Here is a 72,089-nt window from a genome sequence, read left to right as displayed (position 1 = left end):
AGTGCTGATTGGGGTTCCACCTGGATGCACCTCATGGTCATCCTTCCTTAAGAAAGCCTTTTCCAGAGGAAGCCAAATGCAGAATCGTTTCCCAAGACAGAGCGAGATTGCCAGAGAGGGATTTTGAAAGTAGGGACGAGAGTGGGAGCAAAGCTTATTTTGAAGTACCTGTCATGGGTCCTAAAAAGACAAACCAAAAGTGAATAAAATAACCCTGGTGCATTTAGATATATGTACCAAGAACTAGTTAGACTCCTGATAGCAAGGAACCCTTACAAGTTATGCCAGTAAATGGGGACTTTGAGAGATTGTATTGAAAAAAGAATGCCCTGAAAGTATGATTGTGCAGGGCATAATATTATCTGGCAGTATCCAAATATTAATGAATCCCCATATTTTCATAGGGAAGGTTTTATCTGGATTGTGACATGGTGTAGAACGTGAACAGATCTGCAGGAATTTATAGAAGTTTTGACCTGAGAAAAACAGTTTATATAAAATGAAATCTAGAATAGAGCAATATACCCCTTAATGTAGAATACAAAGGAGGTCATTTCTCCACTTCATTACCAAGAAAATAATGTCAATTTAAATAACCAATAACATTTTTCATAATAACATTGCACAGAAAAGAAAGGGATCTGCCGTAAGCAAAGCCCTAATGCCAATTAAAATGAGGCGTTAGTTACACAAGCAGGAACGCACAACTTTGAAATATAAAAAGTAATTGTTTAAATGAATATAAATATTGTGCTTTCCCAAATAAAGCATCTATCCTAAGCCCAAGCTGGATGACAAAGTAACCAAACATACCCTATGGGCTATTCTTGTATCTTTATCCAAACTGGAAACAGACAATGCCAACATTCAGAGTAGAATCAGCCCTACAATAAGAAAGTTAGATGTGAATCCAATGTTTTTGTCCGATGCCAACACGTGTTGATGGTGACAGATAAAATTAAGTGCATTATATATTGAAAATGTAATTTGTTCTAGCTTTGAAATTTGATGCTCACAACCAGTGATAGTTTGAATGTTCATATTGCAGTAGATTTTATATTTGTGTCTAAAATAATTATTGTTATAGGGTCTGGGGCTGGACACTGTGGGGCAAAAGTCAGGGCCAGCCCTGTCTTGGAGATGGGAAGTGGGGGTTTGGGGGCCGGGGGTGTCCCTGTTGCCCCCTCACATGCCCTGGTTGGTAAAGTGGGTACTACCCACGGTCAGACATTGCCTCCCAGGACTTGTTCTAGCCACATTTTTTTTGGTCTTATTTAGGAGAACTCCCAGAAAGATCCTGGGCAAAATCAAGAAAACATGGACTGGACTCCGGGGAATTCAATCGAGAGACAGAAATTGAATGGCTTGTGGTTTTTCTTGCCAAACAGAAAATAGACACCCAACAATTGGCCTACCAAACACAGACATATCCCAGGTGAATAGTGGGGCAACAGAAAAACCGATGGTGAGAAGAAACTGCAGCGGAGAAGGGAAGACACAGAAATCCTCCCCAAACAGAATTGGAAGGAAGACTTAGCAGCACATTAAAAAAGCCACAAGGAAAATGAGCAGCCAGGGCACGTGGCTGCTACCATGCAAATGAAGACAGAACAGGGGTGGGCTAAGGGGTTTTCTTTAAAGCTTTGCACCTGTGTAACCCAACCACTGAGAAAGGAATAGCCACAGGGTGTCCCACAGAGCCAAATGAGAGCTGCACCAATGGAAGGGGGAAGAACCAGAAATAGAACAGTAAAAGACAGTGTGGGTTGTAGGGGTGAGGTCAGGATGCGTGTAGGTGGACGGAGAGACTAGGCAGTGAACAGGTGGTGGGGAGTAGAGAACAGTTGGTGGCAAAGTTGTTGTATTGGTTGTGAGGCAGTGTGGTACCACTTGTGTAGTGTGGTGAGAGGTGTGTAAACAGTGAGTGTGAAGGAGAGAAAAAAGTAGGGAGAGGTCGAAAAGGTGTAGGGGGAATTAGGGAGAGAGGGAGCGACAGTGTATGGTAAGAGGGTGTGAAGGAAGTGCAAAGGGGTAGTGGTGAGGGCAGAGGGAAGCTGGAGGAGGGCTTAGTTGGAAGCAATAGGTGAAGAGACTGGTAAGATTAGGGGACAGAGGTGTAGATTGGGGATTGTGGGTAGGAGAGAGGTGAGAAGGATGCAGGGAGATGTGATGAGAGGGTTGTGTGTAGAGGTGAGAAGAGGGTGGTGCAGAGAGATCAGGAGAGGGGTGTGAGGATAAGTGGAGAGAGCGTGGATGACAAGGATAGAGCGAGATCGGTGGAAGAATGCTGGATGGTGTCAGCGAAGGCAGAGAAGGGAGAGGGCGAGTGAGTAGAATAGAGAGTGAGGCAGAAGGAGAAGTGAGTTCAGGGGAAAGAGAGGGAGTGCATGCTTGAGAGAATGATCCAGTGTGTCTGTTACCAGCACAACCAAATAGTTATTCCTATTGTGAAAACCTGAGAAGTGTAGGGTTGGGGACCCCTTAGAAGAACACCAGAGGGAGTCAGAGACATTGGCTTTTTGCCTTTAGGCACTCGCCGGTGGCTAGCTTTAAGAAAGTAGCGGTTTACTTATCACTACTGGCCAAACCTTGGGGTCGGGGACTCCTGTGTTAGGGTTGAGGGAGCCCACTAGTGGTTGAGAGGGGGGGAAGGCCTTTAGAGTACCCTGCCCACACCATGACAAGCAAAAAAACAATGACTTAACATTTTGAAACTGGAAAGACTTGAACCATCCTTCAGACTCTGAGTTATTGAAGCCATATATTCTTCAGACTTGATTTTGTACTAATGAATGTTTGCATGCATTGTAAATGTAAAAAGCACTTGTGAGATAACAGCATGCAGGTTGCGTTTCTTTTATGTTGACAAGCCGTTTGCATTTTTGTGGAATATTGTGGGTGACTTCCCCAGCATTTAAGGTTAGGGTAACACCTATTATTTTGCATAAAGCAGAATGTTCAGATGAAAAACAGCCTGTTCTTGTTCCAAAATTTAGAAGGTTCGATTGCCGTGAGGCAGTGTTCGATCAGGGGACGTTTCTCCGTAAAACACAGCTTCAAAACTGAGATGTATTCCACAGATGAAAATCATTACGGTGTGCATCATCATCGACTTCCTTCTCTGCTTGCTGAGCCACAATCAGTGGCTTGAGTATATGATGTGGTTGTGCTGCTGTTGTTCCAGGGTGAAGGAGCAAATCTGTGCATCAACAGCCTTGCACTCAGAGGATCTTGATTGGCCGGGCTCAGGGACTGTGATTGCTGGCTGGTTTGGTGTCTCTCCTCGAGAGGGGGACAGCACTATGGTGTTCAGTGAATTGCGTAGTGTGTGTGGCACTATAAATCCCGGGATGCACTAAACATGCTCAACAGATAATACCAGCCAGAAAAGATGAAGGTCTGGTTGCTTATATTCTACACAAAGCGTTCCATCCATGGTGTTGGCCCTTCTCCCTTCGATTCTCTATTGCTTGAAACAGACATCGGCCTGTTCGCGAATTGCTCTTCAAATTTCCACTTGCTCCGGAACAACTCTTCAGGCATACCAGATATCCATACCAGATATCCAGCATTTTTTTGTACAACGATTCTGGTTTTTCCTATAAACTTAATTAAAGTTGCTGGCAAGACATGGAATTTGTACTTGACCTTCCTCTGGATCTCCCTCGTCTGTATGCTGATGGTATGTTGTGGCTTCAGCTGTAGACTGACATTTTCATCTCAATGTTGAGTGTTCTCCTGTTGCCGGGACTGTAAATCTTACTGGCTCTGTATTTACTGTCTCTGTCATCAGGGGTCATTTTATAGATAATTTCTGCCATAGGTCTCTGGGAATATCCTGCCCTCTAAGCCGAACTACCATCATACCTCCTCTCTTCCTTTATCATTAGTTCTTTGCCACTGAAGCAGGGCGGAGGTCTGAAATGCGACCTCAGTGGACTACATTAGTGATCTGTCAACTTCCTGACAATGGGTCTTTCAGGGTCAAACTAACAAACTAAAAAAATATAACCCAGATCACCTTCACACTTAAGAAGCACTGTATTTTAGCAGTGTTTTGAAGGGGCACCTAGCTTCCGGGTAATATTTTCGCTCTATTGAATTGTGCCATACAGATCATAAGAAAAACACAGTAACATATTATAACAAAGGAACCTATTTAAAATTAGATAACCACTTATGAGAATAAGTTTACAACAGGTGAGTAGATGAAGAGGCAGTAACAAACGTTAGGAGGATGGATCCATTATAATCTGACAAATCATGAGTCAGCAGCAATTCAATGACTACTGGAGGTCAAGGAATTGAATGAAACAGTTCCTTCTTTGGTCCCAAAAAGAAGAATACTACAATGCCGGAGGATGGTACTGGATTCATTGTAGTGAAGTAGGAGCTTGCATCCAGACACCATAAATGAACCCATTAACAAAAAGAAAACTAAGATACATTTAAAAGCTAGCCTTTTTGATTCCTTTTAAGGAGTAAATTGATGACTTGACAGATTTTGTTACAAGTACAGCAATTTGAAGATCGGCCTGTATTGGAGAAGAAACCATGTACCACCTCTATATTTCTACACTTTTTCTAACCGAGAAGCTACTCATGCAGACCTAGACGGAGTCCTTTAGCTCAAGCGGGATTCCTTACATTAACAGTTTTTGGCAGGAAGTTAAGAGAGCAACTCTAATGTTGGCATTGCTAGCTTGTGCTCACCTAAATTTGTTATTTGGCAAAGGAGATCAAAGTCTACTGCCTTTTTTAAACCAGGACCTACTTGCACACAAATTCCTATCAGTTTTATGAGTGTACACTCAAGCCATCTGGGTCAGCTTGGGGCTGTCATACACTTCCAGTGGAGCCAAGCATGATGTTCGACCCTGCTTCAAGAAAAAGTGGCACAAGCCACAGCTCCTTGTGGGACGGCGGGCATCGCAATGGCATTGTTAAAGGTGTTGGGCACCCCTGCATTGGACTCTTTTCTACCTGCCGCCATCCACCTACGTGCTCCTGGGAAGCATCGTAGCTCCTCCGAGATCCTCCAGCTTGTCGCACTGGCTCACCATATGAGCAGTCTAGAAGGAGGCGTCTGGGAGGGAAACTGACAAGGGTGGATTTACCTAAGCAGGAGAACAGTAAGGTAAGGGAAGTTGTCAGTTTGTTACAATCCGTGCGGGTGCAGTTTCCAATGGAGCCACTCTGGGTACAGTAAAACATTACATTGAGTGCCGGGCCTGTGGCTCTGATTGAAGCTCCTGTATTCTGGTCTAACAACATTCAAATACATCAGACTGGGACAGGACCATCGGATTCAGAAGAATGAAGGGGTGGAGCCCCCCCCACTCTGCTGGTGGGGGCCGCCCCTACTTTATTCGACACATTTCTTACCATTCTGGGTTAACCATGAGCACAAGGCGTAATCCTGCGCACTGAATGGTTGTGCATATCATGAGTTGTGTGCAGTGACTGTTAGTGATCAGAGTTTAATAATACTTTGACGAAGGTTTCCCAAATGAATTCGTGTTGCACATGTCCCCTGGCTGACATTACTCTGCACTGCCCAGCCTTGTGCGGACTTTCAAGCAACACCAGCACAGGCAGGGCAAAAAGATAGTTCTGAGAAGGATTGCCTCGCAGAACCATGTGAGGATCCGCAACAGCTCACAGAGGACCCGCTCTGGAGTCTGAACTCCCCCACAACAAATACTTCAGTGAGAACAAAAACATTCTCTGTTCAAGTTTAAAGTAAGTCTACCCTTTTTTCCAATCCTCTCTGGACATGGAACCCTTTGGCGACTGCGCAAGAATAGTGTAGTGGACATATGATATGGAGAAAGGAGTTGCAATTGTGCATGCCGGAAGTAAGCCCAAGTGCCTTTTACAATCTTGTAACACTGGCCCATTGGCCAGTTCGAACATTCCTAACAGGTAGGGAAAGAAATCTATGCATACCCGTAAGGTTAGTCGGCTCCATAAGTAAAGCGTTTCCAACTCAGGTATTTGTTCAACTTACAGCACACAGGTTCGAATGCCAACAGGGCTGGTTCAGCCTTTCAGCCATAAACTGGGTTCCAATAAATGTGCATTTAAACAGCAATACAAACTGTCAACACTGGTAAGTAAGCGCTATACAAAAAATAAGTTATTACATGCACAACTGGTGTTACACTAAATCGTACCTACTTTGTTATCATATACATAAACGTGTGGAAGAAGAGACTCAAATTTGCGGCTATACGTTGTCAATTCGCTCTGACGCATTCTTCACAAATGCAATGGAGGAACAGTCCCCAAACAAGGGAAACAACATCGACACCTATTTCATCTGTGAGGTCTGCGCTTGAATACAGTTTTCTTAAAACAAATTCACATAATGTGCCTCTGAAATTCAGGAATACGTGCAATTAAGTCAGGGCACTATATTAGTACTGGACCTTCTCAGGGTCAGAAAGAATATTGCCGAATTCAAGCAGGCATCATAGTTGATTTCGAGTGTTTGATGGGCGATTAGCAAGCTTAATATATAAGAGCTTTTCTAGATAAGGAAATGTACGAATTTCTCGAACTTAATTAAGTTAGTTGCAACTGCTCTCCCCTGCCTGCATTCTAACAAAGGCCCAACCGGTGAACAATTGAAGCCAGCGCTGCCTTATCAGGAAATCCTCCCCGACAGATACTGCAGCCAGCTCACAGCCGAGAACGCACAAAGGCTCAGCGAGTTATCAAACATCCCGCAGACAAGATACACTACATGAAGTCTATAGGGAGGCCGCTAGCAAACACTTCAAGGAGGAAGGGGTCCAGTGTCTGACGCAGCCCACAGCAGTTAGGAATTGCAGTAAAGGGGAGATGGTGGACGGTCCACCGCACCACAGAAACAACTGTGATCATTGTAATTCACAGGGGCTTCTTCCTTATGCGCCTGCCACACCCTTGTGTTCATAGATCGAGGAACGGACATTTTAAGCAGACTTTGCATGTCCCCGCGAAAAGCAGAGCACAGAGGGGACAGTGCTCCCTATCACACAGCGCATACATGAGCTCCTGAGGGCCAGCCCCAGAATATGGAGGGGGCGGGATGACGGACAGTCTTGAAAGCGGATTGCGAGTGGCCCTTAACCAATGGGGCTGGAATCCCCCGCCATCTTTTTCTGAGCCCAGGAGGCTAAAGAGCAGCCATGCCTTCCTTTGATACACTGGATTCCTCTCATATCCCAATTCAGATGATATGTAGTTTCCCAAATTGATGCTAATCGTTGGACACGTGGGATGTCTAAAAGCTGAGATACGCACTAAAGCTTCATCATAGGGGCCATATTGTGATCAGCTGGTGCGGCACACCCTGGGCCGCGCGTCACGGCAGCGGGCTGCCCTCTGCCTGCAACCCCGGCAGTGTGGGAGGGCCTAAGCCTTTCAAAGAGAGGGGTTGACGCTGCCCCTGTGTATTAGAAAAGCACAGAGGTACTGGTTGAGGATGGAAGAGTAAAATATCTAAAGAAAAAAAATGAAGTGCAGTTTCTACACCAGAGAGTAAGAATATGCGCCAATAGCCAACATACCGCATGCAGTTTTTGCAGGAACAGACGGCGAGGCTCAACATGCACACTCCCTCCCAAAAGCAAACACCAAAACGGGATCAGAAGGGTCATTGCACAGACGGCACCACATCCAGCTCGGTCTCTGCTGTGCACCCTCGACACCAGACACAGGAATTGAAGCACCGTCTTCTACTGCAACTTAAGCTTAACACGCCTTGTGACAGAAGGGTGCAGAAGCCTTCACTTTTTTTGATTTTTAGCCCTAAAATGATGCATGGAATTAGGTTTCTGAAAGCGAGCTCTGCCAATCAGAATTGTTTTCATAAATGCTCCATTCCAAAAAGCATAATGCAACCATTTGCCTTGCAGTTACAATCTACTGACATCTGAGCAACTGCGCTGCAGTTACAGCAGGATATGGTGCTGAACAACTGCTGGAACACACATTTTCAACTGACAGATGGCTTTTGAATCATCTGCACCTCTGGTTCAAAAAATAATTGTGTGTTCATAGACAATATGGTGGAACATTAATATCTGAAAATAAACCATGTCTGATTAAGATATGGTGGCTACAAGGACCACACAAGTATAAAAGAAAAAGCATTTGAATGTGATATTGTTGCCTTTATGACCATCAATCTGGATTCTGGGCATCCAGAGGCATGCATGGAAACTGCTCTCCAGAACACCTGTGAAACTAAGCTCGGAAATCTCGACTCCAACTCTCCAGCTGTTCTTATTCTCCTCAATCTCTCCTCTGCCTTTAACACCGTCAACCATTCCAGCCCCATAAAACAACTCTTTGACACCCTCTGCATCACTGACTGGGCACTGGATTGGCTGACCTCTCTTTCCTCGCTAACTGCCCTTCCCAGCTGCAACTGGGCCCGTTCTCCAAAACCACCACCCTCTCTACCTGTGGAGTTCCCCAGGATTCTATCCTATCGCCATGGTTATTCAATATCTATCTTGCTCCTCTAGCTCACCTGATCTCCTCCTTGTCTCCTCATTTCCAGCGTTATGCCGATGACACAGCTTTCCTTCAAACTTGCCCCTCTTCCTCCTCTCTCATCCCTGACTGTCCGCCATTCAGGCATGGTGTGCAGTGAATGATCTGTGTCCCAATGCCAGTAAGATGGAGATCCTCCTCATCTGGACGCCTGTGCCCTTTTTTCCTCATACCCTCTGGCCACCCTCTTGGGGCCCTCTACCCCCACCATCTTGTGAGGCCACAAACCCTGGGGCCATCTTTGACTCCGCCCTCTCCTTCACCCCTCACATCATGGATCATGGACTTTACCAAGCAGTCCCACTTCCAGCTCCACCTCCTCAGAGGCATTCTTCCTTTTCTCACCTTCCCCAGAGGATCAATGTCGCCAGAGCTCTGGTCCTCTCCAGGCTGGACTACTGCAACAGCCTCTTTCCTCCCTTCGCCCCCTACAGCTAATCCAGAATAGGACTGCAGTACTTATCCTTGGCCTCAAGCCCAGGCACTGTATCTCTCCAGCTCTAAAATCTCTCCACGGGCCCCTGGTGGCCACAAGGATCAAATTCAAGACCCTCTGCATCATCCACAGGGCCTTCTGTGGCCTGGGACCACACTATCTCCACCTTTCCCTACCTAAATAGTCCCCCGCCAGAGCCATGCACTCCTCTAATTTCAACTCCCCAACTGTCAAACGCTTCTTCAAGCAGAGAGTGGGGGGCATGTCTCTGCTTGGCTGATGCCTCCCTTTGAAACAGCATCCCTGCCCCTCTCAGACTTCAGCCAGTCCTCCTTAACTTCCAGAAACTGCCCAAAACTCTGCTCTTCTCTACCTCTTTCCCTTCCCTGCTAATCACCCCACTGCTGCTGTGACCCGTGGCCTGATCCTCATGAATATCACAGGATCCCAGGCCCTTTCCCCAGTCAATGCAAGCAAACAACTACCCTGTGGGCCCCTGTTTGGCAGCTGAATATCCCACCCTTGAGTCTCGCCGATACGAGCATTTAGCCCGAGTGTCTCCTCCTTGGCTCCCTTAGCAGTTCCCTCCTGGGCCCTCCTCCAGCACTTTTCCACTCCTCTGCTCCTCCTTCCATTCCCATCCCCTGCACTTCCCCTCAATGCACTTGCACGGCTGAATGCCAGAAGGCCTTGTAGGATCAGAACTGTATGTTACTGTTTTTTGCCATTGCTATTATTTCCCCTGTTCCCTTCCCATTTAGCATTGTGATGCTTTGAAACACAATTCTGTTGTATAGAGTGCCTTACAAATGTCCAATAAATAAATATTAGTGTCAGCTTGTTGAGGTGACTGAATCATGACAAGAGTGAAGTGTATTAGCTGTCTGGCCTGTCTGTACTCACAACCACCAAGTCGGCCTTGCATAGGTAGATTTTCTATTGATTCCCCTGAGCAAGGTTCCCACCTTCCTCCAGGGAACAGGAAGCCTTTCACAGGAAGTTCTGTGGAACCTGACTGACTGACAAAGGCCCTCTCACACCAGGGTGCAGATTACTAGAGTCCTTTTCAAGTAGGCAGACAGAGGAAGGGGGTAGAGTTAATTAAGCACAAAGGTGAGGTTTAGTCCAGAGAGGGTTCCACCATCTTGGACTTCGCTTGGGTTACTCAAACTTCCTGTTCTCTCCCCACTTCCTGAAGACAAGGTAATCTGGGAAAGCCATTAGATGGCAAAGGACACTTGTCGCCTGCATTGGACCTCTGACAACAGGCTTGCTTTTGAACAATCTACGGTAGGATTTTTTTGCCAGAGGGAAGGGGCGGGGGAACCATGCTGTTAGTTGATTAATCGCTGGACTCAGACAGAAATGATTCACACTATGTTGTATTGACATCTGGCAAGGCTGTAAAAGTCCAAGCTTTTAGAAAATGTATTAATAAGATGGTCCAGGTTATTCCATCTCAGAAAGGGTGGTCTCCTAACCAGACCTCCCATTTATAAAGCGCCATGTCAAAAGCATAGTGTACACCTGTGTCCTGTTGCATCAATATCCTGATCTGCAGTGCCTGCTTTTTGGTGGCACATAGCAAGTTCAGAGGTCACAGCCGCCCTACCTGGCAGCTGGGGTGATGGCAAAGTCCCTTCAGCACAGAGGCAGCACTTAAAATGTGCACCTCTGTTCCAAATCAGCATAATTATCTCCAATTATCATCTAGGTGGCAGTTTAATCTTTAAACATAAGCCTTACCTGAGTTGCAGTATGGTAGCTGGTAATTCACATAATTATTAAAGCCAAATCCGATATAAATCATACATATATTGGCACAGTGAGCGTAGGCCAGCCATGGACAGGCTGTGTGTGAAGCACAGTCCCTCAGCAGGAGCTGTCCTGGGAAACAGAAATCAAAGGACACACCATGGAGAAAACATTGTGAGGGGTCGGAAATGTGAGGGGGACCACTCTGTGAAGTTTTTTCAAACGCCATTTTATTTTATTTAAAGGTTGAATGAATGCCTCACCATCCCTAAATTCCATTTCTGAAAGGAAAATCTGCTGATCAGATTCCTCTTTAATAAGCTCCATGCTGAAAGCATAGTGTGTACCTGTGGCCTGCTGCATCAGCACCCTGATTGCAGCGCCTGCACTACCAGTGGCACAGAGCAGGTTCAGCGGTCCTAGGTGCCCATTTAACAGCTGCAGTGACAGCCAAGTCCCTGCAGCATAGGAACTGGATTTACAATATGCGCCTCTGTTCCAAAACCATATAATTATGGGTTTACCTCCTGGTGGCAGAATAATCTTTAAATATAAGCCATACTCTATTTAGGGTATGGTGGATGGTATTCTCATAATTATTACAGCCATATCCATTTTGAAATCACAAATGTGTCAGCTCCTGTGAGCCAAGCTCAGCTGTGGAAGGTGCTGTGCATTCGGGCCAGATGGGTTCCACCATTTTGTTCCTCTCTGCCTCTTTTTCTCTTTCCTCTCTCCTCTCTCCTCCACTACCTCTAGAGCAAAGCAATTTGGGGTATTACATCATAAGGGCAAAGTCCACTAATTTCAAGAGCAGGGATTGGACCACTAAAGCAGGCTCGCTTTGGTTCAATCACCTGGGGACTTTTGCCTATAAAAGCGGTCTCCCACCACTTCTTTTAATCATATGGAATCACCGTGAACCATCCTGATGATTTCGTTGGACCCTGCTGAGAGAGCAGTCCTCCTTAAAGTCCAGTTGAGAGCTGGAGGTAGGTGTTCCAAGGCAGAGACCAGATATGCCTCCTTCCCATCCCCAATCACCACTGAGGGTGATCTGCTACTGGAACAGGGTCAACCTCTCTGCCAGCGACAGCGGAACCCACAACCTCACAGTGTTGGAAGACCCCTGCAGTTGTGTGCCAGCATCCCCTGTTTTTGGGAGCCCGAGAACAAGGACCCATTTTGTCTTGTGAGTCCCACTCCAGGGTTCAAACAACCTTAGAAGTGACCTGCTGCTGGACAAAGACCTCTTCTGACGGAGCAAACTGTGACCAGATCAGCTTTTTGCCCACTAAATGCATGCCCGCCTTACCCCTGCTATCCAGCTGTACTTTTGCCATCCACTGACCCGACTGGCCCAGCGGTTTGCTTTAAGGGGCGCATGCCGTGCAGTGACCAGAACCCGTTAGACTGTCCCAACATCCTCAAGTGTGGACTGTATTTGCCCATCCCATAGCAACATATAGCCTACCCCATCTTGACCCTTTGTCTTTGTTCTACTCTCCAAGTAATCCTAGCCATACTGGGTAACTTGTCCAAAACAGTTAGAATTTTCTGTGCACCCCGTCCTTGATTCTTACGGTTAGCGCCATTCTTTCATTCACCCCATCTTGTAACTCCTCAGTAATATTTGGAATGATTTAAGTAATTTCCACATAAAGAGAAACGCGGCGTGGAGTGGGTTAATCCGGCTGCTTAACCTGTTTCATGGGCAGCGCTATCTTCTTGATAATCCAGTATAAGTAAACTTTGTCTTTCTTTCCAAACCAATTTTCTCTCTTTAACGGCTTTCTTTTTCCAAAACCGAACCTCCTTTTACCTTGCCAATCTCATCCAATTCTTCAGCTATAGCCATCCTTTCACTTCTATATTGTCCCTGTGATGTGCATCTATTCCCCAGCCAAAAAAACACATTCCCATTCAGAGTATTTCACCCATTTTTCTTAAAAAACGTTTTTGACATTTAAAACTGCAATTGAGAAACATGCAACTTTCCAGCATGTTATTCGGCTGCATTTTGTTCTTACTTTCAAGCTTTCTTTTGATCTGTATGCCTTTTGTTGATACCTTGCCTTGTGGTTGCTAGTGTTTATACATTCCTGCTATTGTGAGAAATCATATTTGCCTCCGCACATTAATGATCAAATTTCAAGTGTCATTTGATGCAATTGCAAAGGGTTTTAAAAAGGGTTTAGCCTCCTATTTTGTGAGGGAAGGTCGGATTTTGATTCTGTTTGCTATCTCATATCCGTGACTCCCTGCTGCTTCTTTCTATCCAATTCAAATTGGATTCATTGGGGTTTGGGAGAGCATTGCAGTGGGAAATCTTAACTCAGGTGCTATCTACCCGTATTTCAAACCTGCTCCTATTCATTTGTGCTTTGGATATGTTCTTGTAGAGGGTTAACCAAGTGTATTTCAATGGTTTTCGTTGTAATTATCACCCCATTGGTGATTGCTGCCCAATATTAAAATGTGTGTGATTTCTTTGAATTTTATAATAAATAAACATTGCATTCCCACCAACCGGCCTGGTTCATGGTCCATTGTGAGCTAGGGTATTTGTAAAAGGGGGTGTGAGACGGGTTGTGTGCCATCCCAAATTGAATTTGCAGAAAATAAAGAGAAAGCATACCAATTGTGCGCTACATCCAAGGCTAAGGGCAAAGGTCCTTGTCCGGTGTGTGTCGCCCCATTTGAAATCCTTAACAGCTGAGATGTGGTTTGGTGATGTAGGGGAGTCTTGCTGGGTGGATAAATGTACCCCACAGCATTCATTACAATGCAGCGATGACCTACGACAAAATAATGTGGTCTAGCTGGACACATAATGACACCTCCATACACCAGACTAAAACACAAAGCACAACACCTCTGCCATCAGAATGCAGCGACCAGCTATGACAGAAATTCAGTCTAGCGGGAAATATAATGAGTCTTTTGAACTTGCGCACTCTCCTGACCACCTCAGCACCCATCCACATGCCTGAACATTATGGATAGCTTACTGGAGCACGGCCATCCTACCTATTTTGGCCAAATTCACACATGCATTCGAATCCTTGTGACAATTTTACCTTGGACTTTAGTCTGCCAAAGACATTCCCACCACATGCGCATTGAGGCCATACTAATGGCATAAAGGCGCTATAAAAATGATACACTACTACCCAGACTGCAACATCTATGCCATCTGTGCATATTCTGTCTTTCTTCAAAAACGGTGGGTTTTTACAGTGTTTTCTAGTTAGTATTGTACATGGTGTGTCTAAATAAAGTACATATTTGTACAGAACCTTGGTTGGACATTCCTTTATTTGGGACTTTTATACTTTGCTGTTTAGGTTGCTACTGAAGCACATCCACAAACCTCTTAAGCGTATAGCCTTCCCTCTGCCCACGTTACCAGAAAAGACGAAGGAGGTATAGCTCTTGACTGTGCCGTTTTACCTTTATGATTGTGTTGGCGCTTTGTAGATGTGTGAGGGCTGAGTGGGCATTTTAGACTACTCATCCTTTTACTCCTGCAGGGCAGAAGTCAATTTGTCACACTCGGAACCTGGTGCGACTGTCGAAAGACTTAACTTGGATTCGGGCATTTTGAAATTACGCTATGCTCCAGTCCTCCTTTTGGTGTAAAGAGAATGGTTAAGTCCCCTTTGCACCTTTTTCGTACAAGACATATCCTCTTTGAACTCCTTGTTGCATTTCTTGCCTGTTCTTCCTCCCTGCTAAGTATACTGAGTGCTTGCATCATGACCTGTTGCAGTTATTGGCCTCCTTTGCAGGGCAGAGGTTTTATGGTGTTTTTCTAGTTAAGTGCACATTTGATTTGTGTAATTAAAGTAAATATTTTTATAGAATCTTGATTGGACATTATTTCATTTGGAAACTGTGTACTATTGCTGTTTGGGTTTCTATGGACTCACATTCACACCTCTTCTGAGAGCATTGCCTTCCCCTAGTCCCACATTACTAAAAACTAGTGAAAGAATTAGATCTCTTAGCTGTGCCCGTTTTACCTTTATGATTGGGATCACTGTTCATTTGTATAAGTGTGGGGGCTGAGTAGGCGGTTTAGCTGCTACTCATCCATGTACTCCTGCTGAGCAGAAATCAATTCGTCACACAAGTCGAACTCTTTTGGGGATACAGTCTATTCCAAAAACTTCTGCTATAGAGATGAAGAAAGAAGGGGCCAATGAACTGGAAAGCTCCTTTCACTACCCATCTGTAAGGCACATTAGGGGTAAAACTGGTGTGGACCAAACCGCCTCTGCTGCCTGCGCAGTGAAACCAGGATCCTGCTGCCCGGACGTGAAGGGTCTCCTGTAAGTGTCAGACAAACGTCCTGGAGTGGAAGAGCAGAACAAACGACTGGCCTTGCCCCTGGAAACGCCTGGCCTCGGCCTCTAAGCAGTTAAAAAACCAGTCAAAGCCATGTTTAGCACTAGGAGACCCTTTCGAGTCAGCACGCGTGACTACCACAAACACAACTGCAGCAGTCAATCCTGAAGTTGGCGATTGCAGGGGTTGTCCACAGATATAAAGAAGACAAAATGCAATATCTATTCATTCTTTTAAAATCAAGGGGCATTTGACAGGGATCAATAAGACAGAAGAGCTCTTCAATGAGGAGAGAGCACAAAAGTTGCGGCAATACCTAAACGTGTAGAGTGAATGCCCACAGCAAAGATGGCTGCTTGTGCCAAAAGCCAAAATGACACCAGAAAAGACTGCATTAAATGAAATGGAAAGGAGACACCCTGTTGTGGCCTGGCAATGAAAGACCTCACAAAGTAGCATAGTATGAAGCTTTTCATTTGCAGATGAAATTATGTGCCACCAAGGTAGTTGCAGTGCCTTAAGTAGCACTGCTAAATGAGCCAGTGCTCATCAAGGGGGCGTGGCCTAACAGCAGGGAAGGGATTGCATGCTAGCTCATTAGGCTACGCCCCCTTAACGAGCCCCGGCTCAATGGGCTACTGGTCAGGCAGCTTTTTGTAGAGATCAGCACCCTCTCCCCACCTCTGCAATCATTTTCTATAGGCTTGTCTGGCAGGGGACAGCGCCTCGTCTAGTCAGCCCAAATGGTGGCGCTGCCCCTCACCAGTTGGGGAGGGGCAGCGTCACCATTAAGGCTAAAAGGGTGAGGCCGCTGGAAGCTGCGCTCTTTTTCCTAAAGACTGAAACTCCAGCAAATGCGCAGGAGCTTCAGGATTTACAAAACAAGGCCTCTGCTTCCAGCAGCCTCACATTTCTCTCCACGATGGTGGCACCTGGCCCACGGGCATCTCTTGCTTGAAGGGATACCTCGCAGGAGCAGTGCCACCATTATGGATGAAAGGCATTTTTTCTGAAGCCTGAAGCTCTTGCACACAAAAAAATTGTCGTCATGTAGTGACCGGGGCTGCAGAGGAGACTAGTGAGCCCCGGCATGAGCCCGCCTCAAAATGAGATTTCGGAGCCTGCAGGGGCTCGGCCACGCCTGGCCCCAGCCCACATAAAGCACTGGGTAGTTGTATTCACTGTCTTGTATATTAAAGCCCCTTGTATTAAGCTTGAAATTCTGCAAGTCCATATAATTATCCACCGGTGCAGGAGGAGCGCGGTGCAGGCGACCGCTCACTTCCCAGGACTCTGCCTCTCTTCCTTCTGCCTTCAGCGGCCCCTGCTACTCTCGCGCATGAAGGGCCTCATTACGAATGTGGCGGTAACGCAACAACGGCGCCGGTAGTGCTACCGGTGCCGTAGTTACCGTACCGCCACATTACGAGTTCTGCTCACGGGTGCTGCTCTGCACGCCTGGTCAGACCAGGCATGCAGAGCAGCACCTGCGAGCAGAACTCGTGATTGCACCAGCACCATTATAAACTGTGCCAGTGCAAACATGCTCCCCACCCCCATTCGGCGCTATGGGGCAGAATGGGGATCGGGAGCTTGCCCACACCGCCACACCGGCACCAGCGAATGGGCAATTACCAGCCCATTCATCTCGTAGTCTCCTGACAGGACGGACGGAATAACTCTCGCAAGACCAATACTCCACTCCCTCCCCCACACGACCCCGCCATCAAAAAATAGAAAACAGCACACACAAGCGTGCACGATGCGTATCGACACTGATGTTCTCAGAGTGAAGGTTGTATCTCAGAGAAAACGCTGCTACAGACACTGATGGCAAAAACGAACAAGCATCGGCAGTGACATATTGGTTGACATCGTTTGGAAGGGATACTTCAAAAGGCACAAGCCCGTCGAATCCGCCATCAGACTAGAGGAGCTGCCTTTGTCCCCCGCCTGTCGTCGTGGGATCGTGCAATGCTATGTTCGCGGCGGCCACAGACGCCTCTGGAACTGAGCCTAAAGTTCTACCGGGCTAACTCACGAACGCAACAGGCTCTCTCTTTAATCCAGAGGTCCTACGCATTTGGGCCCGCACGCTGAACGATTTCTTGAGATGGGAGAATTAAGGTATTTTGAACACAGAGTCCTCTGTGTGCATGGATATTATTAGAGGCAAACTGCCGAATGGTCCTCCTGTGAGGGCAGCATTTCTTCATACAGTAGCCATACAGTGCGGCCCACTTACCATCGCCTGCTCCTGGTGGACAGAAGCCCGTTTCCCAAACTACGTGTATCCAGGACCGAATGCTCATTTCTAAGCACTGCAGTGCAGATGTCCCAGAGCCTTTTATCTGAAAGAAGGCTCGGGTCGCAGCTAGCAGCGTTTTCTAAGCGCGTGCAATCAATTGCCAGTGCTCCAACAAGGACATAGTGCTTGTGCGTGTTCTGAAAAGGATGGCATTACTGGATTCATTTGCAGGGTGTTCTCCGGGTGCTCATTAACTGGAATTGGCCGATCACAGAAAAGGCGCACATCACGGGTGCATGGGAGCCGGCCAGCCTTCATTTACAGATCACCCCCGGCTTCACACGACACTCCTCAGCCGATGGCAACCCAGAGTAGCCGAGGCGCACGGAATGCAGGGCCGTCACGCCCTGCCCTGCCCTGCCCTTCCCTTCCGGCTCTGCTGAACTTCCGCTAGAATGGAGGCCCTTGTAGCTTTTGCCTCTGGGGGCAAAGTTCGCAGAGCCGATGAGGTCCTCAGTGAAATGGATGTAGTGATCTTTAACCCACCTCCAAATGGCCGCTTTTCTGGATCGCAAAACTTCAAACTGCCCCAAAAGCGTCTGCCTCTGTCGTCAGGGACAGCAGGGGTATCTGGCGAACGTGGGGGGGTAATGCTAGCTATGCGCATATCTGCACGGTACATACTGTGCATCCCGCGGTTCGTCTACACCTGCATCTGAGGGGAACACGCGCTTAAAAGAGCAGAGCAATCTGCAGAACACGAGTCGCGTGTGCGTAACACATCTATAATCTATGCCAAGGACGTCCCCGTGCAGTTTAAGCCACTTGCAATCGTCCCAAAACATCGCAGAAACACTTATGGTACAATATTCTACTTGAATTCGTTTCGCGAAAGGAAATCTAAACATAGTGTCTATGCATATTCTTTACCCATTTCTAAAAGCATTTCCTGTATGGGGTCTTGGCAGAGTTTTCTAGGTACACATTAGCACTCAAAATTATCTCGGTCTCACTTGAAAATCATATACTGTGTAAGCATTATTTTAAGAACCGTACACTCTTAGTGCAGCCTTTACCCCCTTCTTGACATCCATGTGCTCACTGTTCAGATAGAATCATTGTATTGTAAGTGATTTCTGAGCGGCTTCCATTACTCTCCCATTACTCTTTTCACATTCCATTTGTGTGAAGCTGGCAGTCAAGTGTGCCAGTCTCGACAGACATCCTTCAGACGTTAATATACTGACTAGTATGACATTGGGTAATAACACTGAGGCAGGCATGCCATGTCTCTCTATAAAATGGCCGTCTGATGCCACTGCTGGCGGTGATGCAGCGCAATGTTATTTCCCCCAGTGTTCCACCACTGGCAGTTGGAGTTGAGATAGTTATACCTTAATTATAGGGGCTCTCTCTTTTGCACACCTGTCTCCAGTGTACTTTTTTGCAAGGAGGACACTACATTGTCCATCGAGCAACTCTTCCAAGAGGCTTGGAGAGCAACATAGAGAATGCTGTTGTGAGGGGAGCAGCCTGCAGCTGGACTCACCTCCCCAGGAGGAGCCACTCACCCAGGTATAACCATTGTGGGCTAAAGAGAGGTGCACTCCGGCCAGCCTGAGAAGTGTCAGTCCGAAGTGTTCGGACGCCACACTGCAGTGTTGGTATGGTTAGTGTAGTGAACCTCCTTACCCGTGGGTGCGGAAGAGATGGGGGAGACAGAGGTGGTCCACCGCCCTTGTGAGACAGCAAATGCTAGCAAATTCGCGACTATGTGTTCTATGGCTTTGTGATGAGGAGCGAATGATGCTGAAGAGAGGGTGCCAGCAGACTGTGGGTGTAGCTTTTGCAGGCAATGACAGAGGACTCGCAGAGGGGCGTGTAACTGGGGAAGCGTGTTTCACATTGGACCTACCAATGTGAGATGACGGTGAGATTAGAAATACCCCACACTGAGGTGAGAGCACAGATACACCAGGCAGGGCAGGGCAGGTTTTCGCCTCACATGTACTCTGACCTTTCAAAATGTAACCACTTGTGATGTTGTAGCTGCCTTTGCAACATGAGGACAGGCTTTCCCCTTACATGTACTCTGACCTTTCAAAATGTAACCACTTGTGATGTTGTAGCTGCCTTTGCAAGAGGAGGGCAGGCGCTCCCATTACATGTACTAAGCACTTCTCACTGTATCTTATGTAACTAAAAGTATGCTTGTAACAGCGCCACAATGCCTGAGGGTTGTTTGTGTGCTTTATAAATGTAAAACAAATAATTTAACTTGGGGTGAGAAGGCTAACAAGCCTGAAGTGATTGAAGCAACACAAGGATGACAGTAAAAGCATGTCAGGAGAGGATGGTGAAATGAGCAATCCTGCATTCCAAGAAATGTAACTGCAGGGGAGTATGCACTGTCGGTTCTGACTACCTCATGTGGGGTGTAATGCAAGTATCAAACCAACCGAACTGAAGGGCCCACTAGGAAACTAACCTGCCAAAACATTCACACCAGAAATGGGCATATTAAAGCAGGCTGTGTGGTGTCTGCAAGTAAAAACGAAGGGCCATGTGAAAAGAGCCTTACTGTCATTACCAAAGGAAAAGCAGCATTTTAATTCACAAAGATAGAAGATAATCAAAGGTACCTTTTACATGAAAAACATGGTTTTTAAACACTGACACAAAAACGGATTTGCATGTGTGTTTGCAACTTAAAGTAAGACGTGAGAAAAATGTTCCCCTACCAACATAAAAATGTCAGGGAAAAGACATGGTGCATGTTGACAAAAAAGTACTGCATATTATGTCTCGCATTCCAAATACCAGCAGACATTTGAAAAGAAAAGCCCACTTTGTTTCCATGAAAAAGTTCCTTAGGCCCAAGGCAGACCTGGTTTACTTGCTGTTGGACAAAAGTCACAAAGAACTCCCCAATGGAAAGCCTGGCTTGCATACCAGTGGTTTACAACCATACACAGTGGGTTGCCTGAGAGGTGTTAGACTTGCTGTCTCTGGAGGACAATTTACTTTGGCCAATGCATGACCAGAATGCAAGAAGGAAGTGTGAAAATGGGGGCTACAATTAAGGGAGGTTGAAACACCAACTTCAAAGAGCAGCAAGCTTCAAACACAAATAGACTAATAAAAAAAATGCTGGCTACAGGCTGGCCCAGTGAGAACAAATGGCCAGGAGGTAGAGGAGTTGCAATTTATCCAACATGAATAAATACTATTAATTTAAAAGGACTATTATAATTTAGGACATTTTCTCAGTAACCATGAGTCGTACTGATTACATGTACGTGTCATTTTTTAGGACATTTCAAGGTGATTTTGGCGATCTAAAATTCATCCGCCTACGACTCAGGGAACTGTAATGGCTATCTAAAATGAGGTTCTGGTTCATCTGAAAATGTTCAAAATTTGGGAGTTGGTGAACGGCTGGACGGTGAAATTAGGAATAGAGGGAATAAATTGCATGTTCCTAACGGTTATGCTTTTTATGAAAATGGCAGAGAATTGCCACACGGCCGTGAAAAATGGTGCAGAGCTGGCTGTCTTATTTAATTCCCCATGATTAGCTGAATTGGAAAATATATATATATTATGGCAGTTGCAAGTAAAATTATGAAGTTTTGCCACATAACTAGATTTTAGCCAAAATTTGACTGGAGAACAAATGTGGAATGCTAATGAAGCTGCCATATGTCTGCTCCAGACACTTAAATCAATCCATAGATAGAGGTGGGAGTTGGGGGGAGAGAGAAGGGTAACTGTCTAATCCTATTTGCGAGAACTCTTCCAGAGTACTACCCAGTATTGCAAACTTGATGGTGTCATCATTGCTATATAAGGGGGAATGCACTAGGAGGACGGGACAGAGCTCCTGAAATTTACCAACAGGGAGAGCTGCTGAAACTTACCATCCGACAGCTGCAAGGAAACACCAGAGGAGATTGCTGAGAGTGCATCTGGGCGGAGCTTTCTGTTTCTGGGAAGGCCTAAATGCTGACCGGGTCCTATGGTGGAGAACTTGGGGCCGTCCTTGAGAGTGGAGCGACCAGACCCGTGCCTCATCTTTCCAGAGGGTCCTGACATGCAGCTGGCTTTCCTGAACATTAAAAAGAGGCTTTCTACGTAGGAATAACTGAGCCCTGTGAGACCAAATGGTGGGTGAGTCTGCTGGCTTTAAATCCTTTCCCTTTATATCAGGGATTTCGGGGGTAACAACTGTGTAGATCCTTAGCCTATTTAACTAAAAAATATCAGTTGAATTAATTCCCTTTGGCAGAACACTACAGTGATTTTTGCTAAAATTCAAAATTAACAAAGCACCAGTGTGCGATGAAAACATTCAGCCTATAATTTAATTAGGTAATCTTTTTTGTCCTTTTGACCCCAACTTCTTTAAGGAAGAGCACAGTCTCTTTGTTCTTAAATCAGTCCAATCTTTTTGTCCAGCTTTCCTCAATGCAGGCCTGTCAGTGGAGGACGGTCTGAAATCCAAAATTCTTCAATCATCCCAATGTTTCTGTCAGACTTCCCCAACCCAGACCAAAGTAGGGGCAGGTCTAAAAACAAACTTCTAAAGCACCCTGAGTTTAGTTTAAACTAAAGGTGTGGGTGAAATCATGATTGCCATATGCATTTGCCAAAATCTGAAAAAACAAACTTCTAGCCTTTTAAGCATGCAGGAAAATCGAAATTGCACAGCACTACATTTGTAAATTGTGTTCACTGACCAGCGCTAATTATTTCCTCAAGTGAAATTTGTAGAAAGTAAATATTTGATTGTGATTTGTGTCCTTTTCAACTCACTTATGTGATTTATTTATGTTGAGAAGTTTGTGTTGTGCCACGGAAAAAGTGGTGTTAAACATTTCAGTGCGAGTTTCATAACATCTAATTCAAATAAATATGAAAATACTTTGAAGAGGGAAAATCAGAGTGTCCCTTCCCTCCTGATGGGGCCCCTAACTGGAAGAAGCACTCCCGACAGAACAACTATCGACTATCCGAGATTATACCCGGTCCCACCGCTCCCACTGTAAGCTCATATCACGACAGACATCCAGACATCTGCCCGATCAATCTCACGACGGCAAGAGCCTTAGCCAGCACAACTAACGACAACCGAGACCGAGCTGAAGACGACTATATGGACCAACTCGATTGACGTCCCCGCAAGCCTTGCTGCAGGTCGTTAGAGACTTCATGACGACATAGCCCACATACCCGACATAGTTAGACAGGAAGCACATGTGCAGTAGGCACAATCAGGACACACACACACCAATCCACACGAAGAACATATGCATACAGTTCTATGAGTAGAGGACAGTGACACACATCCTTTCTGCACGTTTGTTAGTTTTCATATAGGTCGCTATTGCACCGCAGAAATGCAAGATGCCAAGAAGAGCTTGTGTATACGCTTGCAGATGCTACTCACTATTTACTCTATGGCTGGACAGGAGCACTCAAAGGACTGGACCAGTCAATGCATGCTTTTAACCCTTAAACAATCATATTGGAAGAATAACCAGAAATTGGGTAGGCCTCAGAGCAACCCAGCACACTAAACTCCCTTTACAGGGATCCCAAAGCTGCAAGCTGCTGAGCGAGCAGAATCGCCCTGGTAGGGACTGCCACCGCCAAGGCCATAATGTTGCAAGTGACATTCCTCACTCATGATGCCACGATGAGCCCAGCTACAGGGCAGGATACCCCAAGCTAAAATACAAATCAAAGTAATTTGACTTCGCTAACGGTCTCCGCACACGTGATCCGGCAACCTGACATTATGCCAAGACCTGGAAGCAGGGAAGATGAAGCCATCCCACATCTGAGACTGAACCTTGCCACATAGGTGCAACAATTCATCTACAAAATGCGCTGCGACTGGACTGCTCTCATGGCATTAGCCAAGACCTCATTGTTACACGCTGTCTCACAGTCACATCCTGTTGATACACATTTTACGAGAGCAGGTGTCTCGTGGGCTGTTAACAACGATGGTCCCAGGCTTGGGGGCTCACAGTCTGATCAATCAGTACACTGGGGGACAGGGGCTGGCGGCCAGAATCTCCAGTCAATCATCAGGGGTTCTAATGTAACATTTTTCAGGTAGCAATTTTTAGGGATGAACCAAGTACACCACCTGACAACGTAACCACCAATAACAAAATACCCTATATGCCTCCATACTGGACCTACCACTCAGGGAGCCAACCCAGAGTGGCGTTCGGTTCGGGGAAGGATTTTGGTAAGTGACAACGATCGTGACGTCACAAGTGTACAAAAAGAGCCTGCAAGCCTGAGCTTGTTGAGAATGTACATGGATGGAACTTGATGCCTAGTATGTTGTCCCTGCTCATTTGATATAATAAAACAGCAGTTATCCTTTGCTCCTTGTGTGGACCTCGACTTCTTTGGGACATTGGAGGGAGTTGGGGCCCTCCGTGAGCTGGAGGTCGGCGGACCATAGGTACGGCTCTGCCGACCCCAGAATTTACCCTAACAACTTCCTGTACGCCGGCCTGGTTCTTGGCTCATTGGTAGCTCAGGGGGAGGGATCCAATGGGTATTAGATGAATTGCAGATAGTACTGAATAAAAGAACCAACATGAACCGTTTATTGTATAGCACTTAGCTTGGGGAGGGCAGGAACTCCCTGTGTCGAGGGTAGCCTCTCAAAAAATGGTTACACTCAGTGAGAGGAACTATCCCATGCAGAGGTGAGAGCACTAATACCCAAACCCGGTGTGAAAAGGCCAGCAAGCCTAAAGTGATGGAAGCAACACGTAGATTGAACCAGGGAAAGGTCTTGCATACCCTGAGCTTTGGTGAGAATCCAAATGGCCCAAGAGGGGATGACACAACAGGGAAACAGAACTGTGACACGATACCCAGATACCCCCAGCAAGAGGAAACAAACACTGAGACCTTTACATGCAGAGAACAGGGCACATGTGCGACTGACAATATGGGCCTGGTAGAATGGGAAGCAGGCCAATATAGCAGGTTCAGAGCCTATGCGAAGGGATCAATGTGGAAATGGAAGGATTTGCTGCAGGCCAGCCCACAAACAGCTTGGCCTCCTGCAGTAGACAGGACTCTGGTGATGGTTATAAAAAGAAAGCAAGTCAATGGCACCTACGAAGACCCCAGTGTTGGTGTCTGTGACCCATGGAATTTGTTCCCTTTTCCCCAGAGGGAGCTACCCCCTTTGGTACTAGGAATGTGAGCCTGCTATGCCTAACACCCTCTAGGGGCAGGGAAAGCAGGACCCTAGGGGGGGGTGACAGCCCCCTCACCCCCAATACGGACAGAGCATCCCTCAACAGGGCTATATGTTAGCCTCCCATGTCCTAGATAGCCAATGTAATGGCTATATGGGAGTTGCAGCAGAAAAATATAGAAAAAGTCAGGAAGTAGGAGCTGGTGTGGTTTCTGATCGTGAATGCTGCCCTCATTGTGTGAAACGGAGAATCAATGGCATGATCGGTCTCTTCTCAGGGCAAGACACGAAGGACCAGTGAGAACGACCCAAAGAGAATGCAAGGGTAGGAGCAAGAGGGTGGGCAGGCGAGGCATGCCTGCTTGCAAAGCTGCGACACAGAGGATGGTCGAGTCCCCTTTGAGATGACATCAAGAAGCAGATACACACAGTTGGCATTGAGAGCGTAGCATTGAGAGTGGAGGAGTGAGATAGCCTGTGGAGCGCTGCTTCCTGCGGTCAGACCTGGAGCTTGATGAGAGACAACGGTATGCACTGCGGTCTACCGATGGAGCCACCACTGAAGTCCCACAACAAAATGATGGTAAGGACCAGAGGCCGCACAGCAAAGTGGAAGAGCGCAGATGAACAGAAGCCGTGATACAGCCCTTCCCGAGGAACAAGCCTGCAAGACTACAGGTACACTGTGCCTTTGGGGAACTGGGAGGACGGCAGACAAACCTGTGCATAACCCACAGTGGGGTAAGATTACAAATACCCCATGACGAGGTGAGAGCATGAATACCCAAACTCTGTGTTAGTCTAACAAGCCTAAAGTGACCGAAGTAACACGTAGACAGAACCGGTCCCACATACCCCAAGCTGGGATGAGGATCTGAATAGCCCAAGAAGGGCAGAAGCAACAGGGAATCAGAACCAGGACAAGGCCCCAGATACCCCAAACAGGTGCAAGAATCTGAATAGCCCTACAGGGGCTGAAGTATCAGAGAACCGGAACGAGGCCCCGCATACCACAAGCGAGGGTAAGAATCTGAACAGCCGACCAGTGGCTTAAGCAACAGAGAATCTGAACTGGGGTGAGGCACCAGATGATAATCCAAGCTGGAGTGAGAAGCAGAGAGAGACAGACAAAAAGGCCAAAACAATACTGAGAAAACGAATTCCCCACAAGGTGGTACCAAACCAGAGGGCCCAGGGCAGAGAGGGGGGGATTAAAATCCAGAGATAGTGCCCATAAGGGGCCACCCAGAGACCAACCCCAGGGGCGGCTGTACAACCCAAGGTCCCAGAAAGGAGTAGGGGCCAAAAAGGTTCTGCACAAGGTCCAACTACTCCAGAGCTTTTGTAAAGATTTTTCCTTGTAGAACAATGCCATTGAATAGCAGGCCAGAAGGCCTAGAGACATTAACACATTTTTAACGACCTGGCAGAAAGGTCAAAAGAACTTAGTTCCAAGTAAATAGCTCAACAAGGATTGGAACAAGAAGCCCATACACATTGGGTGGTGACAAAGCTGAAGTCTGCTCGGGGCAGGATGCATTCTCTAATCTTCAGTACCTTGCGGGTGGATCAGAAACCAGCCAGAGATATACCACTTGGGCAAGAGGCTTTTGTGTTTTAATTAGGTTATTTTTCTTTTATAAGTGATAGGGTTAGTATTAGGGGTGTACCGAATAGTAGATTTATATATTCAGCCAAATAGTTGGACAAGTATTCTGCTGGAGCCGAATAGTGGCATTTTCTTAGAAATATAGTTATGTAGACAAGAAAAACATTTTGTAAATTAAAAACACACTTTAAAATATGTACATATGTTCTTTATTCCATTTCTTTTCTTTGTTGTCTATGGCAGATGTTTGTGTAAACCATTACCAGAAAATAAACTGTGCAATAATAGCAGCGTTTTCATTTGTGTCCATTCATAGGTGTCACTTGTTGGGCAGGGCCAGAGCAACTAAGACTGGCCCATAAGTATAGTATGCAGGTATGGAATCACGGTGAGGGGTGACTGGGATGAGTCTACTCGTACTTTCAAATGTTCCTTTTGGCCCTGCCCTTTTTCGGAGTTCTGGCTCCAGCAAAGCATTAAAACACAAAAAGGTGTGATTACATCAATTAGCACTCTGCTGAAGTGCTGCCTAATACAAACCTCTGAAATGCTAAAGCCATGCTTTCTGCATGTGGTACTGAGTGTGGGTGAGGTATTTGCGTTTGTGGTGTTTTGGATCATGGTAAAAGACACCAGACACAAATATATAGGGAATGAGGAGTCCTGCATGGTTATCGGCTGACCTTATAGGCAAGTGGCAGGGTTGATTTTCATATCTTTAATTGGCATGTGCATGTTTATATTTAACAGCCATTTGGTCCATTGTTTCAAAATTGTAAACTTGTATCTCCTTAGATTTATTACGCACAAATATCCCTCTTTTTTATCTCTCTAATGTTGGGAGGAATATTTCTGCTGCACAGACTGGGACATTTTGGATAAAAGAAAATATATCCATGTACTCTAGTAACATCTGTCACTTTTACTCAATTTAAAGGGACTCGTTTTGGCAACATGAGAAAGTTGGAGGGCAGGAATTGTAAACTACTTTTCAATATTGCAAGCACATCTCTGCTGCAGCAACACGTCCCACTGAGCCATCTTTCTTTATGACCTTGGCCTGCAGGTTGCATACAGTTCTTTGCTGCAGGTACAGTACCGCCTGAGCTAATTTAGTCAGGGTTTGGAACGTACTGTGATCCCTGTAACAGCTATATTAATACACTTAATTATATTATTTGCATTGGTAATTGGTGGTATTGGAATCTGTAACTTTCAGATTTCTCACACAGGTCATCAGCAAATCAATAACCGCCTAAAGAAAATATTTTTCAATAGTGACTTCATGAACTATTGTACTAGCTCAATGTTTTCAACTGCAAAATGCAGGGGCGACTAGAGGTGCATTCAAAATATTGAGAGATTTGCTTCAGCTCCCCCTCCCCTCAAAAGCAAACCACCAGTTAAAACTCTGTCCAGCACATGGAGGGCAGGGAGTTTATTTGCACTTTTTCACCTCTGCTCTGCCAGCACTCAATCAAAAAAGTGACAGCAGCATTTGTTTAATGACACTTTCAAAGCATATACATGACATGCAAGACTTGATGTATTTTGAAGGGAAAACTATTTGGCTTCGAGTGATAATTATTTAAGTTCGCATATCGCATGTTTAGTCAGAATTCGGCCGAAAACGTACCCTAAGCCGAATTTCAGTACACCCCTAGTTAGGATCAGGCTAGAGTAGTGCTTCTTATAGATGGCAGACAGACTGTGTTAATGACATCCTGACATGCTCTCTTCTTCCATTCCTTTTTTTTAGCGTAGGGGTCCCATTGGTAGGGTTTTGGAAATACAATAAAACGATTATTGAGTCAAACCACAATGAGTTGTCCATCACCTGATTTTGATTTACCACCTACCCCTCAAGTAGTAGTTCAAGCAGCTCCTCTGCTGAGAATGGAGGAGGATCAAGCCAGTGCCCTCCGGGAATGGTTCCAAGTGCATAGTACCAGCGTAATTCAGGGCTGCTGTGTTGTATGAATATCCCCCAATAGCTCATCACTCAAATAACCAAGAGTTTAATGGCAGTGTGAGTGAAAATGGTGTTTAACGTGGAATAGTAGTGATGCGACTCTTGAGTGTATGAGGTCATGTGTGTGTTGGGTGAGGTGTTGGGCTTCATGTATTATTTCCATTAGTGTGTTAAGTAGGGCATAGTGCTAATCATTTGCTAACCTGTTTAATGATGTGTAAGAACCAACGTAATAAGCCTGCATAGAGCTGGGTTTAGGCAAATGATCAAAACATTTTCTTCTAGAGTTCTATGGACATCCGTTGTAGTATGGTTAATGATAGTATTAGATAGGACGGTCAACGTCTTATTGTGCATGATTTAGAGCTGCGCCTTGTAACACAGGCTTAGTTGTTTATCCATGTAAACCTAAGGTATTGAAAAGTTACTGGCTTTTGATGGTGTGTGCCAGTATCTGGAAGATAGTGATGTGTAGTCATGGAGCTGTCCTACCGTGGTTGGGTGCCAGATATTTACTGGTATCCCTGGATGGATTGTGTATTGGTGGTAGTAGTATGGGTCTACAGTGGCACTATGCTAGAGGATGTGTTGGTAGTGTCTTTCTGTGGTCAGGCAATGGATGTACATGCATATGGTGTGAAGAGGTGTGTTGTGCTTCCTGTCCATCTGCGAGGTTAAAAGGGAACATGTGGAGTAGATTTGCCTTGCTTTTCTAAGTGTATTATTAGAAAAGGAGTGTGTGGCATGCCATCTTATCTCTCTCCCATGTGCTAGATTTGTGGGATTTCGCCAGTGGATGGTCATCACCCCAAGGTTCTACCACTGGGTGTTGCAGTTGAACTGCCCGAGTGTTGGGAGCTAGTGGCTGCTATCCCTCTATACCAATTTACAAGTTACACCTGGGGTAAAGGGCTTGACCTGTTTCTAACACCTGGCTCCAGTGTACTTACTGCAAGGAGAACACTACAAACACATTTTTAAATTGCGTAGATAAGGGAGAAATTGGACATGGTGCAATATAAAATCTTGATATCATCCCATCATAGTTATGCCTATTGTATTGTACATTAAAAATAAAACATGTCTACCCAAATACTCTAGCTGCTCACAACATGTACCTATATAAATATTTCTGAAAGTAGTTGTTCGGTAGCTCACAAGGACCTTATGCTACCATTTGTTACCATTGGCTTCAATAATCTCCCTACTCCAGGTTTCTATTAAGAATTTACATAAAAGGTGATTTCTTATGAGCTTGCTAGACTGCCGATGCTTAAAGCAAATGGATTTCGCTACATGGTCACTTGGCCTCCTGTGGGCTCCCGCCACTCAAGCCCAGGAATTCCTATTCCCCAATGCAATAGAGGCTAGAGATGGGTGACGCCTACTGTTTAATCTTACCTAAGCTTAAGTTGACATAGGAAATCCTCCGGAAGGATTTCCTATGAAACCAATTTCCTTGAGATCGTATCAGTGTGGTTCAAGTTTGCGCCTGTATCTTTCCAGAAACGTGCTTTCTCAGACTGTACAACCGTTTGCTCTCTTTCCCTCCTGTTCTCCGTTTATTCCCTCCTGGTGTCGCTCGCTCTCTCTTCCCATCTCTGGTCTTCCTAAATCCTCACTCTCCCTGCTCCTTACTCCTACTTCTCTCCTCTTGACTCTTCATTTTCCCTTTCTCCCCTCTCCTGTCCCTCAGGTCTTCTCACAACCCTCTTTCTCTCCCTCTCTCTCTTCCCTACCCACCAACTTTATCCTCCAGTTTCCAAACTCCCATACTCTCTCTCACACCTGCTTCCCTCTACCACCACCTACTCTGTCCTGTCTCCAACCTCCCCTACTCTTTCTCACCTGCTCCCCTCCTCTTTCTTCATTCACTCCCTCTCCTATCCGCCACACTACTTTACTCCCACGCCTACTTCCCCACACACTCTGAATCACAGTTTCACTCCTTCAACTTCGTACTGATCTCTTTCACATTCAACACCTTACCTACACTCCTCATCACTAAGATTCACCTTGAGTCCTTTGCCTGTTTTCTTGGTCCAACTCCACGCCCCCTGACCTCCCCTGAACACCTTTCACTCTGTGTTCCTCCTATACCAGTGACTCCTGGTTCCTGTCCTTTCCTTTCCCCTCCAATAGTTCAATCTCTCGCCTGGCTGTGGGCAAATCTAAGTTTATTCTATTCCCCGGGATGCGTCATCACATGGCAGATCTTTATAAACCCCTCTAAGCCCCACCAACTTTGTGTGCATTGTTTTGGTCTGTCTCTGTGATTAGTTTAACGTGGCGCTCATTCAGTGTTCTGTTTTTGCTGAGCCGTGTTGGGGTCTGAGCGCAGAGAATATGCAGCCATATCACGGTCGGCAGCTTCTTTCATCGGTCCACCATAGTACTCCACGGCTGCATAGCAATGTGCATCTTGCAGCCCTGAAACAAAGCAAAGAACTTTGGCCAGAAACAAGGTTACAAAGCATTGGATGATCGACAGTAGTAACAATGTAAACATTCAAGGCACATTCAGAGGGTTCAAAAACTGAAACCCTTGCAACTCTCTCACCCCACTGCTGCAGTAGGATCGACACTATCATATGCCCTGGTAGGCTGCCTACCCCAGGTTGGGAGGGATCCTCGTCCCCCCCAGACAAAAGTCAAGCCCTTGACCCTGTTACACATTCCTCAGAAATCTACATTGACAAGCATAAATATTACTTGTGTAAAAAGAAAGCAGAAAGTGCTAAGTATGAGGGAGTAATTACTAAAACGGTGCAACAAAAGTGGTCTTTCTAAAAGTAATAGACGCTTTTTATACTTCGAGGAGGCTCCCACACAGCACAACTCTTTGCAATCAAGTACTCAATACAAATCCACTCACTGATCGATACATACCAAGGCATTTGACTATAGAATGATTTCCATACCTGTGTATGTACACCACAACACACAAAAGCACACAGATTACATCTGCACCTTTCCAGGTCTTTATGACACACCATCTGCAGCTTTTGATGTTTAACCACCATACAGGGGGATGGGAACAGAAAGATGTAGAGAAGAATGACAATATTTCTTCACTGTGGTCCATGGACAAAAATGTAAACATGCTTTCTCTCCAGGTACTATCCACTTCTCACTCTCCATTAGTGTGTGCTGGATTGCAGACTCTGCCCTCCAGCTCTTCCCCAGGGCTTCTTGGCACAAGAGAAAAAGGCATCATGTATGTGTGCATCATCATGTTGGGTGGTCAAGGAGGGTCCCTTTCATGAGGGATTCATGTTGAGCACACCATATCAATGACGGGGGATGGCGGCAAACTAGGGCAATGTTGCAAATCCTTATGTATCAAGTGGAGTCAATTATGGATGGGATATGTTACTTTTAGTGTTACAATTGTTTTAAAATGTATACATATTAGATCTTTGCGCAAGTAGAAAGATACAATATAAAAACTACAATGCAACACAAACACAATCCACACAATGAGGTGCTTTGCTCCATGGTTAAGCTGTTCCATATGCATTCTAAGTAGCTGGGACATTCTTGAAGAAAAAGAGAATGAGTCCCCTAGTAAAGCAGCGTAACGAACAGGACAAAGTTTATAGTCTGTGAGAGAGAACAGATGTTATCTCATCCTTTGTATTAGAATCTTTAGAGGGGGTTAGTCATTTGTTTAGGTAGCCATAAACATGAGGCCCGAGGCCAGGGTCCAGCGGCTATGTGTTTTTCCAGGCCATCAGATGCTCTATGTGGCTGCATAAATTAGAAGGTCTTGTGCCAGGAGTCTGTGAAATGGCGATCACAATCTATAGTTCAAGGGAAATCCTGACCTTTGTCTATTTCTTAAATAGGTCAGCAGGGCCATGTGCAATCATACTTCAAGTTAAAGGTCTTAGGCCAGTTATTGCTAGCAATGAATTCCGTTTTAAATACTTAACCGTGCACCGACGTCATGATCTACTAAGGACAAATCACAAAAAGAGGTGTGTTTTGAATATGATCTGATGATAATAAGATAAATCTGGCCAATGAAAATGGAAGAATTGGGAAAAGATGGGATTTCTTTGAAGATGTTTTGTACAATCATACTAGGGGTGGATGGTAATAAAAGTATCTAGGAGTGTTCTAAATTGTTGTAGAATGTATATAAACTGCCAACTGATGTTGTATTGTTACAACTTGGGTTAGAAGGTCCTGCAACACCATCTAAACACTCCCCAAAGCTTTTGTACAATAAACTTGCTTTATGTACAGCTGTGTACTTGCTTCTTAAGTGGTGGGCCTGTTTTTGGTTAAGATGTTTAAAGGCCCACCCCCAGTGTCACTTCACTGAATGGGCCATGCACATGTGCGACTCCTCACTCATTCGAACAACCCGCCACCATCTCTCCCTCCGAGCCATGGATAGCTTTCTTAAATTCAGACGTGCTCTCAAGACCCACTTGTTTTAGTTCCCTTTTACTGCTGCCCTGGCACTGAAGCGCCATGCGGCCTTCGGGTGTTTGTGCGCTCTATGAATGCTCATAACATAACAGTCAATGCACATCCCAACAAACCCAGGAACATAATTATTGATAACCCCAACGTTAAAACTGCCGAGTCACTGCTGCTATTTGAATAGCCCATACTCTGCAATGTTCTGCTTGATGGTGAAACGCAGTGTTGGTCCACACTGTCACTTCACCTCGAGGCAGTGCTTTAAAGCCCTATCACAGAACATGGTTGGGCAGTGGCACAATATTGAGTACTCTTAACTGACCAGTATAGAATGTAAGCTGTAATGTTGACGCAACACAAACTAACCAGAAATCCATTTGAAAACGACAAATCATTTTTTTAAAAGTGAAATGGGATATATGTGTTGGTGTACTATGTGTTGGAGCCTCCACACCAGGCTCACGTAAGGCATAATGGCATATACTCGGGGCGCTTCATGGTTCCGTTTTTGGAGTTTGCAGTATGCCGAGCATACGAGACTGGGGACTGCAATTTATATAAAACAAACACTACACAGGTCTCAATCTGCCAGTTTTAAATAGTGAAAGATGGATTCAACTTGAACCAACTTGAAACCCGTTTGACAAGGATGATGTATTCTTTGGACGGTCACCCCCTGAAGCTGGCTTTTTGTAAACCAAAAGTGCGGTTACATTATTGATTGTATTGTAGACTACATGTTAGTTGCCCGACCCGCTCTCCAATGCCAATATGAAATCTAATTACTTGAGGTACTAATGATTCAGAGATGCCAAACCCACAGATCTGTAAAAATTCACTTCGGCGACAACAGCTTCCCTTGACAGCTGCCTTTTTCCGGTGTCGCCACCAATTCCTCTTCTTCCCATGAACGACTTGTCCTACAACCCTCCAGCCAATGGTACCAGCGGCACCGGGTGCAGTGGTAGAGGTGGTGGGGGGGCACTGCCGCAATGGGAGAAGCCAGCAATGGGCTGCTGAAAACCTGGTTTTTAAACTTTGGTCCTGCCGTAACCAGAGCGTCGAAGTTTCCCGCGGCCAAGCGTGAGAAGGTCACCCATGACGGTTTTTGCTTGGACGTGTAGATTTCCTGAATTTGTAATGCAAAAAAGACTCTACGTCTCAGAATGGAAAAGGGGGACCTGGGGTGGCTGGGTAACCTTGTTGCGTATGGCCACAGGAAGCTTGAGATGTCCGAGTGACGCTCCTCTTTCTTTATAAATGATGCACTGGAGATCTCTTTGGAGGAGCCTGGGCACGCCTTTCCCAGTCGGAATGTATTTGCTATGTGGGAAGACCGGCGCAATTCAGTTCCCAGTGCTACTCTGGCCAGCTTCATGCATAACAACTTCACACAAAAATGTAAACACACGGAAGCAGACCTTGTCGAAGCTCGGGGTGAAGGTGAACGCGCTGCCAGGCAGGTAGACTGGCCTAAGGCAGGGCTCTGCCCTCCATTCCCTCAGTCCGAAGATCACGTCCCTGCTGCAGCCGAATCGCGCAACTAGAGCTTCTGCGGACATTGACACGAATTACACCCATGTGTCATATTCCCGATGGACTTTTCTGGTAAACGGGCCTATGGGCACTACATGTAATCATTACAGGCGAGACGAACGATGACAACGGATTTCACCACAAAAACCGCGGTGACATTCACAATGCGGTTTAATTGATTATTTTAAATTTGAGACTTTATAGTCGTTACCCCAAGCTCAATTATGAATACAATGCAGCAACGCGCCTGAGCCCCATCTATCTGTGTGTTGTAATATTGCTGGCCATTCCTGCACGAGCCTGAGCCCCATCCATCTGTGTGCTGTAATATTGCTGGCCATTCCGGCCATTCCTGCACGCGCCTGAGCCCCATCCATCTGTGCGTTGTAATAATGCTGGCCATTCCCGCACGCGCCTGAGCCCCATCTATCTGTGCGTTGCAATAATGCTGGCCATTCCCGCACGCGCCTGAGCCCCTCCTGCACGCGCCTGAGCCCCATCTGTGTGTTGTAATAATGCAATAATGCTGGCCATTCCTGCAATGCTGTAGATTTCGGTTTGGAGCAAACGAGAGCATTCCACCCCTCGCGAGCACTTCATGCCAGAAAGATTCCCTCGGGATTAACAGCGCCCCCAGAATAAGGGGCCTGCGATCTTGGACAGCCCTAGCTGAACTACAATTCTAGCCAAGTACATTTGCCCGCTTTCCTTGCATCTTCGGTGAACACTCTCTATGGGCATTCTTGGCTTTCGCCTCTGCTCACTTTCCCCCGGCTCAGGGATCCGAAGTCTGTACATTGGGTCCCACCTCTGGCATCCAGCATGGTACTATCCTCGTGGTGGATGGGGTAGTACTAGAGTGAACACACATCCACCCCATCCAGCGCAACCCATATACATGTGTAAAGGTCTAGAGAAATCTCTCTTCTGCAATTCATTGCTGCCTGCGCCTTACTAGCAGAGAGAGAGAGGCAATGCACACACTGCCAGTGGCCTAGCCCCGTTCAGACACTCCCTTCCTATGAATGGCTCTTCTGGCGAGCGGTAATTCCAGACCTGGGATGTGCTGCATTCCTCTTGGATCTGGCAGTCCGCCATCTTTCATTGGAATAGATGTCTCTTTCCTTTCCTTAGCATGACAGAATCTTGGACCGGCCAATAGTCGTTTGGATAGAGGAGGCCCCGAAGTCTGCTAACAAGGGCTCTACGTCCCACACCAGTGCCCACCACAGAAAAGAAAATTATTTCAGTCGTAAACTGGCCCGGTATTGCCATGCAACGTGCCCATTAGGTCTCTCTCGGAGCACGACTTTCATAATGGATTCAGATTTGACATTCAAAATAGAATTTCTTCATGAAAATGTGACATAGAAAAAGTAAGGTTAACAGTGGTAGAAATTCCCTGCCTAAATCTAAAACTTGTGAATGTGGCCTGAGCAGGGGGCAGCGCACAAAGGCGGAGAATACACATGAAACCCATCTTGGAGAAAAACATGGCCACATTTATTTACATTAAGCGCGACCCGTGAACAGCACAACATGGAACCAATAGGAACAAATCAACACTGCATCACTAACATTCTATGGGAGGCGGTCCATTCCAGTCCATGAGCGGTGAGGGACCGCCCTGGCCACCTGGTGTTGCCTTATTTGGGGGCGGAACCAGGAGGCCCCAGTACCTATACCGGCTGCCTCCTGATCCCGCCCCTGTGGCCCCGACCGGCCAGAAATCTCCAGTGAAGAGCAGCCAACCTATACCACCGGGTGTTCTCGGAAACAGGAAGCCCCAGTACCTATACCAGCTGCCTCCTGATCCCGCCCCTGTGGCCCCGACCGGCCAGAAATCTCCAGTGAGGAGCAGCCAACCCATACCACTGGGTGTTCCCCGGGATCGCTATTACTACTGGGGGTCCCGTCCCAGAACCTGTGTTTCAGCCATTATTTCATGTCTTCTGTTTATTCAATGGCGGAAATGCCTCTTTGGGTGGCCCATTCTTCCTAGAGGCCTCCCCACTTCTTTTTCCCCAAAAGCTCTTTCACTTTCCCCCAGTTGAGGTTCCTGGCCAGTATTACCCACAGCTTTTTGCAATTGGGACAATACTTTGTCCAGCCCTCGCCCCTGTACCATTGTGAATAGAGCCCCAAAGTCTGCTGTATCCATATTCCATACCAGACTTTGCTAAATCCTTTTGCAGATGAAAAGGCCACAATTTCTCCTAGCACCTGAACTGAGCATCCCCCGTTTTATACTAAACAGTTCAGATAAATCGAGGAAAGAAAACAAAGAAACTATTAATCCCAACATTAATTATTTTAGCGGGTGGTCGGTGCCCCACCTGGCGGAAACTAGCACCGCCTACGTCCCCCATCATCCTCTTCGGTCTGCACCGCCTGCAGAAACATGCCAAAAGCAGGCCAAAACCCACCGGTCACCTGAGCTCAATAATGGAACCCCTCACCTGTGTCGATCCCCCCCAGCCCGGGACCTGGGACAGGTAGCAGCGCCTCAGCTCCAGACCCAGGGGACATAATCGGGAAGATCCAGAACACAGAGGAGGAGCTACGCTTTGGCGGGAGGTGTGACAGCTGTGAGCGGGGCTGGCAGCGATGAATCCCACGTCACCAAATGCACAAAGAGGTGCCCTGTGGGGCTGCGGATGTGGCAGGCGGGAACCGGCTGTGGGTTCACTGAGGAGGAGGAAGCCAATATTTTTGCCCTCATTGGCCACCCTTAAATGTCAGTTTTCGGGCTGCTGGCTCCCCTCCCTGCCAAGCCCACGAAAAGCTGCGTCTGCTGCCACGGCCACATCCGGCTTAGCGCTGCGCACCATCACTGTGCACCACAAGGGGAGGGGGCAGCCCATGACTGGAAGGGGGTGGGCCCACCACGGCCAACAGCCAAATCATTCACCCATGCCCCTCATGACAGCCCAACTTGGTAGCCCCTCCAGTCAGAGCAGTCTGCCTATGAACGATGACCATCACCGTCCCAAAGCAAGTTCACAATACCCGGGCCCACCTATATACTGTCCATGCGCTCAATAAGGCCCTGTTTCTCCACTCGCGTCACTTTCTGCAACACCACTGCATGATGCCACCTCCAAAACCACAAAACAGGTGATATTGCTTGCATCCAACACTTCAACTTCTGAAGGAAACCTTGGCCGAGACCTTCCCCACAGTAGCTATCAAGGAGATTGTGCTGTAATGTGAGGGGTGTCGCCCCTCTCCTCGATTGTAAATGGGACTGGCATACAGTCAATCCCATTCCAGGATTTAGGAACTTTTGGCTTTTTATATCAATCGGTGAACAGAGGGTAGGAAATCTGCCGACCGAAACGGAGACTCCCCTTTGTTAAACTCCCTCACTCAATAAACTGGACACTGGCAGGACGTCACTCAGTGGCATCCTTTCAGCTGTGTACGAAAGAGCAGCCCCCTCAAAAGCTGACTTGCAAGGCCCCCTCTCAACGCTCCCACTCGTGTCTATGCAACGTCATGAGCAGAGACAACCTGAAGCAGATGATGGGGGTTAGGAAACCAATGAACAGTGCGTGCAATAAACCAATCCATTACAAACCAGGAAAGGAATATTTCGCATTCTTATTCTGTGAGCCACCCATCATTTCTAAACCTCCTGCTGATGTGCCCAGATTAATTCTTAGTTGCAAAACAGGCACTTTGGGAAGCCGGTTCCTCACCCTGTGTCTGCAAGCGATCGATATACTTCCGCAGTGATTCACAACGCATTAGTCCGGACCCTGAGGTTTTGTTAAATCCAACTTTTTACGATAAACAGTACGCAATCGGAATGATAAATCATGAAACCCTGAACCAGTCCGTTATCTCAAAGAGGACTACATGGCCAGTGAGGGCAGGCCGGCACGGTTTTCTGCATTTACCCTTGTAAGCGCATTACCTCCCTCCACACTTGCACAACTGTACTTTCATTCCCGTGGGGGACTTTTCCCACGGCCTGCTGCACAAAATATGTTCCCAACATTTCTGGGACTCGCGATATTAAAGTTATTTAGCCCTTTAGATATTTCTACGCTCTTCATCCAGTGGACAAAAGTCAGTTCTATCAGAAGAAAGCCAAGTTTCGGCCTTGATGAGCTAATCTTTGCTTCACTTGGAGACCAGAGGCTCGCAAAGTCTTCACTGTAAAAAAGGTAGTTTCTGATTTTGCTCTGATGATGAGTTTATAGGATTCGTTTTTTTAGGAATTTAATTTCTCTGTTTTTTAAATTACACCGCTTGTTTTTTTACTTTGTTTTTTGTAGTTTAGGTTTAAGTTTGTAACCAAATGCTAAATAAGTTTAAACAAAAAAAAATAATATTAAAGATGTTTCTCTGTTGACTATTCGATGCCTCCGAAGGGTATAATTTGAACAAAGGTGCCAGGTGCCACGATAGCTTGTAACAAACATTCCAACACGGTTTGGATATTGAAATTACCTCCGCTGCCGCTCTCTGCCTTACATCCTACTTGCCAAAAGCAGTAAAGCTTTTTGGAACGCTGCCCAACCGAGTCATGCTTCGGAATTCGGATCGTTCAACCATGCCCAGTGCCATCTTCCTGGAAATCAGGGGCGCCCGCGGAATCCGCCAGCTCCAGCGCCCTCCAGTGGCCGCCGTGCAGATCGCGCCTCGCCCAGAGATGGCGAGCCGGCCCGGCCCACCCGTGACATCAGCCGTCGCCCACCAGTGCGAGGTGAGGCTGCAGCGCCAGCCTTTGAAGTGGGCTGTGCGCGGAGCTGGGATGCTGCTCGCCCCCTCTTCTCTCTGCTCAGTGCTGGGCCGGACACTCCAGGCGCTCACACGGGAGCTGCGCGCTGCTTTTTATCGTTCTTCCTTGGATCTTGCTCCTGGCTACCTAAAGTGGATTATTACCCCATCTTCTTGATAGATACTTCTTCTGTGCCCTGTCCCGCGGCCGGTAAGTTTCTTCATTTTTACATTATTTCATGCGTTATTTATTTTGAGTTGAGATGACTTGGTGGGAAAGAAGAAGGGAGTCGCGTAATCTTAATAAGCCTCTCCAGGGAAATCTAGCTATTCCGCGGGCTCGTCCTTTCCAGAGCCCCGCGGACTGTCGTAATGTTACATTATTGAGGGCACATGCCCCGTTTTTAGAAATCCTGCTTGGGCGGCGAATGGTGGGAACGGAGACCCCGTGCCCTGCATGCCGTCGCGGGGCTGGACGTGTTCTAAACTTGGGCAGCGCTGCCTGTGGAGTGGGTGGGTAGGTAGGTTGCTGTAATAGTTGTTTTTACAGCTGTGACTGGTAATCAATAAGTCCTCGGAACACGGGCTTGCAGCCAGAGCACGGACAGCCCAGCCCGTGCCCGCTCTCCGGATCCCCCCACCCCATAGAGGCGGCTGGCTGCGCCAGAGAGGCGCACAGCTACCCCTAGACCCCCATCCCGGCACTGCCAGATCGGAAAATCACAGCAGCGCCGCCTGCCGCCGCGAGAGCTGGGGAGGTGGCGCACGGTGTGGTGGTGTTAGACCACCACAGCTAGTCACATACAGCAGTCGAACACTTCCTACTCGAAAAAAAGATTGCAGACCAGATGAAGGTTTGTGTTCACCATTTTGTGAGCATATGAACAGAAGTGGAATTATCAGGCATTTACATAGATGCTTAATTGAAAGAAAAAGGGAACCCGGTTGTATTTTGTGGTCACTTTTTTCCTATGGGGAAATTGTGCCCAAAGGCGTCAGGTTACATTGAACACTCTGCCCCTAACCCTGTTGACGGACTCTCTAACAAGCCAGGCGTCCGGGTGGGCGACCCCTTATATGGCATGGCGGTAAACACCGATCCACTTGAAATTTGCGGGGTAGCCCACTTTTGGGAGGGTGGTCACGCTGGCGTGAAATAGGCATGGCATGGCAGTGCCGGTGACCCAGCATTACCCGGCAGAGACATCAGGCCTCCATGGTCCTGGGGAACGTATGGGCAGGATGGCGACGGGGGCGGGTAAGGGGCATGGCGCTCGCTCCCACCAGTCCTCGGGTACTCTACCTTCATGGCACACACCGCGCGTGTTTATTTTCTAATCGCCCTCTTTTCCCGTGTTCACTACATCCCCTCGGAAACACTCGCCCTGTGCCCTGCTCTGCCCCGGCGGTTGCTGCTAATGGCCCCCGGCGTCCATGCCCGCAGTCCGCCCTCATGGCAGGCAGTGCTTGGATGCTGGGACCGTCGTCTAGAATAGCAGGTTCGCCGCCCCGGCTCGCATTACCCAAAGCCTGTTACGCCAAGCACGAGGGCGAAGCCAATCTGCCAGCAGAGGCAGGCAACTATCCCGTAACTGGACTGCCAGCGCCATGTCGCCCTTGCGCTCACAATTCCCGGGGGCTAAAACACATACAGCGCAAAGGGTGTACACAAGAGTTATCTGTGCCAAAAGTTCCGTATTCCGTGCCAGTCCACACGGGGGTTTGCTGAACAGTAACACCATGCCGTCGCCATAAAAAAAAAACTGCAAACGGCCCGACCCTTTAAAACATGTACCCAAATAATATTTGACGTGCGTAATTTCTGCGCGGGATCCGAGTATGTGCTGTGGCCGAGCACCCCCCCCCCCGTGTAATCACGCTGCTGTCGGGCCCTCTTAGCGGGCGATTCATTATCTGTGCGCGGCAGAGCCCAATCAGACAGAACGTGCAATTCCTCCCTGCATAGATTGCCTTGGGGCGCACATCACAACTGCACATGCCCACCCCCTAGGACGGGCACCGCCGTTATTAGTGTAAGGGGGTTTCATGAAATGTGGCTCCGCGTGAAATGGACAGGCGATGCAGGTGGATCGCAATGTACCTATCTAGTACCCGGAAAGCAGAACACAGAAGTGCGTCTTCCTTTCATCTGTTCGGGTTGTAGACTAGTCGCAAACTATACGCTAATGACGTGACTGAACAGTCCCACACTGTTCAGCCTTGCGGTACTTTTGCCATATTGCTATTTAGAACGTAGCATGCCCGTGTTTTCTTTGTGTGCTTAATTTACAAAGGCAGCTCTAATTCGGCCAGAGCATTCGGCCTTAATTGCTCTGCCGGGCATGAATAGCACGGAGACGGCAGGCAACTTGGCTGGTGCGCCTGACACAGGCCTGCAGACGGGTAACTTATGGTTCCCCCCTCGTGGCCTCCACTGATCTCCTCCACGGGAGGCTTGGTGGTAGGTCATTAAAGCAGGGAAGGCTGAGCAGCCAGCGTCTGAATGGTGGCGCTACAAAGCGGCCTGCTCCCGGAGCGCGACACCCCCGAGCGGGCCGAGTCTGCAGTAAAAACGTCCCAGCTGCCTCTTGAAAGAACCCCTTTAAAACCTAAACAGGAGGGCCTCCTATTCAGGACTCGGCGGTGGCACTCGGGGAACGACGGCCGTGTCTATATGCCAATTAAAAAAAACCCAAAGGCAGCAGTCCTGAAGCGAACATACTAACGTGCTCAAAGTCAGCTTGAAACTAGAGGCCTGAACTAGTGACTGGGCCCGACATGCAGTCCTTCTACACGCACTGCCAGCTGCATGCGTGCTCCCCAGGACTGGAATCTAGAAACGCTGTTCTGCAACGAATGTATTCACGGATCCCAAAATGTCTGCACGTCTGGCTACGGATACAAAACGTTAAGCACCAAAAATAAAGGCGCTCGAGCTCACTCCTGTAAACAGGACAGTGGAGTTCCACCCGGGTGCCACAAAACACGTCTCAACGGTTCCCCTTCAACACGCTTCAAGGCTTCCTTTATCTGGCGGTCGCAGTTACAAAACACAGAGGCCAAGTGAGGATTAAGCAGGATGCCCATAAGGGGGTGGGGGGCTGGCAGCCCGGTGACTGAAGCGAGCCCGGGCCCCGGGGTCTCGCACACAGGCAGCAGGTACCCTGCGGGTCAAGCATTAGAAGTACTCGAGCTGGGCTCTCAGACCTTGCGGGGGGAGTGGGGGGGATGGCACCCCCGGGCGCGGGGCCTCTCGGGATTAGAAGCGCCTAGGCGCGGCCTTGGCCCGGCCCTGAGGTGAAGTGTCAGGAATGCGCCGCCCGCTCTCAGGTGCTTGCTCCCTTCAGACAATGGCGGCCTGTGTCCCACCCGCACGCCCTCCCCGGCACCCTGCCCGTCACCCTGGCAACTGCGAGCTGGAAAGCCCGGGCACATGCGGCCGAGCGCAGAGAATGGGGGGCGAGGAGGGGGCACGGCCGGACCACCTGACACAGGGCCCGCGCTTCTGCGCTGAAGCAGCCGAGTGTAATGCGCGTCTGTGGCCCCGCATCCTACACAATCTCTGCCTTGGAATGAGGCCGTACCCAAATAGAGCCGTTTCTATTTGCCCAAACAGCGGTTTCAGGATAAAGGGCTAAAGTGCTGGTTTACACATAACATAGGAGCTTCTTTTGTAGTTTAAACTGAGCTAGCAAAAAGGCGCGAAACAGTGAGAAAAACTGCATTATTTGTCACTGTGGTGCATGGACAAAATAGTAAATATGTTTCCTCTCCAGCTCCTGCCCACTTCTGAGTCTCCATTGGGGTGTGCTGGACTGCAGACCCTTTCTCCTGGGCTTCTTCGCACGAGAGATGTGGTGTCCCACACAAAATGCCTTCTAACCTTCCTGTACGTTCATAAAAACTCCTGAGAAACTACTGGGATTTGGGAAACAATCAAGTCTAGCATGTTTGAAGTAGGATTTCTGTAAGAAAGAACATCAATAAGACATGTTTGTCTGGGATCTCGGCTACAATGCACTGCGATTCTCATTTTAGCCCATATTCCTTTCTTGACCAGCAATGTGTCACCCAGAGCAAACCACCGTTCTTCTCTTACCCACACAAACGAGTGGGGCTTAAAAAGTGGCACAACCATAGCACTATACTGAAGGGAGGTGTGGGCAGCCAGGAGGCACCTGCATGTACTTTACTTTGGGTGTTGTGCCATTCATGTTTCCTAGGTCACTCATAACTCATTCTGATATGCGCCCCTAAAATATATATTGGAGTACAATAACACACTGGCCCCATAAGCCGGTCAAGTGGCATAGCGAGCTCGCTTTGACGTCTGTGCAGAGCCCGCTAACGCAGGTTCGAATCCCGGCAGGGCCAAATATAAATGTGGGTAATAATAAGCAGCGCTCAGATACCTGAGGGTTCGTAGCGCTATATAAATGCCAAATTATTATTATTAACATCGTCACGATATACCATCAATGAAGAGTCCGGAGCCGTACAAATTGCAATGAATGTAATACAATGTCAGCATCCGCCTTGAAGCTTGGCCACTGCAGCAGCCTGCGCGTCTGATGAAAGGGTTCCGGGTTACTGACCTCCAAAAGGAGGGGAGGGGAGGAGGGGGGCTTTCTTTCCGTCGTGCAAGCTCAGCTGTAGTGACCCGACAAGAGGGCAGCCCAAAAAGGCCACATCTGAGCAAAGCAGCGGGGCTCCCCCTATTCTATGCAAACACGATCATTGTTTCCTCTTGCAGGCCCGTAGCATACGCAGGAAGGCAACAGCAGATCTGCAAGAATCAGGGACGGGTAACAACCTGGGTTAATGAATGTGACCAGGAGGAGGGGGTCGGATTGCTGGCGGGGACCGAGGGAATTAAAGCTGAATCTGCATTTCTGTAGCTGCAGCTATCCGTTGCAAGACAACAGGATATCGTTCTCACCATGATTCCATCCAATTCTAACCAGCTTTCCTACAATCCGGTCAGTGGCACCGTGGGCACCTCAACAGCGCACAAAGGCGGTTTCCATAACAAACCCAGGAACCGTTTCGGGCTTTGGAAGGCAACACAAATGCTATTAGCCGTGTTGTTTTAGCCTCAATGTGTGCCTTTGTGGTCTCGAGGCAGATTAAAGGGGCCAATACACATTTCTCAGGAGTGGAGAGAAGGCAAGGCTGGCAGCGAGAGAGCCCACATATAAGGAGCACAGTTACGATCGGGCCTTGCTGCCAGTTCCCCCACCAGAAGAGGTTTCCACAATGCACCAGCCATGCAGAGGGCGACTCCAACCAGGGCTGTGCACTCAGACCAGCTTGTAACATGCCTATGTTTGCTTCTGGTTTGCAGGACTGTAAGGGGACGGGACGTGCGTGCACTACCCGCCACTCACATGCACGTTAGCTCGTTCACGTTCATTTGCCTTATTCCCTCACACGGCGGGCGGGCGCACGCACCCCGCTTCCTAATCTTCGGGTTCCGCTTCATGTAGGGCTCACTTCACCTTCCATGCTGTGGTGAGTGTCCATCAAAGAAACGACCCACGAACGGCCATAGTTACTTTCTAAATGTAAGCCAAAGCAAAACTACTCGTTGCTTACTACCAACTCTAACAGGCCCCTCCCCCAGCCCCCAGCTTGTATCTTGACGATTTGAGCCTTTCCTCATTGGAAACATTACCATTTTGCAAATATAGTGCACATTAAAGTAAACAGGTACACTATGTCACGCCTTCCCAAAGCAGCCTAGTACCCCAATCGTTGCCCCAGGCCCGATCCCAAAAGTGAACCATAACAAGACACCTCCCACGACCCCCACTTCCCAGCGTGGGGGCCAGCACAGTATGTCAAGCATAGGTTTTCATTTCCTCCAGAACAGCCAGCAGTTAAAAAAATAATAATAATAATTAAAAAAAACATTTCGAAGAAAATTCTAATACTTACGGGTAGCAGTTGTACTGCTTGGATTTCACACAAAAATCACAGAACATTTATTATTTATTTAACATTCTGGGTCTTTACAACTCTTGATTTGTCAAACAGATGCTCTGCTCGCGGGATGCCATGTAATTACCAAGAGCGCTGCAAATTGCAGCTCCGGCATTCCTTTAATTTCAGGGTCAAGGATTTCCATTTCACATCAACACTGATCCCACGTGACAAGCCAACCCCCTGCACCAGACACAACATGCCTTCAGACGAAGGAGGCCTTCAAGGAAGACAAAAGCACGATTATCTCTGCAGACTCATTTAACATGGTCGAATACGACTTATTCCCGTACTGTACACATTCTAGAGGCTGCATGCATGTCAAATGCCTCCAGTCCCGAAGCATGCGCTTACTCACAGACTTACTGCAAACGTGGTCTAATTCACAGAAGGGCTTTAGTGGAAATGTGTATACGGCCTTCTTGAGGACTAGTAGGAGCCACTGCTATATAATAATAATAATAATTTAGCATTTATATAGCGGTATAACCCTCAGGTATCTGAGCGCGGCTTATTACCCACAGTGTGTGGTGCTCATTTATCGACCTCGGAATGATGAAAGGCTAAGTTTGGCCCTGCTGGGATTCAAACCTGCGTCAGCAGGCTCTGCACGGATGTCAAAGCGAGCGCTGTACTCGCTGTGCTATCGGACCAGCTATATGTACCAAAGTTGACATTTTCAAGTATTTAGAACACAATATGGGACTTTCCGTGTAGTTCCAATGCCCCTTCACTCCCCTCCGACTCATTGCAAAGCCATATGCTGCCACGTCTTAAGGGCACCGACTGCGCAGAATAGTTTCCATGCAAAGGAGCGCCAGTCCAAAGGCAGAACCCTCGCTGCGAATATGTGACATGCATGCCTAAAACTTTGCCTGGCCCACACAACAACGCCCGAAGGACCGACCTGTCAGAACAGCGTGGGACATTTCTCAGGGTCAAAGTGGGTTACTTTCTTTTCTGTGCAGCTAGTACTTGTATCCAATGGTATTGGGGAGCTGTGCTGTTACTACGCATTTTCTTCTAAAATGTGTCATGATAAATCATGAGTTGCAATTCCATGGCCGGGACATTTTGCCTCAGTTCAACCAGGAGTCCATGCATGGGTTCCTGCCACAAGGCGATCAGTGTATGCAAGGGCCCGGTAGTACTAAAAGGTGCAGCCCCCAATTAAAAAAGGCTGATTACATTTTTAATGTGGTTAATCTATTGGTGCAAGCAAATGCTTCCCGTGGCGCCCTCTAGAGATCACACAAGCACAGTGGCTTTCAGAAGGCTAACCACAAACCCACATTTTGCAGCCGCATTGTCACGGTGGCCCCGCTGTCGGTGAACCGGGCCCAGCATTATCCGATGCGCATGTCCCACACCACTGCAGTGCAATGGCAGAGCATCTGCTGCCTGCACCTAGGGCACTGCACGGCAAGGGAGGTGAGGGGCATCACACAGGACCCTGCCTTGCACTACCATCACTGCCAGGAGCATGCATCGTTTCACAGCGGCTCTCCCGCGTGCTGGAAGGTTGAATGGCCTGTGTCTCCTCTATGTTGCCATCCAGTCAAGGAATGTGCCATGTAGTCTAATGCTGTGGAGTGTCCCGCGCTCTGTCAGGCAGAGGCAGAATGGCATAAGGGGGGTGGAGGCACAAGGGAGGGAATTCCGGATGCAACCGCTTGGTACACGGGCAGGGTTCCACATGTGGACGCCGGGGAGCTAGGTGGGCCTTGTTGGTTAGGTGACACTACGATTGACGTAGGTACACTGGGAAGCACAGTGAGGGGGGCATGGACATAGACCCTAGGACTATGAAGGTTGCGTGATCTGAGGATGCCTGGATGGTTGACACGGGCTGGATGCATAGAGCGGTTTGGGTCTGGTATTGTAGACTGCCAAGGAAGACGCGCAGCTGGGAAGACTGGCACCAGGGTTTATGGGGCTTGGAGGCTCAGGCGCAGGGATGGGGAGCCATGGGGTCTTTATGACAATGCAAGACTGGACGGACATTCAAAGGTGCCGAAGGGGACATACACACATTGCAGCCAAGCCACTGGCAGAGGTTTGCAATGGAGCGCACAGGAACGTGGCAATAGAGAAAAGGAAAAGCCACGAAAAGTGTAAGCTTGCAATCCATGCACAGGCTGTTGATCCATACGTCCTCAGTACGTACATGCAAGCATGCGCCTAATAACATGCATTCGCGAATAACGAAAAGTGTAAGCTTGCAATACATGCGCAGGCTGTTGATCCATACGTCCTCAGTACGTACATGCAAGCATGCGCCTAATAACATGCACTTCCGCATAATGGCCAAGTAACCCTTCCAAACCGCGACAGCTCTAGCCCCGCTTAATACTGCTATATGTGTATACAGAGCCCGCCTTGCGCTCACTGTGTACTGCATTGTGACTGGAGGAGGAAGGCATATTGTGGATGTATATTTGTATAGGCTTGTGCAATCCGCTGAGAAAACAAACCATCTCTGCAGTCTGGTGGGAGGGATTTCTGATGCAGAAAGAGTGCAGAAATGTGACGACAGAGAGACATGTTATGAGTGTAATACAAAGTGTAATACAATTGAGCGTAATCCGCCGATTCCTGCCAAGTTAAAAAAGCACCAGGCTAAAGAAAAGCGTGCGTCTGCTGAGGGTGGTGTGACATGTCCCTGTAACACGCCAGTGCTTGCTCTTTGTTGATTAAACACTTCTGTTTTCACAGGGGCGGAAAAGCCTGGGGTGACTAAAGAGATATCCGAGGGAGAAACCCTGCTTCCTTTCTCCAGAAGAAAGCCACGGGACGCAGCCGCCACTTGCCTTGCAGCACGGGACACGTCTTCCGCTGGGATGCCGTCCTCCCGTGCAGGTGCACGAGAAGGGGGACCTGGGAACAAATGAGCTCTCCCAGCGGGCTCTTGCTATCCGGATGTAGCTCTGTGGTCGAGGCCTGTATCCCGGCAGAAAAGCAGCGCTTCTTTCTGGAGCCCCGAGTCGCCAGGCCGGCCGGCAGCCAGGCCTGCACGCCTTGAATGGTGCCCCTGAGGTGGTGCCTGGAATAACCACGGGACGGCCGTTTCTGTTTGGTGAAAGGGCAGGAGGCGGCCCGGCGTGTTCTCTGGATGCCGGGGTCCCACCGCGGCCTGGTGCGCCCGTCAGCCGTGCCCTGCTCCGGGCGGCATGTGCGAGGCGGCGGCGGCGCCCGGGACTAGGCCCAGTTGGCAAGCAGCAGCAGCAGCAGCAGCAGGGCGGTGCGGGGCAAGGCGCGACAGCTGAATGGACACTCGCCAGAGCCCCCACAGGACAGTGGCCGCCCGTGTACGCTGGAGACCCGCAAGCGCGCCGTTCAAGCAGGTAGGCCACTTACTGATCCATTCACGCCTGGGAGAGTAAAGGGCGGCCTGTAATCGCCCCCCCCCAAAGGAAGCTCAGAGGGCCAGACGTAATTGCTGTTGTGTAGTTTTCATCCCTTCAGTAATCTTAATTACATATGTATGATATTTGCATATAGACGAAAGGAAGACGTCATTATATTCTGCTCAAGGTATATACGTATGAATGGATCATGCCTGCCAGCCATTATCAGTGTTTTTCTTTATAAGGTAAATGGTTAAACATTCACTTATCAGTCGAATGGTGCATAACGTTGACTAGTAGAATATACCCCATTTACAGAGCATCTTTGTTAATACGTAAAGTTCCCGCCTTTGGCAAAAACACACACACACGTCCATTTCTGCAGTGCAGGAATAAAACGCAAAACATTGATTAACATGACTGGGCACGCACCAATAAACTGTTAAACAGAAATAGGAGTGGGCACGCATATCCTATTGTTTGTGGTGCTGTACAGCTCACTTTTAATAGAGTTGGCAGGGCTGCCACCGCAGGTCTCTGCAAGTTTTCCCGATTGTAAGGATGGAGCACAGCAAGCAAATCTGGCCAAGAAAGAATTGGGTTTGATGATCCCTTTGTGCTGCTAAAAGCGATTGGGCTGCAAACCTGACTTTGCTACAAGGGTACTAATACAGCAGATTGCTTTTAGTACCTTTGCTAAATTAAATTGCATTCTCATCTATATAGCCCTCCCCCCATATTTCCATAACTACCGATTTAAAGTAAAAGCTTTTCTTTTGCAAAGTACCAGCAGATTGCCATAGGTCTATCTAAATGCACAAACAAGCTGATGAGCCATTTTCATTTTTTCTCTTGAAATCGAATAGCTTTACTTTTCAGTCAACTCGCTTGGGTATATGCACACCGCACCTGTAACACCCTTTTTCTCTAATTATTTTACAGAACGCAAGTATCAAGGCGAAAGTGTATATCTTCCAAAAAAACTAAGGAACCTTGTCACCAGAGACCATGATTGGTGCAAACTGGAGCTTCTTTCTAACGTGGACAAGGATATGGTTAATTCTCAAAATGGCGCCTCAGTACGTCACTGCCAAAACTTGCCCTTCAGCATGCCGATGTGATGCAGGGTTTATTTATTGCAATGATCGAGATTTGACATCCATTCCCGTAGGAATTCCAGATGATGCCACCACCCTCTATCTTCAGAACAATCAGATCAACAATGCCGGCATTCCTTCCGACCTGAAGAGGCTGGAAAAGGTGGAGCGGATTTACTTATACCGGAACAGCCTAGATGAATTCCCCATCAACTTGCCAAAGCACCTCAAAGAACTGCACTTGCAGGAGAATAACATCAGGACCATCACCTACGATTCACTTTCACAAATTCCTTGGCTGGAAGAGTTGCATCTGGATGATAATTCAGTTTCTGCCGTCAGCATTGAAGATGGAGCTTTTCGGGACAACATCTTTCTCCGACTCCTTTTCCTCTCTCGAAATCACTTGAGCACTATTCCATGGGGCTTGCCAAAAACCATCGAAGAGCTGCGCCTGGACGACAACCGGATTTCCATCATTTCTGAGCCTTCCCTCCAAGATCTTACAAATCTGCGGCGTCTTGTTTTAGATGGGAATCTTTTGAATAATAATGGGCTGGGAGAAAACGTCTTCATCAATCTGATAAACTTGACTGAACTGTCTTTGGTCCGAAACTCCCTGTCGGCTCCACCAGTGAACTTGCCAGGCGCCAGCCTGAGAAAGCTCTATCTTCAAGAAAACCACATGAATAGAGTCCCAGCAAACGCATTTGCTGACCTGAGACAGCTCTACAGACTTGACATGTCAAACAACAACATTACTGTTTTGCCTCAAGGTATCTTCGATGATTTGGATAATTTAACCCAGTTGTTCCTTCGCAACAACCCTTGGTATTGTGGATGCAAAATGAAATGGGTACGTGACTGGCTGCAGTCGTTGCCTTCCAAAGTCAATGTACGTGGGCTAATGTGCCAAGCACCAGAAGGGGTAAGGGGAATGACTATCAAGGACCTCAACACAGAACTTTTTGATTGCAAAGACATGGATGTCAACAATAATATTCAAATTACAACTGCCGTGTCTAATACATTGTACCCAGCACAAGGTCAGTGGCCAGATACAGTGACCAAACAGCCAGAGATTAGAAATCCTGACCTCAATAAAATGTTCCGAACCACTGCAACCCCAATACGAAAAATCATTACAATTATTGTGAAAGCTGTAACAACAGATACAGTTCACATTTCTTGGAAAGTTGCTCTGCCAATGACTGCACTAAGACTGAGTTGGCTTAAGATGGGTCACAGTCCAGCGTTTGGTTCTATAACTGAAACAATAGTCACAGGTGACCGAACCGAGTACCTGCTTACAGCACTCGAGCCAGAATCACTGTACCGCATTTGCATGGTTCCCATGGAAACAAGTAACATCTATTTATCAGATGAAACCCCAGTGTGCATTGAGACTGAAACAGTGCCTCTCAAAATGTACAATCCTACCACAACCCTAAACCGAGAGCAAGAGAAAGAACCTTACAAAAACTCCAGTTTGCCATTGGCTGCCATCATTGGGGGAGCAGTGGCACTTGTAGCAATTGCACTGCTAGCACTGGTCTGCTGGTACGTGCACAGACATGGATCGCTGTTTTCAAGGAACTGTGCCTACAGCAAGGGCCGCCGGAGAAAAGATGACTATGCAGAAGCTGGAACGAAGAAGGACAACTCCATCCTGGAAATCAGAGAGACTTCTTTCCAGATGATACCAATCAATAGTGAACCGGTGACAAAGGAGGAGTTTGTAATACATACGATATTCCCACCAAATGGGATGAGTCTGTACAAAAACAATCACAGTGAAAGCAGTAGCAACAGAAGCTACAGAGACAGTGGCATCCCAGATTCAGACCATTCACATTCATGATACTGGGAAAAAAACTTTTTTTTAAGACAATATAAAGAGTGACTAAAGGACACTGTTTTACAGCAAAACACTGGAAAAGACTGAGAAAGCAATGTATTGTACATTTGCCATATAATTTATATTTAAGAACTTTTTATTAAAAGTTTCAAATTTCAGGGTACTGCTACGGTTAAACTAGTGGAGAGACCTGACCACGATTCTATATTTTAGTATTTTTTAGTAATTTGTACTGTATTTCCTTGCTAATATTGAAGTTATGGATCATTTAACTTTTTGTGTTCTACTGAGTAAGATGACTTGTTGACTGTGAACGTGCATTTTCTTGCTGTGTTGAACAATCAGGACTTGGCATTCATTGGAGCTCCTTGTAGTATAAGCACAGGCCATTTTTCACTTTGGTATTAAACAGTATTACAACTGGTTGACGGTAAGCAAATAGCAGTTGCAAGATTTCATATAACCAAGTGTTGGGTCCATTAAGTCAGCACATCAAAGCTACGCGCTACGAGCAAATTCTGTGGTGTAATGGGCAATAGCATGTACTATATAATTTATTTTCGTTAGATATTTCCTTTTCCCGATTCTTATAAAGTGTACACCATGACATTACTGGAAAGGAGTGGTATACACTCTTGACTTGCATTGTAGAAAACAGAGCTCTGCTGCTCCAAAACATACAGATCTGATAAGCTCACCAATTCGAAAAAATAACACTATGAAAAATTCTAGCCAAAGCTATAGTTATCTGTAAATGGAAATAAGTCTACTTTATATAAACAATATGATTAAGATAGCATATAAACTGCATACTCACATTTCATAGAGCTTCAAACAATATCTCTGTACATTTCATTATTGCCCATTACTAGCACAGTTGTTAGGGCATTGTTTAAAACGACATCCGTGTACCATGCTTCTGGCTTCCTCTTACTTGTGAGCTATTTTTAGTTAAACAAAAAAAATGGGCCACACTTTCGTTGCCATAATTTTCTCCTATCCCTCCAAATGAAAACCAAAGTGCATTGTACGCCCTTTGGCCAGTCTTGTATGTGCCTTGATCCAACGCCACTTGTATTCAGCTTTTCAAACCTGTGACAAGTTTTTCATACACACTTGAAAAATATTGTTCTTAATGCTGAATAAAAGATAAAAACTAAATCAATTTGACTTGTGATATTCCAGGTTGATTATGGCCACAGGAAACAGGAATTTTGCTTTGGAGAATCAATTGAAATGTAATTTGTGTTGTTTGCCAGAGTACGAGGTAATGTTATGAGTGTTCAAGCCCAGATGAAGATAGATTGGTTCTCAATAAACCAGTTGGCAGGCAGCTGGCATAAAAAGTGAACAGGCACCCCCGACTTCTCTCTTCGAGCCCCAGCTTTGTTGCACGCGTCAGCAATAGGCCAGGGAATGTGGCTTGGAAATGGCAGTCTGGTGTTCTTCAGAAAATTGCAGATCATTTAGTAAATATTTTGTTGGGCTGGCTGCTGTAGAAATGTTTCCCTAACAAGAAGGTAAAGTGCCATCCGTGCTCAGCACTTGTAACCGCCTCGGTCCCCTCCTATCTACTGCGCTTTGTTGCTTCCCGGCTAGGTTTCGGCCGCATACATCCCATGCATACATCTTTATGGATTGAATCGAGCACTATTCATCAGACGACTTGGCAATAACACCTTGGTACAGCAGATCGTTTGACGCTGGGTCTGATAAAGTAAGCAGAAATATGTTTTGGAAGAAAAAAAACTGCTGACGCAAGCTACTTCTAGAAGGTTTTACTAAGGTGAAACAAAACACTCCTTTAACTGTCAAACGTGCAAGTCAGACACGGGGCATCCTACTGCAGGTAACTTAGCAGCACCATTCGACGTGCCCAACACGGAAACCCGAGCCTTACGCTTGGCCATGAAAAAGATGCACGATGTGGCAAACCAACAGTGGTATTTTTTAAAGATCACTTATAAAGGGTTTATTTCTGAAATCTAAAAAAACAAATCTATGATATTAGAATGTCATTTGTTGCTACTGCTTGATATTGCAACAATAAAGCAGCCAAAAAAAGCTGATTATGATATCAGTGGACCTTGCTCTTTCTCATACCCAAAGAAAAAGTTGCAGGCTGCCATTTAAACCTTTCCCGACATGGCCCCCATGAACTAGTGCGTGTAATTTGTGAATTTTAGGCTCATTTCCAGCAGAAACCAACCTAGATCAACTAAGGTAAAATGATGTATACACCAAGAGGCCAGACTGTGAGCACAGGGCGTGAGCTAACATTATATGTCACCAAGTCATATTTGTCATTTTTAGGAGACAACTGGTCTTGGATAAGTATTTCTGTTTTTCAAAAACATAACACCACGGGCATTTTACAAGAGAGGAGGGTACCCGCGTGTACATGATCCCAGCATGGCTTGAGTACAAGTAGTTCTATGTGTATTAACAATTTTACAAGCTCATATGACCCACTGACGAGATTGCCGACTGAACTGCAACAGAGAGGTTGTCTTGTCCATACAACGTGAAGGTGAACAACGTTTTTTTTTTTTTTTTAACACCAAAATATTCAAAAGCAGCAGTTAAAATTGCAGTTAAAAACAGAACACTTCATGTTCAATGCAAATGAAAGATCAGTGTTGTTCTGTTTCTTACAAAAGGGCAAATATTGATTAAGGCATAGAAATAGGCCAGGATTTCGAGGCCAACCTACAGTTCTCGAAATCCCAATAATGGATATAGTGGAAGTCCAAAGTTTATAGTATGACAATGGACATTCCATTTCAACTGAGCAATCAACTAAGTGGAAATCATTTCTCCAGTGGGTGAACTCAAAACACCCATATACAATGTCTACTCTTAAACACACGCAGACTTGCATTTCGTGTCCGGAGTCTGTGGGTCCATGTAGTAGTACAACAAAAAGTGGGCAGTCAAGTACGAGGCAACAGCCACCCTTACGGGTTCCTCAGTTGGCAGCACAGAGCTTTAGTTTGGGGTCTATTACATAGAAGTCAACCTAAAATGAAGCCATGTCTCGGTAAAACGCTACTAGTGTGAAGATCACGCTCTGAACATTTCATTCTGTGCATCTGCTTATCACCCAACCAATCCAACACACATTGTTTACCACTGAACATTTGCCAGAGAGAGCACGTACACTGCTTCCAAGGTCTGCCGCTCGTCCTGTCTGTTGAGACAAAACTCCCATTTGTTAGAAGGTGAACATTAGAACATATCCTGAACCAAGAGTTGAGCACGGGAAGTGTAGCCCATTCAGCAAGATCAAAATCTTTCTTAGTTCTACTAAATGACCTGCCACATTGTTTTTATATTAAGATTCTGTTGTACTAAGTATGTACTACTCCAGAAAACCACACGTAGTTTAGTTGTTGGCATGCATAGGATTCTTTTTTAGATTTTATACAGTTTGGTGAAATCTCCAGTATTTCTTAAAAACTAACAGCAGTTCCCAAGAACCCCAAGAATCTAGATTGTTTTAATAGAACATGGGGCAAATAATGTTGTTCTGTGTACTCATTGGCCCCCACCGGCACCCCAATATTTTTCTACTCTGCTCTATCCCGCCTCCCCTAGCAGTTGCATTGTATTCATTGATACACATCTGCTTTATCTTTGTCCAGTGTGTGTGTGTAGCTTCCTTTACTGTCTCGTTGCCAGCCATTTATAAACAATGCTTATTCCTATTAAGCTGTTTCACACACACAATTTGTCCACGTTATACAATATTTGAATGCCATTTTACTTTGACTGACCTTTTGATTACATTTTTTGGAGATTGTTTACATGTAATGTTAAGATTCCTTCTAAAAATACCTATTGGTGCTTCACCACAGGTGGTTCTGTATCCCCCAGAAAGCTACCACGCCTTCTATTCATTGTCTTTGCAGCCACGTTTTAGATTTTGAGGTCTCATAGTTTGTATGAATCTGTTAGTTGGCACATAATCTGTCACCAATTTCATTATTCATTTCTTGTTTGCTGACTGTCACTTTTTCCTCTCCGTTCTTGGCTCCTGGCGGCATTAGGTGGACATCCTTTAAGATAAAGAACATGGCACACCTATTGGTCTACCGCAGTGGGCACACTCTGCTATGGTTGAGTTGGCCATGACGGTGGGTGGATGCAGCTTTGTTGAGGTTTCTCTTGGTCACTTGCATCTCACAGCTACTCGGACAACATCTTTTGATGCTTTGGTCATTGTTCTTCCATCGGACTATGCCCCAGTTAATCACTTCAGTTTAAGAATTTGACACCCTTAAGCGACACCTAACACCTTACAAGGTACCATAAGTAAATTTGGCAAATTCTAATTAGAGCCTAACAAAGCTGATGACAAATAAAAAATCAAATCGCTGTTTTGGCCACTTAAATCTGTCATATGGCCGGCTCCCAGTATTTGACCTATTGTGCTCTAATATATCACGCACAAAACTGTGTGTTTTGTATGAATTCGTTTGCAAAATTTTATTTAAAAAATATCACTCGACACATTGTTCATAATCCGGCAGCAATCCTTCATTTTATTGATGTGTAGAAATTGCAAAGTATAAACTGGATTGGGCATTTCCAAACAATAGTACAATGTACTTTCTCATACGGTAATACTTGTGAGTATCCAGAAATCCTGCCAGAAAAGTAAGTTTCGGTGGCTCAACCATCCCAGATAAATAGCGCTGTACTCGAGCAGTAACCTTGTCCAGTGATGCCCACCCACCTTCCACTGGGATATGAGCAAGAAGTCCTTTTCTTTCATGATGCACTCTGGCATTTTCATCAACTCTGCCATTTACGAGGCCGGATTGCAGATCATCCTAACATGCACTGGGCACGTGGCACACACATAATGCGCTACTATCCTCTGCAATATTGCAGACAGTAAAGCAACATTCCAAAATCTTTTTTGATTTATTTCTTGTTAATAAGTAATGGACTGGGATGGGCCATCAACTGCACATACTTTTTAAAAAAGTTAAAAAAAAATAATTATTCTCTTTATACAGATGCTGTTTCTTGAATTGTTTGTTCCACTGCACAGTAAGACAAGACATTCCATCCGAATTCTTCACAGGGATAAGAGGCAACGCCTGTTTACTTTTATCAAGTGGTGGCCATTGATCTGCTCAGGAAGGGCAGGGTGTTTTATGCTTTTGGATGTAATTTGACATACATTTTGAGGGCAAACAAGTAATTTTGTTGGGCGCAAACACCACATTTAACATGATTGATTGATTTTTATATTTGTATTGTGCACATCCACATGGAGCCAAGCAAAGAATTGCATCTGGGCGCAGATGGTATAGTAGTAACAACCAAGAAGCCAGATTAATCAAGCACAGTTAGTCAAAAAGATACGTTTTCCACGTTTTCCTGAATTCAAAGAGGGATTCAGTTTTCCGAAGATCATGAGGCAGGGAGTTCCAGGCTCGGGGACCTGCGCAGGAAAAACGTCTCATCGCCCCAGGACACAGATCTTGATGGTAGGACCACCAGAAGGTGTTGTCCTGAGGACCGTAGACAGCGATTCGGGTGGTAAAATGACATTTTTGAAGAAAGATATCTATGGGCAGTCCCTTGGAGACATTTAAAAATTAGACCGAGGGTCTTGAACAGAACCCTTTGTTGCATCGGTAGCCAGTGAAGGTGTCTCCGAAAGGGAGAGATAGGCTGGCCTTTTTCACTGCCCAGGCTTTTGCCTAACGTCTGCATTTTGAGCAACCTGCAGACATTGGATTTGACCTTTTGGGATTCCCATTAATAGGGCATTGCAATAGTCTAATTTGGAATTTACCTGCAGGTTACGGCTTAAACTTGCTTGCAAAATACATCCAAGGTTCTTTACCTTGGCTCAGAATGAAGTTGAAACCTCAAAGAGTGCTGGACAGGACAGATGCTGTGAGATCTTAGCCAGTTTTGTCTTAGGTCCAAATAGTATAATCTCAGTTTTATGTGGGTTTAGTTGGAGCTTATTAGCCACCATCCAGCACTTCATTTTACTAGCACAAGCTAGCACTCTGTCCATTGCTTTCGACAGGTTCTTTTAGCCAAACATAGATCTGTGTGTCATCGACATAGGAATGATATTGCAAGTCGAATTCCTAATAAATATCCAGCAAGGGGTGAATATAAATGTTAAATAGCAGAGAAGACAGCCTGGAGCCCTGAGGCACACCACATTTAACTGATAACAAAATCGGAAATAAATGTCCCTAGTTTGACTTCGACTGGTCTGGAAAGATGTAAACCATTGTAGTGACTTATTGGATACCAGAGCCACTGTGGAGAGTCTTGCAATAAGAATCTCAAAATCAATTGTGTCGAAGGCTGCTGACAGGTCCAGCATGACAGGCATGCTAAGATCACCCTCATCTGCAGCCTTCCGAATATCGTCCCAAATGGACACAAGTGCCATCTCAGTCCCATGTCCTGAATCCTGATTGGTGCAAATCCAACATCCCCTGATCTTCCAGGAAATCCTGCAACTGCACCGAAACAATTTTTTCCAGGATTTTGGATGGTCATGATAAGCCAGCAATGGGACGGTAGTTAGCAAATTCCATGTGGTCCAATATGTTTTTCTTTAAAAAGAGTAAGATATGACTTTTTCAGTTCCATTGGAAAACACTTCCGGGTTAAGAAAACATTTATAACAGATAGAAGAAGCCCACTTGGAGCAGACATCTGCCTTTTGGCTAAGTAAGCAGGGATGGGGTTGTAGTTCTGGTTGGCAGGCTTTAACCTAGACAGGACCAAGTTCACAGGTCTGAAAGTAAACTTGGGACAGGTCTGATCTTCCTTAACAGTCAATTTTGTTTGGCACAACTATTGGTATGGTGGGGCACTGAAGATCAATTTTATTCCTGATCTGATCAATTTTATGTGAAAAAAGGTATTCAATTGATTTGCCAGGGACAAAGTGGGTGTGAGATATGGAATTGTACATGATGGAAATGCTTATTTTCTTTACATTTGTAACTAGAGTTAGAGTATTTGGTCTATTCTGAGCAAGATCAATCTGTTTTTGGAAGCACAAGGCTTTAGACAAAACAGTACTCCCCTTATAGGCATTCAATGCTATTTTTGCCTCTAGAAGATTTACAGGAGACCTGGATTTTAACCATAGCTTTTCCTTTCGATGAAAGTCTTTCTTGAACATTCTCAATGCTTCATTGAGTAATTGCGCACTTGTAATAGTATCGATTTTTTTTTTACTGAGTTCCAATTGAGCATTAACAGCTCTGGTTTTTCCATTTTGCATCTGTCCCATTGGAATAACATGACTGAACTTTATAGCAGGGTGTGCCTTTAAAGGCCATAGCATTAAGCCCTGCGTAGGAGTTGTAGATATATCACTGCATGTCAGAATCCTGCTAATTTATCCAATTACGTTCCAAGTTCCTTTGTTATTGCCAACAAGATGTCATTGTTTCAAAACATTCTTGGGTACTCTCCACTTTCTTTAAACTTATGTTAACATTACCTTGGTAATTCTGTAATGCCTAGCAGCTCTGTCGTGATTATTGAATTCACTTAATTTGAACCCAGTAATATCATGCCTTTGGAAAGTACAGCCTAAAATCAGTTCTGGGACAATAATGGTCCTGTTACTTTTCACAGTGCTAAATGTTACCTCTTTCTTTCTGGTACCTCTTTCCTTCTGGTTGTGAGTAACGGTGGCACACCCTTGCAATGCTATATTTCGACTTCCACGTGTAAACAGTGTTATCATGAAAGATTCAAATAGTGCCATCAAGTGCAATTACTTGTATTAATCCAATCAAATGAAATTCTCTTCCTAGTTTTTTTTACTTTTGGCTATTAGGCGGCACTTAAGTGATAACTGCAGGCCAACACTATTGAATTGGAGTACTGCTAGGGTGGAGAGGAGGAGGCGCACACACAGCTTATGGGCGATGTTTGGTTATTTACCCGCCCATTGAATGCCCAGGGATATGGCCATTCCCACCCACTACATGGTCCTCCTCACCCAAAACACATCCTGCTGGAATTTCTTTGAACCAGCTTGATCTGACAGTAACATGAACTTTGATCTACCAGTGTTATTTCTAAGCAGTCCGTAGATATTTAATGGTTTAATTGCATCTGTAAATGCACCACAGGTGAAATAAAATGAGTCTTAACCAAGTGTGCATTCAGCCTGTTAAAAATAAGCATTGAAAACGACAACAGTTTTGACTTGTGTTGTATATGTATTTATCATTTGCCAGGGACTGCCCTCATATGCCCAGTTAATCACACCATCTTTCAGTTGTTGTCCTTTTATTCCAGGTGGTATCATTAGGAGAGTGGCTTGCAAATGCCAGTCCCATGCCTACAGAAAAGCTAAGACCATTGGCTTTACCAATGCTTGTACATATTTCTTAAATAGCCATGTTTTAGGTGTTTCCTTTAAAGACAATGAAAGACGGTTCATTCTGGATGTGATCTGGGTGGGGGCTCTATAGAGTCTAAGCAGTGACACTACGCTGGAGCCTCCTGCTCGTTTGAGATGGAGATTGAAGCAAGGTGTCTGTAGGGCCAGTTTAGAGGAGGAACAGACAAGGTGTCATAGGCTTTGGTGAAATATGTGGGATCAGGTAAGAAGGGGCATTCTTGTGCAGGCAACGGTGTGTGATGGTCAATGTTTTGAATTAAATTCTTGCTTTTATGGGAAGCAAGTGAGTCTCCTGTCTTTATGTTGAAATTTGCGCCGAGAGTTTTAGTCCCAGGGCTAATCTCAGGGCCGTATTTTGCAGGAGTTGCAGTTTTGCAAGGTTTTTAGCCGAGGTACCTGAAAACAGCACGTTGCAGTTATCAAGCTTTCTTGCAATAATAGCTTGGGCGGCTGTCAGTTTTGGAGTGCGATTAATGACTAATGTCCTACTGAGGGAAATGAGTTTGGTGGTGTAGGCAGTAGTAGAGGCAAGAGCACTGATGTGGCGGGACATATTGAGCTCTGCATCGAGGTAAACGCCAGGGTCTTTACATGTTTGAACACCTGGATGGTATTACAATTGATGGAAGAGTAACCAAGGTCCAAGGCACTTAAGCGACATTCCGAGCCTACGATAAGGAGCTCAGTCTTCTCATCGTTAAGGCATAAATTGTGGGTAGCCATCCAGTTCGGGATAATACTGTTGGTGTGGTGGATTGTTGCAACGTCTTGGACATAGTCTCCTGATAACGGGAGTAAGACTTGCATATCTTCTGCAAAATTGGTGCATGGAATGTCCAGGGCATCAAGGTGGTAAAAGAGCGGCTAGTCCAAGTGTTTTATAGATCAGGCAAAATGCAAGATTCCTGGGGACACAACAGGGAACCTAGATAGGGTCGGCAGTGGCATTGTTTATGAAGACCCTCAAAGTGCGTTCACACAGGAATAGTTTGATCCATTGGGATGCTGCTGTGAAAAGTGGAAGTTGGTAAGGAGGTGTTGGTAAAGGATGTCATGATGAACAAGACCAAAGGCCGCGGATAGGTCAAGGAGGAGCAGGATGGCAATATTTCCTGAGTCTCAGATGTTGTCAAGTTGGATTTTGAGATCCAAGAGCACTGTTTGTTCTCTGTTTAGGTCTGAAACCTGATTGTATGGCGCAAAGGAGCTGGTGTTGCTGTGGATTTGGGAGTAGGCAGTGCGGTCTAGGATTTAGAGGAGGAAGGGTACAGTGGTAATGGGTCGGTAGTTCGAGGAGAGGGCAGGGTCAATGAGGGTTTCGTGACGAGAAGTTAGACCCAGGCAGTTCTGAGGCAGGTGGGGACATTGTTCGATTAAGGAGGCATTCAAAAAGTCGGTGATCGCAGGTGCTAGTGTGACTGCACAGAGTTTGAGGATGTGTGCAGGCAATACATTGCCTTTACAATTAGACATTCTGAGGTGTAGGATAGTGGTGGATACAAATTCTGGGGTGACAGGGGAGAAGTGGAAAATGGGTGTTAGGGTTGCAGGCCTGGTGGGGGGCAAGGGAGGGTGGTTTAGCAACGAGCAGGTGTTTCTTTGCATCAATTTGTGGGGTTTTTAGGGAGTCAATCCGATTGGAAAGTGCGGTTTGAATGTTAGTGCATCAGGATTTGTCAATGTGCTCTAGGGAAGGTGTGGGAGAGGGGTTTCTTGAGAATGGAGAATAGTTCTTTTTGAGGTGGAGCTGGCCTCAGAGATTCTGGTATTGAACGAGTTAGCTTTGGCTAGAATGAGGGAGGTTTTGTAGGTTGTGGAAGCAGTGAGGTAAGCAGCGAAGTTAGTTGGTAAGAGGGATTGCGTCCAGGTGTGCTCCAGGGCACGCGTGCGTTGACGAAGTGAGATAAGTTAATCTGAGAACCATTTGTTGGGTCTTCCACCTACCTTGGGGGTAATAGGTTTCAGCATAGTGCGCCTGTCCATGGTGTGAGCGAGGGCTGAGAGAATCAGGGAGGCATGGGCATCATTGGCAGGGAGATGGGGTCCATGTTTAATGAGGGTGAGTGAGGGGCTGGTTTCGGTGAGCATGCTGGTATTGCGGCTGAAGGTAGATCGGGTAGTGACAGAGTTGGGTTGCTGATGAGTTAGAGAAAACTCAAACTCGATGAGGGAGTGCTCAGACTAGGGCAGAGGCAAGATGTTCGTGATGTTAACAGGTGTGTTAAGTGCAAGGATCCATGCCACAGTCGTCCTTTGGAGTGGGTAGGTGAGTGGACAAGTTGGGAGAACTGCATCTTTTTCAGAGAGACGGTGAGGTCATTAGCCTTGGTGTCAGGGGCATCATTAAATCCAACGTTGAAGTCCCGTAGGACAAGCAATTTAGTAGCCGGTTTGATGAAGGGGTAAAGAAACAAGGGGATGTCCAGTTCTGGATTTTTCTGGTGGTTGAGTTGGCAGTAGATAAGAAGATTGATGGTGGTCTTAGGGTTCAGATGAAGTTTGGTCAGGGGGGTGGGAATCTCTCAATGCCAGAGAGGATTTAGCGATGAGGGCAACACCCCCTCCTATTTTTCTATTCTATCCGATCTGAGGCTGAAGTAGTTTAGGGGCATAGCAAGTGTAAGGGGAGGGTCCAGTGGCACTGTGAAGCCAGGTTTCTGCAATCGGCAGGAAGTCAAGGTTACTGTTGTCAAGAAGGTTGTGGATGTTGGTGGAGTGGGCGCACAGCAATCGGGCATTGATCAGCGCTCCATTGGGGTGCTTGCATGTTTCCTTCAGTATGAGGCGGGAGCAGGGGAGGTGTGGGGGATATGAGCGGGAGTAGGGTAGGAGGGAAGGGGGTGAAATACAAGAAGAGATGCCACTACAACTCTCTGCCCATTCTGGGCCCAGTGAGAACCAGTGCAGAGGGATTTCACGGGGGAGGTTTAGAGCATAGTTTGTTAAGCCTTGTGGTGCCTTGGCAAGGCTGTAAGGATGAGTGGTTGGTGGTCTGAAGATCAGAAGGTGAGGGTGGCACAGTGGTCGAGCAGAGGGCCGTTACTGGGGCAGCTTTCAGTGAACGCTTTGTAGACAGTCGAGGTGTAGAAGGGGGGCAGGGCTCACTTAGGGCAATGGCACAGGGTGACTCTGGACGGGTCATCTTTGTACTGACAAGATGCTGACAAGAGAGGTAGGGGGAGTGGGCAGCTCAAGACAGTGGTGTAGGGTGACTCAATAGTAAGACTGATGGTGGTCGTTGTAGAGGCATCATTATGCAAGCTAGATTGGTTGCAATGCAGAGGGCAGTAGGAGGGGCAATATTGTTATGACATAAGGCTGGCAGAAATGGAGGAGGAGGAGGGGCATGGTGACTCTCAGGGCACTGGCGCAAGCCGGTTCAGCTGTGGGGCAGGGGGCAGTTGCAGGGGCAACATTGCTCTGCCCTAAGGCTGCCAGAAATGGAGTCAGAGGAGGGGCAGGGTGACTCTCAGGGCAGTGGAAAAGGCCGGTTCACCTGTGGGGCAAGGGGCAGTTGCAGGGGCAACATTGTTCTGGCCTAAGGCTGGCAGACATGGAGTAGGAGGAGGGTTGGGGCAACAAAGTGCAATGGCAATAAGTACTTGCATAGTGGGACGGGAGATAGATGCTGGGGAGAGTGGGCAGGCGTGAAGTAGGCAGGAGTGGCTCTGATGCAGGCTGGCCGGGGGGTTGGGAGGGGTGGGCGGGTGGGGTGGACAAAGATGTGACTGCAGGGGCACTGATGTGCGGGCGGGATGCCACAGGCTGTGTGATGAGAGGAGGGCATGGGTGGATATGGGCAATAGCTTACTGCAGCACTGATGAGTGCCAGGGGCCCCTGGAAGTCCATTAGTTTGCTGGCATGGGACAGGGTATGCGGGAGTAGGAGGATGGCAGTGAGGAATATTGGTATAGCCTATCACGGGGGAGGGAGGAGGATGTTGCGTGGTGCCGTGATGGCGAGGTGCGGGCATGGCTATGGGCCATAGGAATTGGTTCAGGAGTGTGGGCAGAGTAAGAGGAGGGAAGAAAAAGGCATTTTGTGGGATGTCCAAAGAGAGGCAGCTAGACATGCATTTTATGATAGAGCATACAGTGAGTAGCATTTCAGGCGGTATGGTATGGCAATGCGGGAGAAGGGGCTACCGCGTGGGAAGTCAAGGGGGTGGGGGAGATGTTTTATGGTACCGTAATGGCGGTGAGTGGGCATGCTTGTGTCCCGTAGGCGTATGGGGAGCCGATAGTGAGTAGCGAGTATCGGACACAGTAATCAGGTGCAGGGTGCGATATGAGGACACAAGTATGAGATATTTGGCGGCAGATAGAATGAAACAATCGTGCGGGTAGGCAAACATCGTAGGCCCATGCATGTTGGTGGCTGGTTTGGGTATTGGCAATGCTGGATTACAGGGGAGAGCAATCCCTCTTTTTAAAAAGAAATAGCAAGGCTATTATAGTTAATTTGTGTTTTCTTACAGGGAGGGTGGTGGAGCAGCTGTGAAGAGCCAAAGTCAGAGGGAGTGGTAGTTGTGAGGGCTGGTATCACAACGTCGGTGTTTGTAGTGCTAGCCTGTTAGTCTGCATGTTGCCTGCATTGTGCTGCCTGCCTATTGAGAACTAAGGTACCATTGGAAAGAAATGGACCAAGTGGAAGTCCCAATCCCGAGACAAGTGGGGGCACCTAAGGGGGGTGTAGAGTTTTCAGTGCCAGAGTTGCAGGCGAGGTTCACACAATTGTGTGTATGTGAGACGCGTACTGGGTTGGCACTTTAGAGTGAAATAACCTCACAGAAGACATGAAGGCCAGATTAGAGCTGAGGAGTGATTGCGGACCACTTTGCAGTTCTGCCACTGCTAGGTTAGGTCAGGACACCATCGGGACCACCCTCAGAAGGATGTCAGACCATGCAATACACTTCAGAGCAAGGCAGCTAGCCTAGCCCACAGGCCAATGGGTCAGAACCATTGTGTCCAAGTCAAAATGGAGAGCTTTCCACATCTTAAATACGGGTCTACCATAATTAGTCTCGAAGGGTGGTGCGTCAGTGGAATGTGTCTTGCAAATTCTCTGCATCAGTAATTCAGAATTTTTTCAAAAGCAAATACTAGGAAAGGTGTCTCCAATTTGTGGCTAGCAAAGTCGCCCCCCACCTTGGGTAAACTGAAGCTTTGCTGGCTAGAGTCGTTTAGTTTTAACCCGGTACATTGCAGCCAGGGGGATACCTGTCAAGTTGGTAGAGTGCTAGCATAGCTGCACTGCGACAGTCAAACTGGCCCAGTTCCTGGTAGATTAGGAAAAAGCCAACAGTGCAGTGGAAATGCTGTCTCTATGGGACTGGGGCCTGGTGTTGACACGCCATACAGCCTTTCTATCTGCAAATGTATGGAGGGTGGAGGAATGGGAGGGAGAGAGGATTGTGCTGAGAAAAGGATGATGGCGCACTAGAGAGAGAATGAGTGGAAGAAGGGGTGTTGGAAGGAGGAGAGAGCGGGCAGTGGAGATGACTAGAAGGGAGAAGGATTGCTGGGAGAAAAAGGATGGGAAGGTGTGAGTACATGAAAGGAGAGGAAGCACTGCTGAAGGGGTGGGTAAGAACTAAGGGCTGAGGATAGACAAGAGGGGTGGCAAAATAGGTAAGTGAGAGTTAAAGGCAATGATTAGGATTGAAAGACTCCGGGTAATGAGATGAGGAGACAAAGGCTTGGGGAAGAGAAAAAGGAAGGCAACGAGTAGAGGGAAGGATGATGAAGAAAGGTGGGCTGAGTGGAGAGAGAGAGAGAGAGAGGGAGAACGAGCTGAACATTAGAGGCAAAGGATTGATTTAAAGGAGAGAAGGGTGAGAGTGAAATTCACGGCTAATAAGGAGGTAGAGAATTAAAGAAAAGAGCAGAGAAAAAGAATTTGAGGCAGGTACGCTGATCCGAGTAAAGAAGAAACCAAGTAAAGGAGCTGGGGCAGTGGCTGAGAAGAAGTAAAGAAGTGCTGGTTTAAAGTGGATGAGTTGCTGGCAGGCCAACAATGTGAAGTGGAAGACAAAGCATGGTGAGAGGAAGGACTGGAGGAAGGAACAAGGAGGTGGGAGAAGGTAGGTGTGGGGGTAAGCAGGGGACAAACTAAGGAATCAGAGAAGGGGGATTAACCACACCTTCTGTAGTTTAGTCCTGCTCAAGTAGGAACACAAGCAAACTATGAACTAAGATGTAAACCACCTTTGGCCAAATATTTAAAACTAGTCTGTAACCTGGGGCTCTAGATATTTGGGACTAAGGGTACCATGATCCCCAACTATTGACTATGCTAATTAGGGCTGATAGTTGTCGAAGTCCAAAACAACTGGAGAGCCAAAGGTTGAATACCATTGACAGATGTAATAATAAATGAAAAGCAAAATACTTAATGACATTTCAATAGAAAATATACTCCTACAAAAATACTGTTGTTTTCCCTTTAATTTAGTAAGCATGGATTATTTTTTAGAAACGCACAGGCTATGCTGGTTTCTAGATGCTTGTGTTATTTTAGATCGAATTAGTGCCAGGGAATGTTGCTACACAGAGTACCATACACCAACGCACGTTAAGGAGGGCGGAAATGGTACAGAGAAGATTTAGACCTGGGGCAAAAAAGTTAATTGGGATTGCGTAACGGCTTGGTTACTCCTATAGTAAACAAGTTTCTCCAAGGTGGACCGCAGGGTGTTTGTTACACATCGTCTGCAATGATTCGGGATACTTGCAAGTATTTTCCAAAATAATAATATCACTTCAATAATACTTATCGGGTAAATTGCATATTTATTCTGCATCTCTGATCATGGTTATAAAGCCATTGAGTCTGAGATCTACTGATCCTGGCACTGTTTATGAACAATTTCAATTACATTTGATGAGTATAAACACTTGTGTAGTTTTCAATCCTCAAGGCACTTGGGTTAATGGCAGGTAGTCAAATTTAGGTAACAGATTATTTTTAGTTAAATGTGGATGGTATTTCATGGAATATGGTGAGGGCACTGTTTGTGATGCCACTTACTTTAATGTCATTGATGCTAAAGGTCATGTCTCATTGGTTGCTGAAACACCAAATGCTGTGTGATGTAAATTCCTGTGGCTTTAAGCCCACAAGCCTTTTGAATTATTGTCAACAATGCCACATTTCTTCCTGGCCCCAGTTGGGAGGGCCTTACCAACTCTGGACTATAGCAATCTACGTGCGTCTATGGACACATACGTTAGCCAACATTAATGAAGAAGTAACTCCATCTGTCACACATGAATGGTCAACATCAGGCATGGGTCCTGCAGGGTCATTTCCATTGTTGAAACATGTGGAGAAGCATTAAAGGTCACTGAAAGACACTTGCTTGCTCAGCATCACACAGAGCTGTATACAAATAATTACATTTTCGAATACTCTGGGAATGCTGGGGCCCACTATGGCAAACTACGAATAGTTCAGAAGCTACTGAAACTGCCATGTTTGGAACTGACATTATTTCTCATACATTTTATTCCAGATAGTCCAGGAAAAGACAACAGTAAGCGAACATGACAAAGCTGAACATGCCCGAGAAAGGCACTTCAATTCGCTAGGCATGTGCAATGCTGCTTGTGTGTGTTTCCGATTACAACCTGCCTCAAAATGAGATCACATGATTTCTGGTGGACAGTCCAAAACTTCCCCGTACGCGTGGCTAGACTGCGCCTCCGCTCTCAGTTTGCATATTATTGCGTTGAGGTGATATGTAAAGCCTGCAGGATGCGTAGGTTTGTGAGTGGTTTGGGCTTTGGCTTGAGGCTATGCTATTCCTCCATGCAAAGTGTGGCTTGTAGGCTAGAACCCTGATCTTCAAGTGTTGATCTGAAGACAGGCAGTTTACCCATATGGGGTTGTTGGCACGGAACATGTGCTACAGATGAGGGCCATTGCGCAACCAGCCGTGTCAGTTCCCAGAAAAAGAAAGACCAATGCTATATGCCAGATTTAAGCGACGGGCAGCATGCGGTTAGTTCAATTAAATACGTTTCAGAATATAGAGATCTGAGTGACTAGGCAGTAGGGTCCGTGTGTTTATTCCGTAGAATGATGTCAAGCAGACTGTGAACATGGAGGCCTCTTTTTGCAGCTAGAAATTGTTGAATCAGTCTATATTGTGCAGTGTGTTGTCGGGGTAGTCTGATGACAATTGTTGTGGTACTTCCCCCAATGTGGCAGTGTGAGAATAAACTGAAAGCTATCTCACACTGTCAATGTATGCTCCTCACGCCACACTGCTCATGTGCAGTGGGCACTACACACCATCGGTCTATGTGCCCCGAGGTCTCCATGTTTTGCACATGGGCACTAAGAATCTTTCACCATCTGTCCATGTTGGGGATTTGGCACGGTATACAAGCCTTATAACCTATCTTAGAGCTCTTGGCTTGTCTGGAGGTTAAGCAAACTCTCCCCCTCCCCTTGCCCCCCAGTGGGCTATCCAGACCGGATTCTGCATAGAAAAGGGATTAGAGAGAAGAGAAGAGGGCAGCAAAGTGGGTGAAATGCCATAGGCAGAGGCGGATTCAACAGTCGCCAGGCAAACATATGGCGAGCGGGCCCCTGTGCTGGGCCCCGCCCCTTCCACACAGCACAGGGCCCTTTCTGCTGTGACGTCAGTCCAGCTCCTAACAAGCTGGGAGAGCAACTTTGCTTTGGGAAAGGGCGTGGGCCCCTTCACCCTGCCCCCTTTTCTCCTTCTCAGCCCCCCTCCCATGCCCTCACCCTTTCGGATGCTGCAGCATCCAGCAATCCACTTACCCCTCTGCTCCGTGCCCCTGCCCCCAGCGGGCCCGAGTCCGAGCCTGGGGGGGCCGCAAGCCGTCAGGCCTCTGAGGCGCCCATATGCATGTGTGGACCAGCTGTGTGCCAGCATGCTTTACCAGCTTGAGGAGAAGACTGTGGTCCAGGCCAGGGGTGGGCAAAGTATTCACAAAAGAAGCCGAATCGCCAACATTCGCCTAATGTTACACTTTGGCAGACAGGCAAATTGTTCTCGGTGTTAGCCGCTTTGGGTCAAATTGACCTTTGACACGGTTTTGCCCGACACAAAAACACATGAAATGATACATTTCCCTTGAGGAAAATGCATGACATTGCTGATTTCACCCACCACGCAAAATGAAGAGCATTCATTCTGCGGTTTGCAATGTGAGCATTTCTGCCAGCCCTGCTATTGCAATGTCACGTTGCCATATTCGTATTTGGCTTCTGTAAGGACCAGCATGGATACAAGTTGCTTCAGAGGGCAAAAGAGGTGGGGGAGGGAGGGAGAAAAGGGTAAGTGGAGGGGATGAGTGTTGGAAAAGGACATGAAAATTAACGGCGCTCTTTGAGCGGCATATTTATTTATGTATGTATGTATGTATGTATGTATGTACGAGCACTTTAATGGGCTTACTACAAGTGGCTTTGGAATGCCACCCATCATCCTTCCACCCCCTTTCCTACCCTCAGTGTTGGACGAGGCGAGTTCCCTGGTCCTTAGGAGGGGAATGGGGAGGTGAAAGGAAGGGGGAGGGTTGTAGGGGTGGGCTGCTAGCACCTATGGGTGCTCCAATTTCCTGCCGCTAGATGCAATGAGCGGTGAGCCAGGTAGAGTGTTCCCACCAGGGGGCATCATGTTTTGCCTGCAGAGAGCCAGCACCTATGCACGGCTCCCAGTGAGGGAGAGATGGGCAAGCAGATGTATGGGCCGGCCCGTGAGTGGGTGAATGAACACGCGGAGAGGTTGTAAACGGACTGATGAGAATATTTTAAAGGGCCCTGTAATTCCATACTCTACAGTACACCAACCGCTATACAGATCCGAGGTTTTCACTCTCCAACCCGTGCAGCAAAAGCTTATCATCATTCTGCCGTTTTGCAATGCATGGCTGCGGCAACGCCCGCACAAACAAAATTACATCACTTTTCTGCTACAAGGACGCGTATGTTCTCTAGGTTTAGAATATTTAGCATTGATAGCAAAGCCTGCTGAGGAGCCCCAGCTGTTTCCAGTTAGTCAGACCCCTAGGTAACTGTAATTAAGACAACTTAATAAAAAATAGCTTTTGCCCCCAAAGTTTGCCCTTGTGCACTTGTGACCACAATTAACTCCGCCCACCCAAACTCCGCCTCCATGACCCGCCCACCTAGGGCCCTGCACCAGGTGCTGCCACGGGTCCCTTTGCCTTAAATCTGCCACTGTCCATAGGCATAGGGATCGGGTGATGTAGAAGGGGAGAGGTATATTTTGCGATAGATCAGCATTGCAGAGAGGAGGGTATGTTCTAAGCGGGTTTGGCATCTAACAGATTGTCCGTGTGAAGCATTTGACAGGAGTGATGGGCAGTTCATAACACACACTATTTTAATGTGTGATTGGCTTTAGATTTGCTCCAGCCGCCTCCTTTAATCTTTGAGGCTATTTGACAGGGCAAACGTCTGAATAGTAACTTGCAACTGCCAAGCCAGTAGGCCATGTGTGACCTGGTCTAGCATAGACCACATGAAAGGCTCATGTAGTTGGGGAAGAAAAGGGAAGGATGGGCTGCTATGGGTTTGTGGACACTCTCTAGGTCATGCTGGACACTCAGAAAGAGGGCGCAGTACTGTGATATTGTGTTAATATATTGCCAGAGAGTGCAGTCACTGCACAGCTCATGGTTGCTGTACTGTGGGTTGACACCTGGCATAGTGTGGCCCTGCCTGGGGCCTCAACACTTTCATCGTTGGAGGAAAAGGATGGTAAAGTGGGTGAAATGTCACAGATGTGGGGATGGGCGGGATGTAGCAGGGGCCCTAAGTTATGCCTCTCTGAACGAGTCGCAGTCAGTGTTACCCCAAGCACCTTACATATGCTTGCCATGCACCTAAGCTCCATAGGTGGGCTTTTGCTGTGGCAGGAAGCTCATTGCACAGTGGCATACATCACTCAGCAGGTCTGCTATACTAAGAGCGCATACATCCCACAGGCAGACGGATGCTGTACGATTAATGGGCAGCACCTCCCCTTCTTAGCAGGCACCCTATAGTATAAGAATACAACTCACAAAACATTAGACACTACATGTCACAAATAATGTATGAAAACAAAAATACATCTACCCTACACAGTTACAGTCTTATTACCATCGAAGTGCAGATCTTCACCCTTCACATTCCTTTCTTTCATCAGACAGTGCGAGGAGCAGAGAGACACTGAATTTTTCGCTGTGCATATTACTTTATGGAGTTTGTGTAAAAATGCCCTTGTACAATACATCTCAGTGAGAGGTTGCACGGGTACGTGTGCAAGTAATAGGCCACAAGTTCACCTCCCAGCAGGACCGATAGTCTGTTATCTTTCCACTTGTGGATACAAAGAGCACATACAGTGAAACCAGCAGTAACATTTGCTGTCGACTCTTACAATTTGCAGCATTTAATGCAATATCCGTTATTATTCCAGCACAGAAATCACACTTATTTGCAGACACTTTGCATTAGAAATATAGCTAGCACCAAACCATTCTGAATTTAATCTCCCTTTCTAAGGAATATGGGCATTGAATTTGACTGACACTCTCGCCTTAGAAATTACTACGCTGGGCTTGCAAGGTTTCGCCAATTTCAGACAATATTTCTTGGGAGAAACCCCATAACATTTTTTTGAGGTTGTTTGGCTTGCTTACTCTCTGCACCGGAAGCTCAATCTGTGCAATATAGGGCTGGTTTGACTTAATGGTCCAGTATGGCTTTTGGTTCCCAGTGGAGCACTGCCTTTGCCAAATACTACAACTTTATATACTCCCAATAGTCTTTGAAAATAGCAGTTTTAATTCCCCATCAAGACTCCACAAGGTCAGCCCAACTCAGAATAACTATCACCCACAGAGACCAGCTAGAGCGCCAAGAAGCTAGGACATAGGAAATAGTGTGCTAAATGAAAACTTCTAACATAATAAAACATACTCAATTCAATGATCCTACAAACCCATAGCACGACATTCCTGTCAGCGATGACTAGAGATTATCTGCAGCATTGCAAGGTCATTGTTTCTGCCATTTGTTACGAATCCTGGGAATTTGTCCCTTCTCCCCAAGAGGGAGCCACCCCATGTGGGATTAGGGACGTGAGCCCACTACACAAAATACTTCCTAGCGGATAGGGCAAGCAAGATTTCACTGGGGGTGACCCCCCAAACTCCCTTTAGGGGACAAGTTATCCCCAAGATGAGATGCTTCCACATCTCCCTATTACACTGACTCACAAATGTTTGTAGGATATATGGCAGTTGAACTGTGTCATAATGTGCGGGGTCCTTTGAAATGATTGGCTTGATATCCGACCTTAGTGTATTGACACCCCTGCCTGAAACCCAGGACCAATGGTGTCCGCTCTATCGTTCCAGCAAGGAACTGAAAAGGCTTGATTAGTCGCTGAATCGCAGAAGAGGGAACGTATCCCTTGTAACCACATGCTGCAGAGTCATGGAGGAAGGTGGAGAGTCTAGAAAAGCAGGAGCAACCGACCGCTG

At 46.7% G+C, this 72,089-nt stretch overlaps 1 protein-coding gene across 1 annotated transcript; it reads left to right on the top strand.

The window, feature by feature from the left end:
- Positions 1–38,863: 38,863 nt before the first annotated feature.
- On the top strand, positions 38,864–52,297 carry FLRT3 (fibronectin leucine rich transmembrane protein 3). Its single transcript, XM_069608341.1, has 3 exons — positions 38,864–39,063; positions 47,550–48,178; positions 49,124–52,297. The coding sequence occupies exon 3, from the start codon at positions 49,190–49,192 to the stop codon at positions 51,137–51,139; it is 1,950 nt and encodes a 649-aa protein (XP_069464442.1). The 5' UTR covers positions 38,864–39,063; positions 47,550–48,178; positions 49,124–49,189; the 3' UTR covers positions 51,140–52,297.
- Positions 52,298–72,089: the final 19,792 nt, after the last annotated feature.

The sequence above is a fragment of the Ambystoma mexicanum genome, chromosome 4q (genome assembly GCF_040938575.1).
Source record: "Ambystoma mexicanum isolate Mex_15411 chromosome 4q, UKY_AmexF1_1, whole genome shotgun sequence".
Lineage (NCBI taxonomy): Eukaryota > Metazoa > Chordata > Amphibia > Caudata > Ambystomatidae > Ambystoma > Ambystoma mexicanum.
The sequence above is the reverse complement of the archived record's forward strand: the minus strand, read 5'-3'. Positions and strand labels throughout refer to the sequence as shown.

Coding starts and splice junctions, on each gene's coding strand:
- FLRT3 (XM_069608341.1), top strand. CDS start 49,190: ATGATTGGTGCAAACTGGAGCTTCTTTCTAACGTGGACAAGGATATGG.